General features: G+C 40.8%; 1 protein-coding gene across 4 annotated transcripts; it reads right to left on the reverse strand.

The window, feature by feature from the left end:
- Positions 1–4,294: 4,294 nt before the first annotated feature.
- On the reverse strand, positions 4,295–56,369 carry BTC (betacellulin). 4 transcript variants are annotated; one of them, XM_055434648.2, is made up of 6 exons: positions 55,997–56,369; positions 29,974–30,042; positions 19,935–20,052; positions 13,984–14,130; positions 11,825–11,935; positions 4,296–9,294 (listed from the first exon to the last, which is right to left on the reverse strand). In XM_055434648.2, the coding sequence occupies exons 1-5, from the start codon at positions 56,058–56,060 to the stop codon at positions 11,827–11,829; spliced, it is 507 nt and encodes a 168-aa protein (XP_055290623.2). In that variant the 5' UTR covers positions 56,061–56,369; the 3' UTR covers positions 4,296–9,294; positions 11,825–11,826. The 4 variants fall into 4 exon arrangements, with proteins under 4 accessions (XP_088692515.1, XP_055290623.2, XP_055290624.2 ...); XM_055434647.2 differs by having other exon boundaries at positions 4,299–9,294; positions 29,974–30,072; XM_088836389.1 differs by lacking the exons at positions 29,974–30,042; positions 55,997–56,369 and adding an exon at positions 23,632–23,865 and having other exon boundaries at positions 4,295–9,294.
- Between the last annotated feature and the right edge of the window lie 15,720 nt (positions 56,370–72,089).

Raw genomic sequence — 72,089 nt, forward strand, 5'->3', positions numbered from 1 at the left:
CTTTTCACTAGCAAGGAATAGAGTTCACATTTAAACTCAATCTGAAGATCTTATTAAATCTCTAGAATGATATTGGGAATAATAAAATGTAAAATTCATTAAGTTGTAGTGGAGATTTTGTAGCTGGTTTTTTTTATGAAAAATTGCATGGAGAACTGCTGCATTTAGTTTTTTCTTTCTTTTGTCAATAACCAGCTCTGGGATTAGGGTGAGGGGAGTGAGCCTGACACTTGCTCTAGATCAAAATTAAAGGAGGTGCCAATGAACAGAGGATTGAAGATAAATAATGTGCAATGTGATTTTTTTATATCAAAATTCACGCAAAAAAATCCATGATGAATAAACTATCTAAATTAGAATTAAAGACCAACCAACAGTGGTTATTTATTTTACAATCTTGCATTATTGTGCAACAGAAACACTCTGCCTGAAGTTCCAAGCCTGCTGCCATCAGGACAAGTTCATGAGCACTGAGGAGGGCCTGTGAACAGAGAGGGCAATGCAGAGCTTTATCAATTAGTCATGTATATTCACATGTATAGTCATGCTTTGTTATTACAGAGTTTTCATTATATTTTTTTCTTGATTCAAAATGTAAAAGGATGTTTTGATAAGTGTATATAGGTACTAACATTTTTCTTTTTGCCCAGGCCTCAATATGTCACTGTCAAAAATCTAGTGTATCACTGCTGAAAACTCATTGTATTCTTGGGTATCAATTTACACAGTGCCTCTGATTTATGTTATACTCCATATGGTATGAAAAGGGTACAACACACCCATTGACCATAGACATCCTAAAGAACATTTAGCCCATTGGGAAGCATACATTCCATTTGAAAGCAGACATTCCTTTCGGTTGGATGTACACTTGTCCTGTTCATCACCATCATCCATACAAACATTATGTCAGAGCATTTAAAGAAGCATATTCTCCCCTCCTTAATCAACCATGGATTCCCTGGTATTCTCATCTGCACTAAGCCAGGCACTCAAATTTCTGTCTTCTGCATCCCACTCATTCTTCCAGCCCTAGATAAATACCACCTCTTCTGAGAAGTCTTCCCTAATCCTTAAATCCCTAGTCCATACTGGAAAGGCATTATTTGTATGTATAAAACTTTCATCTTCGCTGGTAGAGAGTAAAATTCTGTGGGATGGGGCTAAGTCTAGTTCATTCTTTTATCTTGATCTCTTGGCACCATGCTATGCATAGAGCTGTGCTGAATATTCACTGGATGAATAAATATAACTTATTTGGTGTTTTTTTATAATTTTGTGAATATGTCTTTCCTCCTATTTGAAAGAAATACACTGTATGTTGTTCTCCTTTCTACTCTCCCTGCACTTAACAACACTTTTATGCATATTCTTGTTGTCAGATTCTGGTAATATTTAATCAGTTGGATTAGGATCTGAAGGTAGTTTATAAAAATGACAAGTTTGATTTTAAACATGTACTGATGTCACATGAGGTGATGATATTACTATGAAAAAAAGGTTTTGCTGCTGAAATAACATTTTCAATGTACTGGAAAGGTTTATAACATTGACATCTACTGAATGTTGTTTTAAAAATACTATTTGTTCATTTTGTTCATTTTCATGAGGGTAAATATCTGCCCATGCCTAAGTATTGACAAATTCTAGATGGGTGAGGTTTAAATTAATTAAGTTCCATTGATTCAATGCACTTGAGCAATGTGGAGTCAATTTAAGGTATCAGAAAAATATTTTTAAATTAAAACTATTTGTATTATACTTCAATATTTGCAAAAGCTTCTGGAATAGCCAAATACTTTACAGGCTATTTATTTCCTCATATCTTCTGTGGCTCAAAGAATTATTTTATCCTGTCAAATTAAGTACTCTCCAGTAAGAGTGTTATGTGCATGCCTTGAGTTAGTATGCATGCCCTGTTGTTCAATCTATCTGTGTTTTAGTCAATGTCCTTTCTTATTTCCAGATATTTTAACAGGTTTAAGAAAAGTCAGCTAAGCCTTTTCAACCTGGCTGAGACGCTGAATTTTATAAACAAATAAACATATTCAGCTGGTTGTTGCAGAACCCTCTTATTTTATTCCTGTTCAGTTTTCACTTTTTATAATGTCTCAAAGTTTTGTCAGCCACATAGTCTTAAGGGGAATTTACTGAGCTAATCGGCAGACTCTAGAACAAATTTCTGTTTCTTTCCTTTTGGAAGGTAGATAATTTCAGTTGTACTTTCATTGCAAAGTCTTAGATACCAAGATAGTGCCAGCAAAATGTTTAGTCTAGCGACTGGAATATTTTAAGCATTCTCTAGGTAAAGGTTCAAGTTTCCCTGGTGGCTCGGTGATAAAGAATCCTCCTGCAATGCAGGAGCCACAGGAGACATGGGTTCAGTAAATGGATTGGGAAGATCCCCTGGAGGAGGGCATGGCAACCCACTTCAATATTCTTGCCTGGAGAATTTCATGGACAGAGGAGCCTGTCAGGCTATAGTCCATAGAGTCTCAAGAATTGGACATGACTGAAGCAATGTAGCACACATACATGCAGGTAAAATTTCAAGTAATATCAGTTACTATTAGAAAGATTCTGGTATTTTCTGACCACTCTTATGGAAAGCAAGGAATATACCTAAGAGGCAAGTAACATAGATTTACTAGTAATGTGGTCTGGCAGGGGACTAAAGCTTCCTGAGCCTTAAGTTCATACTTGTATGCTGCTACTGCTGCTAAGTCACTTCAGTCGTGTCCGACTCTGTGTGACCCCATAGACGGAAGCCCACCAGGCTCCCCCATCCCTGGGATTCTCCAGGCAAGAACACTGGAGTGGGTTGCCATTTCCTTCTCCAATGTGTGAAAGTGAAAAGTGAAAGTGAAGTCGCTCAGTCGTGTCCGACCCTTAGCGACCCCACAGACTACAGCCAACCAGGCTCCTCCATCCATGGGGTTTTCTAGGCAATAGTACTGGAGTGGCTTGCCATTGCCTTCTCCTCATACTTGTGTAAATGTGCATAATTCTTTACTGTGCAAGAACATGGTGAATAATCAATAAAAGAGGTTATTCCCAGGCCCAGACTCAAACTATACTCAATTCAAGTAATGTTGAGCTTACAAGTGGTAAAAGCCCAACCCCACTTCCAAAAATAACAAGTTCAACTCAGCATAGTTTAAAAATTATTAGCCCTTTCATTACTTTCAATAGCATTGTAATAATTCTTCCTTAATTCTTCTCATTGGGTACTTTCAAGGAAGAAGCAGGGAAGGGAGAGAGGAAGAATACAGGGAGAGAAATTAGCAGTTGCATAGGGCCAGTCACTGAGTTGGAATCTTTACCTAAACATGGCTTGTTCAGACAAGAGTAGACTGACATTCCTGGGGATCATGAACTCTTGAAAATACAGAGAGTTTTTACTGTATCAGTGCAGCAATTTAAGTTCAGAAAAGAATTCCTTGTTTTCCATAAGGATGATCAGAGAACATCAGTATCATCACCACCATCATCCTTAGTATTATTGATCTTTCTAATAATAACTAATATTACTTAACCAGGTACTAGGTTAAGCATGTTACTGGCACAGTCTCATCTAATCCTCTCAGCCCACCCTATTTATTATTTATTTTCACTTTGCTGATGCAAACATTAGTAAGGTTAAGTAACTTGCCCAGGGGTTCATAGTAAGTTACCTGGGATTGAAGCCGAAATCTGTCTGAATTATGACCTTATGCTCAGAAACTTTATGTTATAATAGTTCAGAAGCAAGTTTCTCCCAACCCTATGCCATTTACAGAATGATCAGGACCACTGGTTTGATTAGAGTTCAGATACTTTAGTGTGCAGTTGAAGCCATGAGACAGAGGGGTGACTATATACAATTCAAGACCAGGTTATCTTCAGGAGTAAAACAAGACCAACCAACAAACAAAAAGCACTGTGCAAATTATTTTTTTAGAGTTGCTAGTTCTGGATCATTGAGTAAACACATGTTCCTAGGGTATTAAAAAAAAAGAATATGCTAGAAACAGCTTTATTAAAATTAGTTTACACATGGCAGTAATATAAAAATGGTTTTATACAGCAAGTCAGAAAAAAGTTCTCTCTCACTTCTTTCTAAAACCAGCATATGACAAAGTTGTCATCCAGCTTGGATCACAGAGCTTCAAAATATTTTATTATTCTGCACACACCATACAAGAATAATTACACTTTCTGCAGCAAACACTGAGTTCTGTATCTGTGAAGTTCTGTTTTTTTTACTTAAATAAGCTGAAAAAGGAGAAAAGGGAAAACACCTACTCAAGTACTTCTGTTGCACTTTTTTCCTGGTAACTGAAACTTGAATAAGAATAAGAAAAAGTGGAGGAAAATGTCCTTGGAAGCACGTTTAACTAACATTTCCTTTATAATACAAGTACTGGCTGTAATTGTTGCATAAACCTTCCTAGATACCTACATTTTGAAATTTCCAATAGCACAAATATAATTTATCTGTTGAAAAATAATTGCTGATTTTGTTTTTAGAATTATATCATTTATTTAGTTTTCTAATACAGAATTTCAGACTACTTCAGACACCAAAAGCTGACAGGTCCCAAGCCTGAATGGACTTGCAAAAGCGCAAACTAGATGTTATTATAAGATACACACTCTCAGGATCCAGTCACATTAGCGAAGAGATAGGAATAGACTATTCACACATTATGTGCCAGTGTCAGTGCTCAAATGCCAAAGCAGGTCACATGGGAACAGGTTTCTTTGCAGAAAAATACTTTGAGGCATAGAAGGGACTTTGAAGAACAGATGTCCGAATGTAGCACCCATATTCATCAACCATAACAGTAAAGATTGTATACACCAAGATTCTTGCACCGAAGAAACATAAACTTCTTTTTTTTTGCTCATGACAGTTATTATTAAAATATGTAAATTAATTGGGGGTGAAAAGAAAACTGTTTCTCTCACCATATACTGAGTTCTGGGAATGCTCATCTTGAGTTTCATGCTCCAAGACAGTTGTATAGGTTGAAAGTCTAATGACAGTGTCCTCTGGATAACATAACTTCTTGGATAAGTCCTGTTTTAAATTCAGTGCTGTGAAGGATTATATCCACTACAACATAAGCTAGTGACCCTGAGATCACTATTTGTCCACTGATGAAGTCCCAGGACCCAAGGTACTTGGCACTTAGTAGGTACTTAACAAATAGTTTTGAATGAATGAATGACAACAATGCCCCAATATATTTAGTTTTCATAATGTAGTGTATGCAGACTATATTAAAATGAAGGTTTCATTAAGGCAATAGCTTGGTCTTAAAACCATGGGCACTAAAATGTGTCCTATATTTCCTTCATAAAGTTTGGCACAAACCAGGGCCTTTTCCAAATAGCAGACTATTTGACCCAGAACATTTTACTCTACTCTCTGTGTAATACCATGGACAATAATATGGAGTGGAAATAATCCACTTCAGGAAGCAAATCAAAAGCTCTCTATCTCAGCTCATTGCTATAACAGTATTGGAAGCAGAAACATCTCAGCTCACATGCCCATATACTTTACCCCATCATGTACGGGACATTCTGAAACAAGGCATGAAGGCTTCATTCTTTCTCTTCTCATATTCTCTCATAGCAACATCCATTAGCCCCTCCACTGCTAAGGCTTTCCAAGAAATTCTGTAGAATTTGTTAAGGATCCAAGAACTATCTGGCCTTACCTGGGATATGGGGTAAAGACCTTTATTCTCAGAGCCAGTCATCAGTTCAGATGTAATTTCCCTCCGGAATCTTCCATGATTGCTTCTCAACTGGCGAAGTCGTCCTCCTCTCTGATCCTGTAATACCTGAGCCTCTCTTAGACCGCCAAACTGTATTGAAATTATCACTGAGCAGCTGTTTCCTCCCAGTAAATTGTTTGTCCAAGGGACCTTGTCCTATTCTTCCTTAGCATTTGTCACAGTACAAATGCCTAGACAGTGCCTAGAATTACAGGAGATGCCCAATTAGTGCTTGCTGGACTGTCTACTAAGTCTCCACGCTCCCCTGCAATCATTATCCTGAATGACTATACAGTGATAAATGGAATATCATTGCTAGAAATGCTCCTCTAATTTAAGGCATTATTTGATAGTACTGTTTCATAAAGGACGTCATGTCTGCTTTAAGAAACTGTCATCCACAATCTCATGATACATTGCAGTTAGTCAAGATCTTGGTTCCAAGTCATAGAAATCCAAATAGAACTAGCTTAAGCCAAAGGAGGAATTCTTTACAAAGATACTGACAGGTCGCATGAAGGCCACCCATAGGAACCGAAAGAAGCTAAACTCTGAGATTGCATGGGACAGGAATTCTGTCAGGAAATTCACCTCTCACTTCGGTTCCTCTTTCACCTCTTTGCTTTTCTGGTCCTCATGGAAAAAAACATGACTGTCAACAGCTTTGAACTGCACATCTGTATACTCCAAGAACCCCAAAAAGCATAACTTTATATCAAGTTCCCAATTTCCCAGGGAATGACTCCAATTGGCCCAATTTAATTAACTGCCCACCTTACCAACCAAATACAGCTGGTGCTCATGCTCAGTTGTGTCCAACTCTTTGCAACCCCACGGACTGTGGCCTACCAGGCTGCCCTGTCCATGAGATTCTCCAGGCAAGCATACTGGAGTGGGTTGCCATTCCCTTCTCCAGGGGATTTCCCAACCCAGGGATCAAACCCACGTCTCTTGTGTCTCCTGCGTTGACAGGCAGGTTCTTTACCACTAGCAGCATGGAGTGAGATTAAAAAATATGGCCAGGCTGCTGAGTAGCCAGTCTCAGAAGTGTCTACCACATTTTCAAATGCTTTAGTTTCCAAGGAAAACTTATGGTCAGAGTAAACAATTTCAAAGGTATCCATGACAGTTGCTATAAAACACAAGGTTTTGTAAGGCAATAATATTCAAATTTATTTCTATTAATAATATGTGGTAACAATAGAAAATTCCTAAGCAAATATATATTTGCTTTGTTTTAAAAAATAAATTTATTTTATTACACAATAATACTGACAATTTACATAAATGAGGTCATTCAGTATAGGCAAAAAAACAATTATAAAATACATTTTAAAAACATAGGAAAATCTTTGAAGTTCTTTCTTGGTAGTTCAGATCTACCAAATTTCAAGAGACAAATTTTAGCATCAAAACAAAATTTCTAAGCTTGAATTGCCTTGAGAGATTCCATTGGTCAACCAACCTTGGTTAAGGAAAGAAGAAACATTTATAGCATTTTTAAAAATTTTTAATGCTCTAACGAACATTTGTTCCAAGCACTCTTAGTATCAGTAAAGACTAAGGAAGAGAAAGCATGAAGAAACTCAGAGGAAGCTTTTGAAAAAAGTGTATACAACATGAATCAGGTGAAACTGACCCTACTTCAAGGATGGTCATTGTTTGACTTAGTTCTTATTAATATTTGAGCTATTTTTGTGTTATACTTAAGCACAGCCTCATTCTTACTTGAAATACGGTGTGTGATATAAAGTAATACACAACTTCTTTTTTGTGAATTCTCTGAATTCTCTGCTTCATTTCAGGCATGGAGTCTACACTGCAAATTAGAATTTACAAAGATTCTGGAAAAGCTGCTTTGCTGATGGGCACAACAGCCAAATTGTAGTAATTTGAGGACATCTGCCATCCATTTTTATAAATGATCCACCCAGCCAATGTAGGAAATTCCATATTCTATGGAATTTTGGCTAAATGTGCATTCTGCTTTTTCATATTTAAAAAGACTCTTTATTAAATGTAATATGGAGTTGAAGGAGCATTGGCAAGATGGTCCCAAGTAACAGGTGACTATGGTCATAATTTGATAGCACTAAAATTCATCTGAGAGCAATCACAGGTACTGTTTTCTTGTGTGCTAAGTCACTTCAGTTGTGTCCGACTCTTTGTGACCCTATGGACCATAGTCCACAAGGCTCCTCTGTCCATGGGACTCTCTAGGCAAGAGTGCTAGAATAGGTCGCACGCCCTCCTCCAGGGCATCTTCCCAACCCAGGGATTGAACTTGTGTCTCTTAAGTATCCTGCATTAGCAGGTGGGTTCTTTACCACTAGCGCCTCCTGGGAAGTCCCAGAAGAACAAAAATGAGGATATGCCTTATACATCCCTGCCTGGGCTCTGCTGTGGTGTCCCTGACCATTTACCTCAGGATAAATAGCCTCTTCCAGTGCTTTATCTATCCTTTAGCAAGCATAAACATTTACCTGGAGCTTAAAGATGGTCATGCAATGACTTTCCATCTCTGTCATTTTCCTAACTGTGGGACAAATCTGTTTGCTTTAGAAATGTAAAAATGTATGTATGTCACTGAGAATTTACAAAGGAGCAAAGAAACATAATGAAAGTCAAGCCTATAGGAAGCATGATGGTAACAGTAACATGTATCCAGGACTCTGAGTTTCTGCAGGAAAATGTACCAGTGCCTCAGTTATTGCAAACACAGTTTAGTGTAAAGTCTTGGGTTATATTGTGCATTAGGCTGCAACAACTCCAGTGAACAAAAATGATGGTTAAGAGAAAACTTTGAACTTGGCTAAATATTGGTTCCAATTTCAGCTCCATCAATTCCTAACTTTATAAATCTGGGTTAGATTATTTGACTTCTTGTGTTGTGTCCGCCTCTTTGCAACCCCGTGGACTGTAGCCTGCCAGGCTTTTCGGTCCACGGGATTCTCCAAGTAAGAACACTGGAGTGGGTTGCCATTCCCTTCTCCAGGATATCTTCAAGACCAGGGGATAAAATCCAGGTTTCCTGCATTGCAGGCAGATTCTTTACCATCTGAGCCACCAGGGAATGTCCTTTAGCTTCTTAAGGCCTGTTTCTATACATGAGAAATGAGAATCACAGGTTTTTGAAGAATTGAAGGAAATAATGTGTTTCAAACTCTTAGCACATAGTAAGTGTTAGATAAATGATAGTTTTATTAATGCAATTCCTAAGATCTCAACTCCTTCCTACTCTTCTTTTTTGTTTGACTAGTAATTTTCGTGACAAAACTTAACTGGAAGTTTATTAAAATGTCCCTGCTTAACTGGGTGCTTTTCCCAAATATTATATAATAATAAAATTACTTATTATTATTACAAAAACAATAGTAAACAACACAAATTAACATTACGGACAGAAAGTAAATACATTATTTAAAATTCACTTTGCTAGATGTTTCCTGAGACACATTCTGTCCATTTTCAAATGAGTAAGAAGATACTTTGTAACTTGCCATCAACCTGGAGTAATCTTCATAGACTATAAGAAAAAGAAAAGGGAAAAAAAAAAAGAGCAAGCCATTAAAAAGAAACTTATTATGTAATTACAAAAAAACCAAAACACAAAACCCAAGCAGGAAACTGTGGGTACTCTGTGGGTACCTCTGTCAAGTTTATTATTAACCTTTCTATCTGAACCTTTATACCTTTTCTTCTTCAAAACTTGTTCTCCTAAAGATTGAGGAATACATAAGAAAAGGGGTGAATTATAACCGAGAAAGACCCTATGGGGCCTTCCTGAGACCCGCCTTCACCCATATCCTCTGCTTTATGTACTCTCTCAAGTACCTAATTAATAGTATTTGATGCAAATTTCCTGACTTATATTGCTAATGGGAAAACCTTCCACCAAATGGAAGAAGTTACCTACCTGATGACCCTGAATATGTAGCCCCAAGTTTCTCCTGGAGCCTAAAAACTGATAATGTTAATCCCTATGTCACCACCATGCTGCCTTATCATCAGCCATTCAGAGATCTGTGCACAAGCTGATCATGTACCCAGCCAGCCCACCTCCCACCTGCCCTATAAAAAGGCTTTGCCAAAACCCTTGGGGAGCTCCAAGTTTTTCAGGACATGAGCCACCAATTCTCCTTGCAATCTCATAAAACATACACACACACACACACACACCCACCCACCCCAAAAACAAAAATCTCCAGAGTCAGCATTTTTGTTTTCAATTCATTCATGTCATTCCGATAATAAGCTGCTGCTGCTGCTAAGTTACTTCAGTCGTGTCCAACTCTGTGTGACCCCATAGATGTTAGCCCACCAGGGTCCCCTGCCCCTGGGACTCTCCAGGCAAAAACACTGGAGTGGGTTGCCATTTCCTTCTCCAATGCATCAAAGTGAAAAGTGAAAGTGAAGTCGCTCAGTCGTGTCCGACTCTTAGCGATTCCATGGACCGCAGCCCATCAGGCTCCTCCATCCATGGGATTTTCCAGGCAAGAGTACTGGAGTGGGGTGCCATTGCCTCCTCCAGATAATAAGCTAGAAGAACATTATAATTTCTCGATAATCATTTAGTGTATTCTATTGCTCTGTTGAGCGTTTCTGGAAAGGAGATTTTGCTGGGCAAGCTATGGAAAGCCACCACTTTCTCCTGCTGGATGAACAAGGCAGCATGTGGCCTTGGTTGCTGCTAGTTTCTTCTATGACCTAAGAGGACTTGGCCAAGGATGAAGCCAACTCGTGGAATGATAAGCAGAAAGGCAGAAATAATAGTTCTCTGCATGAGAACTCTGGTACAAGCAAACATGAATGTTCTCTTTCCTCTGGACTGCCAGTGCATGTGAGGCAGTACATTTCCTTTATTTTAAACCAGCTTGGTGGGGTTTGATGCCATTATAGACCAAATTGTCCTGCCTGACTCAGCCAGCTATGCTCCATCTGCCCCCTGGAGCCTTCCTCTGCTCAGTACTCCAGGGGGAGCCCAGACTGCAGCCTGACCTATGGACTGTTTCACATGGGCTCCCCTGCCCTCTGAGTTCCTGTTGGGTTTGGCTAGTGAAAGGTACCTGCTGAAGATCCCGCTCCTTCCTGTTCAGTTGCTGACCATAGCTATCCCCATCCATAGCTACAGCTTCTGCCTGGTGGGCCCTAGAGCACAGCCAGCTTCTCAATGGCAAGGTAAGTGTTTTTCTGCCCTTTCAGGCACAGGTTGGGGACAGCCTCCAGCAGTAGATAGACTCTGGGAGCCTCAATATTCCTATAGGTTCCCTCAACCTTGCCCTCCCAGCCCCTTCATCAAAATGTCTTTGTTGGATCATCTGAGAGAATTTGTGATTCCTGCTGGGATCGCAAATGATGAAACATTTAAAAGAGCCTCGAACAGTGCTTGCTGCTGCTGCTGCTGCTAAGTCACTTCAGTCGTGTCCGACTCTGTGTGACCCCATAGACGGCAGCCCACCAGGCTCCCCCGTCCCTGGGATTCTCCAGGCAAGAACACTGGAGTGGGTTGCCATTTCCTTCTCCAATGTGTGAAAGTGAAAAGTAAAAGTGCAGTTGCTCAGTCGTGTCCGACCCTTAGCGACCCCATGGACTGCAGCCTACCAGGCTCCTCCATCCATGGGATTTTGGAATGTGGTAAATACTCCGTAAATGTGGTTATTATTAAAACACTGCTTTTGCTATTTCCTTTCAGTGTGAGATGTCTAAACTAAAATTTTTCTTATTTGTGTCCTCAAGTGAAAAATATATCAAATATATTATAATATTTTATAAGACTATAACATAACCACCACAACCACACATAACTAGAAACCAGACTGATCTAAGTGCATCAGAAAAACTGTAAAAGTCTATATTCTATCTCTGTGGTACCATGCAAAAGAAAGATATGATAAAGTCTTTTATCTGGCTTCAGATTCAATGAAAAAAATGTCTATTTTTAGACGTTTTTAAACATAATCAAATTCCAATCAATGATTTACTGAATGCAAGTAAACCCCACTTCACCAGGCAAATGTCACCTGAATCTCTCCCCATTTACTGTTTATCATACTTACCATTAAGCAATACTAGTCTCTTGAATATCGTCATTTATAGGAGTTATATCTTTACCCAGAGTTTCCATTTCTTCTTCCTTCTTTCTTCTTTTCCGACGTTTTCGAAGAGGACTTGGAAAACAAAGTGTTAGAAATTAGCATGGTCCTTTAAGTTAATGCAGTCACAAAATTAAACATCAAGAAAGCCTATGATCTTATTTCCAGACAGGTAAAAATGTACAGGTTCATTAGAAAAAAATTTAGGTTCTCTCTTAACCCATCCCTTTCTCTAGGCTCAAATAGCTACAATAGCAAAAGTACAGAGAGAATGTAGTTATAGCTACATAGGAGGAATGTAGTACTTGATTGTGGATAGAGCTTGTTGAGCACAAGAAAACTTTTCAGGCCAAGTCATTTTACAAAATAGACTGATAAGCATTATTTAGTATGTAAATAAAAGATAGTACAAAATGGAAACCAACATAAAACTAAGAGAATGAGGGTAATCTCTGAATATGTTACTTAAGTTTCTAGATAAATTAATTAAGAAATGTATTAGATATTCTGTAGTGCAGTCCAGTTTTCTTAAAATATGATACAAGATGAATGTAATAAAATAGAGCGTTTCCCAGCTCTGCCCCAAACTTGGCTTTCTAAAATTCCTTTTCGCCATAAAGGAAGTAAAATGTTACAAATATCTTTCAATATTATAGCTAGAAGGAATCCTACAGATTATTTGTAAATGAGAGTTTAATCCTCTCATTTTACAGAAAATAAAATTAAAGTTTAAAGAGATTAAGAAGTTTGTCCAAGTTCTCAAAAGTGTTTGATGGCGCAGCTAGGATAGAAATCTCTCTAGACAGCTGGCAGCTGTGTTAACGCTTTTCTACCAAGAATGCTGTAAAGAAAGGAATCATCTAACACCCTCCTGTAAGGAGAACCACAGTCCAAAGTACAGTTTAGGAGGCTTCTCAAGACATGAAGGTAGCATTTTAAGAAAATGCTTTTTTAGCATGTTGTGTGGGAGTCCTGGCCTGATAAAAAAATTGATGAGTTTCCAAAACTAAAGCATTGTACTAAGCCATTCTGTCTCAGAGAAAAAGCAAGGATTTTCTTGATTAACAAAGTTGAGGTATATAATGAAAAATAAAGACAGGAGTAACAGTGCAGGCATCTTTTGTAAATAAAATTCATTATTTTAATGTGACTAATAAAAAATACTTTTGTTTCTATCTTTCAGTTTTGTGTCATGGTGTAGTTTAAGAAAAGTATTGTTTAAACTATTAACAAACTTACATAAAACGTGATGGACTCCAGGACTAAATAATTGACTTTTTTTTATTTCCTTGGACTACAAGGAGGTGAAACCTGTCAACTGAAAGGAAATCAACCCTGAATATTCATTGGAAGCACTGATGCTGAAGCTGAAGCTCCAATTGTTTGGCCACCCGATGTGAAGAGCTGATTCACTGGAAAAGACCCTGATGCTGGGAAAGATTGAAGGAAGGAGGAGAAGGGGAAGACAGCTCAAACTCAAGGAGATAGTGAAGGACTGGGAGGCCTGGCGTGCTGCAGTTCATGGGGTTGTAGAGAGTTGGACACGACTTGGCAACTGAACAACAAAACTTACTTTTTAAATTGATATATAATTGATGTATAACATTTTACTCATTTCAGGTATGATTTGATATTTGCTTATATTGAAAATGATCACCACAATAAGTTTAGTATGTAATATCCATCTCCACACTTACAAAATTTTTCATTCTTATGATAAGAACTTTCCAGATCTCCTCTGTAAGAAACTTTCAAATATTCAAGACTGTATTGTTAACTATAATCACTATGTGTACATTACATCCTGTGACCTGTTTATCTTGTAACTAGAAGTTTATACGTTTGGGTCGCCTTCATCCATTTTGCTCACTTCCTCTTTCTCAGAGGATTTACATAAATTTTATTTTAATTATAATAATTGTGATTAGAAAAATGACAAAAATCATTCATATGTTTATTATAATGCTTCAAAATAAATGATGGTGAACTGTAAAAAGTAATTTAAATCAAAAAAAAAGGGGGGGAAAGAGAAAAGGCAGGAAGGAGGGAAGGAAGGAAAGAAGATAGGAAAGGAAAGATAAAAGGTTTTAGACTTGCTTAAAATTAAATTTAAAAATACTTACTGACAGCATGTGCAGATACTGACCACCAAAATGATAAAAATTACCAGAACTGCTATCAAACAAATCACCAAAATCTGCCCTCTGTCTCCTTTTAGGTAAAACAAGTCAACTCTCTCACATCTGGCCCCAGCATAACCTTCATCACAGCTATAAAAATAGAACAAAAACAGGGCAACAAGGTCAAAAAGTAAAAGACTTTTAAGAATCTCTACTGTTTCTTTGTTGAAGAAATTAACACTTTTTTCATTACTTGGAATTAACAAAAGTTACAATTCCTTTTAAAAAAATGTGTTTAAGCTGTATAATCACAGTGTTCATGAGAAATTTCATTCTTTGCTGAAAACCTGTCATCCTTTGAACATCATTAACAATATGTCTAAGATAAATAAACGGGGAGGGTAACACTAAAATCTACCTTGAAACTTTAGATTCTGAGTTTGAGAGGGAGGGGGTGATAAAATCCCCTATACAGCACTCTCAAGTGCTTAAATATCCCCAGACAGGGAATTCAAAAATCCCCAGGATTTCCCATTTCATCAGAGGGCAATACAAAGAGTTTCAGTGTGCCTGAGTTCTCCTATTATAAATTATTTTTAAAGTATATGGTTTTATATGATCAAACATGGAACGTACACAAAGCTCTGTAAATGTTATTTTATAGGATTTCTCTCCACACACCTTCCCCCACTCCCTGGCCTCTCTTTTGATCTTCCAACATCAGTTCTGGGTCTAATGCTTGCAGGAGTCAAAGATTAGGTAAATCTCTCCCATGCACCACCTCCCCAACTGCATCCCCTTGAAACACAATAGACGTCCTCTCCAGTTCTTTTATCTGATCCTCTAAAGCCACAGTTTCAGATCTGTGCACCATTCCTTGTGTGCTTAGTAGCTCAATTGTGTCTGACTCTTTGGGGACGCCATGGACTGTAGCCCACCAGGCTCCTCTGTCCATAGGATTTTTCAAGCAAGAATACTGGTGTGGGTTGCCATTTCCTCCTCCAGGGGATCTTCCCCACCGAAGGATCAAACCTGTGCCTACTGCATTGCAGGGAGATTTTTTACCCTCTGAGTCATTGGGAAGCCCCACCTATCCCTCTGCTCTCTAAAGGCCCCTTTGCTGCATGGTCATGGCAAAATGAAGTAACCAGAAATCAGCAAGCTCTCCAAATGCCCCATTTCCCCTCTCATTCTCTCATCAATTTCATCAATACAGTCCTGAGTTGACCTCAACTTAGCAGATGCCCACTGTCTGAAGTTACAGTTACAGAGGCATTTGAGCAAGCAGCACTGAAGCACCTAAAATTCAGTAATCTGGGGACTGTCCATTGCATCCCTGACTTGTGCCAGATGCCTAAAGGATGCTGAAAAAGTTTGTCTGAAGATATTTGAAAACCAAAATGATATGTTGTAACATCACTACTTTTGGCTAGCAAATATCTTCTATTTTTCTCCTCAGACTCATTCCAAACACAAAGAGATACTGGTCGTATACATAATTATTTAAATCTCAGAAAGATGAAGCTCTGCTTCTTAAAAAGATGACTGTGTAATTTCATTTTTTGTTGTTATTGTTTGTTTAAGAAGATATCTATTGCCAGGCCTCTCTAGAGTCTGTGTCTGATAAAAAGCCAAGGCAGTTAGTTCCCACAAAGCCTTATTTCTCAAGTAAGGAGGTCCCTGACTGATGATACTGTAGCTGCTACAATGATTAAAAAAAAGAAAAGAAAAACTAGCTCGGTCACAGCCATTAGTTGAAAGATGAGGCTCTATGTAAGCAAAGGAGAAAAAAAAAAACACCTAAGGCCATCTATTGCAAAATGACCCCAGGATGTATGAGGGAAAATTGCTTCCTGCAAGATAGCTAGGCTGTTCATCGCAAGGTCAAAATAACAGGAAAAGAGCTTAGAAATATCTGAAATATCAAAAAATCTCTTGCACATAGAACTGGAAATGGGGGGAGAATCACTTTTAATTGCAAGTGTGGGAGGGAAGTTTTAATGGGTTTTTTTTTAAGGTTATAATTAAAATCTACAAATATAGCCTCTTCTAATTAGCTGGAATGTTTCTCTAACAAATTTACTAAATACGGCATTTTTAAACAATAACTTTGCCCATAAAGTACATGGCAATTACTTGCTACTCTTTTAGAATGTTTTCCTAATTATAAGCTCTGGGTTCAGTTACTCACCCATCCTTTGAATGAATTTCTCAGTAAGCAGTCCTTCCTATAAGTTACAACCCAGTGAAGCTATATAGAAGGTCAAACCCTTACATAGCTGGTTACAATGACTCATGTTATTTCACTGCTCATCTAATTAATAACGTATCAGCTAATGGTCATTTCACTGGGAATGGAAGAGGAGAGGGTGAAAGATGCTAGCAAATGTTTAATAAATACTGAGCAAATGAATGAGTTTTTATTTAATAAACATCTCATAAATTAAAAATAACATTTAAAGATGTTATGACCCTTGAGGACTCTGGGATCTCTGTTCTGAAATAATCACTAGGCACTTATGAGTATTAACTAATTGATCCTTATAACAACCTTTGAAGTAGTATTATTAACCCCTTTTGGAAGACGGAGAAACTGAGATATAGAGAAAGTAGGTGAGTGGGGGCTAGGATTCAAATGCAGGAAGTCTGGTTCCCAACTTGTCCAACCACATGTAACACTGCCCAAGGATCAAACCCTCATCTCCTGAGGCTCCTACCTGGCAGGCAGATTCTTTACCAGATGAGCCATCGGGCTTCCAAGGTGGCTCAGGGGTAAAGAAGTCGCCTGTCTCCTGCAAGAGACTTGGGTTTAAGGGTTCAGTCCCAGGGTTGGGAAGATCCCCTGGAGAAGGAAATGGCAATCCACTCCAGTATCATCTAGGAAATCCCATGGACAGAGGAGCCTGGCTGGCTACAGTCCATGGGGTGGCCAAGAATCGGACACGACTTAATGACGAAACAATAACAAGTGAGCTCTGCCACCTAAAATAAAAGTTATGTATCTGGAAACAAATCATCCCCATTCCCCGCCCCCCCCTAAAAAAAAATACTGAGAAGACTAAGAAGGGATTGAGTTATTTGAACTACAACTTTGGTTTTTTATATAAAGACAGGAGTCCACAAACTCCTATGATCCCAAGCAAAAGGAGAAATTTCTGGTTTCCCAAGATGGCATAATCGCCCGTGGCAAGACAGTTTTGCCTGAATCTGTGCTACACCAAATCACCTAAAAGGTGAAGCCTAGTTGAAGAGCTCCCATTCAATTCAATAATACATTTATGGAACATTTACTGTGTGCTGGGTACCACAATAAATATTTTTGCTTGATGTATTATTTTGCTTAATTTTCAACACTTGAAAGAAGGATATTATTATCTTCTTTTAGAGATAATTAAACACCCAGGAAAGGTGACCAACTCATTATTAATGCTGCTCACAGATGATTGAAACAAAATCTTGGGTGTATTTTACTCCAAAGACTCCAGTGTTCTTCCTCCCCACCACCCCACTGCCCTCCTTGGTTTTGTACCATTTCACCACTAAGAAGGTGTTCCTGGTTCAGATTAAAGCCTTATATTTGACATTCAGCACAGCACTAGATCAAACCCGGATCTCTTGCTCTGCAGGCAAATTCTTTACCTCTTTATTGTCTGAGCCACCAGGGAAGCCCCCAGTGGTAAAGAACCCGTCTGCCAATGCAGGAGACGTAAGAGACACCACTTCGATCCCTGGGTCAGGAAGATCCCCTGGAAGAGGAAATGGCAACCCCACTCAGTATTCTTGCTGGGAGAATCCCGTGGACAGAAGAGCCTGGCAGACTGCCATCTATAGGGTCTCAGAGAGTGGGACGCAACTGAAGCGACTTTGCATGCAGCAGGCACAGCACTAGATGAACTGTGACAGAGGGACTTGTTCATTTATTCATCAGACATTTCTTGAGCACCTAGTAAATTCTAGGCACCGTGGTTGGCACTGGAATATGAGAATGAATACGCCATCATCCCTGCCTTCTAGGAGCTCACAGTCCCAGGAGGGAGGTTCAGAGAAACCAACAGTGATACTCCAGGAGGATACTCCAGTATCACTGAAATGTGACTAGATCACTGGGGAAGGACAGCCAACTCAAGTCAATTCAGGGATCCAGGAGGAGCTGATGTTTGAGCTGTACCTTAAAGAATAGACTTTCCAGACTATGAGAATAGCTTGTCTAATAAACCCTGCAAAAGAAGGTAGGATTTCATAAGGACATTTGAGAATGTGGTGAGAGATATGGCTGGAAAGTCAAGCCATTCAACTATACTTCAGTGAAAACATATATACATATATATATAAAACCAAAAAGGTCAGTGAGAGGAGTGAGAGGAGTGACTCAGGATGATATGAGAGAGGAGACTAGAGATCAGATCTGCTGAGAAGCTATGATTATTCTGGAAACAAGTAAGAAGAGAACATTTATGGTTCAAAGTATGACCGTGACTTCCTTTACATATGGAGATGTCAGCTCTCCCTGAATTAGTTTGTAAAGTCAATATAATCTTAATAAAAGAAAAACAAAATAAAACAACCAAAAAAGAAAGTTAAGGCAGCATCAGAAGAGCTCTGGAGGAAATGGGTTTTTACCTCTGACTGAGGTAGACAGGCTGGGTAATTTTGTTGTTGTTTAGTTGCTAAGTCATGTCCAACTCTTTGTAACCCATAGGCTGCCAGGCTTCTCTGTCCATGGAATTTTCCAGGCAAGAATACTGGAGTGGGTTGCCATTTCCTCCTCTAGGGGATCTTCCCAACCCAGGGATTGAAACCTAGTCTCCTGCACTGCAGGTAGATTCTATACCACTGAGCCACCTGGGAAGACCAGGCAGGTAGATTACACCTGTGGTTTTCATTCTAGAAGGCAGCGATATTAAAGAACAATACATGTACAGAGATAGGGACCAGTAAGAGAAATGTGCTGGGTTAAGAGGCATTAATCTTTTAAAAATTCATTACATTCTCCCAAGCCAATTTAAAAAATCAGCTCTATCTTTCCCAACACATGTAAGCACATTTTCCTTATTTCCTTACATTAGGCTTTTTCCTTATTCCCCTCTAAGTATTACCTATGTATATTGCTTTTTTAATTAAATTAAATTATAATCAAACTTTGAAGAAGTCCACAACTCTTCAATTTTCCACTATATCAGGGCTTGGAACAACTGTCCTGAGATACTTGTGGGGGTTGGGGGAGAATACTGGGGCAACTATACAGAACAACATAAATATTCTATGAACTTTAGGTTAAAATTATATTTTTAAAAAATCACCTTGTTCCTTTATGAGGTAAGGTCTCAGCACTTTAGCAAGACATCTTTAGCAGAAAATAAATATTTAAGATATGCAAAAAATTTGTTTGTGCCTGAATAAAATTAAACTTGGACTCAATCTACCAAGAGTTGGAAAGAGAACTATCCTCCCAGTTCCCTGCTGTACTAAACAGGCTTTATGAATCTCTAAAAATAGGACTGATTTCCATGCACTTAATTGACACCTGCAAAAGCAGCTCTGAATTTGGCAGAAATTTCCATCATATTTACATTCACAATGAACCACCTAACAAATGCCAGAAGAATGTGTTCGAGTTTGAACCACACCAGAGTTTATTTGAGCTGAAAAGCATCCTTAACACTAGACAGAAACAGTTTTGCTTGCTCAAGACAGCAGAGGAACATGGGCCCCCCCGAAGGCGATCTGGACTCTCGCATGCTCAGATTTCAGCAAGAAAGTATGCGTCAGTTTCTCCGTAAGTCACTGCCCCTAAACAAGTGGGGGGGGGGGGTGGTTGGGGTGGGTAGGAGCAGGGAAAACTGTAACCTGACAGATGGCTGGGTTAGCTCAGACTTTCCACTCCTGTCACCCCCCCCACCCCAAGCCAGCACCAGTCTGTACCCCTTGGCTTGTAGGCTCCGTGCTCCACTTACACGCAGGAGGGCGTCTGCTCGGCTACCACGAAGCGACATCTCCCTTTAATGCAGTAATGCTTGTACTGTTTGGGGCACCGAGAGAAGTGGCCTCTTCGCTTTGGTTGTGTGGTGGTAGCTGAAGAAGGAGAAATGACTCAGTAAATCAACTCACTTTAAATGCACATTTGTAAATATAACAGAATTATATTCCAACCGGTGTTGCCAGGGTTTCTGTAGAATATACTCCAATTTCTCTTCGCTCCTTCTCTCCACACTGGAATATGTCTGACTTTGGGGACCAGAAACTGGCCTTAGAGATTGGCTATTGGGGAATGTGATGGGAACGTCTCCGATTTTAACTAAGATTTCTGTTTAAACAACCTCTCAGAAATATCAGCGCTGTTTAAAGAGTAAACATAATTGTGATAAAAGAGAAGATTGGGAAGATTGTCAGAGGTGTGGGGCTGATGGCATTGAAAAGAGACGAGGGTTTTTTTGTTTGCTTGTTTTTGCTTTCTTCTTTTCCTTTTTATAAACTTAAACACAGCACTTATTAAGTGCCAGATGCTGGTCAATATGTTTTATATAGAGAGTCACCCCTCGGTATCTGAGGAGACCGATTCCAGGACCCCAGCTGATACCAAAATCCACAGATGCTGAGGACCCTTATATAAAATGGTGTTTACAGTCAGCCTTTGGTATTGCCTGGTTGGATCTTTGGTTGTCTGAATTTGAGGATACTAACCGGAACCTGCAGATTGGGAGGGAGGGCTGTATTAGCTCATTTAATACTCATAACAGCCTTGTGAGGGAAGCACCATTCTAACTTCTATTTATGGATGAGCACAGCACAACACTGGGAAAGACTGAAGGCAGGAGGAGAAGGGGACAACAGAGGACAAGATGGTTGGATGGCATCACCGACTCAATGGACATGAGTTTGAGCAAACTCCGGGAGATGGTGAAGGACAGCGAGGCCAGGAGTGCTGCAGTCCACGGGGTCGCAAAGAGTCAGACACGACTGAGTGACTGAACAGCAACAACACAGCACAGCACACAGAGGCTAAGTTACTTTCCCACATCTCGCAGCTAGTATGTGGCAGAGCTGGGATGCAAACCCAGGCAGTCCGTGCATTTGACTGCTCCACTCTGTTAGGCAGGTAGCAATCATCTGCTCTCTGCCTGAGGCACCCAAGAGTCCTGCTTCTCTGAATCGAGACTATCCCACTCACTGGACCCCTGGAGCACTTTTCCTGCTCTGAACGAGGAAAAGACTGAAAGCTTTCATATCCAGGATTTCATTCCCTATACTGGCTTTTTTCTTACCTTTTAGAATCTTAATTGCCTAATTTTTCAATTAGGGGAATAGGGCGGATAATATGGAGCAATTTCTCCATCGTTTACCTGTAAAAAGTTTCAATAAACAAGAGCTGTCAAGAGAAACACTAAAAAAATGCTAACTAGCTGTTTCATGGGTTGATTCACAACAAATGCCTGCCCACACCCAGAGAAAACAGCTAACTAGCCAGTTGACCCAGGATCGGACTTTCCATTGTCATGGTATGACCAACAGCTTGCAGGACTCAGACACCTGTGAAATCAGAAAGCCCATGGTGGTCACCACAGAAGGGCATTTCACACTAGGTTTGGTATGACACCTGGCACCCCAATGACATTAAACAATCCTTTTAGAGATAGCAATGACCACTAAACTTTTAATTAACATTATGAAATGAGTAAATATATAGCTGCCCAGGGTCACCACAAAGGACACTCGCAAAGAACTCTGGATGATCGACACAGAGGACATTCCTGGGATGCCAGGTCACAGAGTTTCAGAGGGTGGGAGAACGTTGCAGAGGAACTGGCTGACCTGGTTTTGGTTGGTGACTTGATTACCAGTCATGCTGACTGCTTGTACATGCCAGACATTTGCTCCCACGCCTGCCAGTCAATAGGACTCTGATTGAAATTTCTCCCATAAATAACTGCAAAATGTCTCAAAGGCAAAGATTTGTGTATTTTGGCAAATAAATTGATTGAATGAAAATCAGCTTCCATTCATTGAGTATTTCCTCTTTCCAGAGGCCTGTAGTAAGCATTAGAAAACATCAAAGAAATAAGAGATACCCTATCTAACTAGCTACATTGGCATGATAGAACAAATTTAATTCAATAATAAGCAACAAACCAGTAAAAACAACCATAGTAACCATGTAAACAGTGTGGGGTACACTGGAAAGAGTGGAAGAAACACTGGCTTAAGAGGAAGGAAATCAGTGTTTCAATTTCAGCTCTGCCTTACATGAGCCATATGGGTCCAGGCAAGCTAATTAGGCTGTCTGAGCTTCAGTTCCATCATCTGGAAATTGAAGATGAAAACATTTACCTTAAAGGGCTGTTGAGAGGCTCAAGTAAAAAAATACATATGGAAATTCTTAACTTCCCAGGTGGCACTATTGGTAAAGAAGCTGCCTGCAATGCAGGAGACCCAGGTTTGATCCCTGGGCCGGGAAGATCCCCTGGAGAAGGAAATGACAACCCACTCCAGTATTCTTGCCTGGAGAATTCCATGAACAGAGGAGGCTTGTGGGCTACAGTTCATGGGGTCGCAAAGAGTCAGATATAAGAACAACTTTCACTTCGCTTTGAGTGCAAATTCCTAGCAAAGTGCACGGGACAATAAAGTCCTTGGTAAATAAGTTGACTCTAGAATCTTGAAAATCTTGACATTTCTAAGAGAAGTCTTGCAGCAGTACAAAGAGGGCTTATCTAATTTAAAAAAAAATTCTGGAAAATGCAGAATTTTTTTAAGAGATGCAAGCATGCATGCTCAGTCGTGTCGGACTTTTTGTGACCCATGGGCTACAGCCAGGCTCCTCTGCCCATGCGATCCTCCAGGCAAGACTATTGGAGTGGGTTGCCATTTCCTCCTCAAGGGCATCTTCCTGACCCAGGGATCGAGCCAGAGTCTCCTGGATCTCCTGCATTGGCAGGCAGATTCTTTACCACTGAGCCACCTGGGAAACACTTTTAGGAGATGGTGAGCAAGCAACAGAGTTGTGGAGAATTTCAAGAGTGAAAACTCAGTCATCAGGAACATGCCAGCTTTATGCAGGAGGAAGGAGGCAGATTTAATGGACATGAAAGAGACCTGAAGGAGAGCAGCCAAGGATGGCTGTGAATGGAAGTCAGAGACCTCAAATGTCAGCAGGCTGAAGTTTTACCCTTGAATGAGGTGGGAGAGAGTTGAAGAAGGTTCTTATGGGTTAAATTAAATGATATGTGTGAAAACTAAACTGTGAAGCATTTTACCAATGTATTAGACAATAAAGCACAGAATGGATTAAAGTAAGAAGATACCAAGGGGGAAAGGAGGAAACTAAAGCATATCTGAGCCATGCAGACATACAGACCTGGGGCAGGGAAATGGAGGGCAAGGAGATGAATAAAAGAATAGAGAATCATCAGTACCATTTCTATCACAAAATACAGAAAATTTAAAACATGATTAATACAATAAAATAAAAGAACAGGTAAGGAAAAGGACCTACTGTATAGCTCAGGGAACTCTACTCAATACTGCGTAATAACCTATATGGGAAATGAATCTGAAAAAGAATAGGTATATGTATAACTTCATCACTTTGCTGTACAACTAAAACTAATACAGCACTGTAAATCAACAACACTCCAATAAAGCAGTGAGACTTACTGACGGATCTGCTGGGCTCCAGAAAGGTCTTTTCTACTTTGTAAAGCACACCTGACTTTAAATATAAGCCATATGGCTCTGGATCCTGAACTTCACCGATTCCTCTGGCTGCCATGTCCTGCTAAACATAGCCAACCTTTTTAATAAACACCATACAGCGCAAGATACCAGCGAGTGCCTTAACCAGCAGCTGCTTGATGCAGTGATTTGATCAGCCTCGGATCATCCAAGCAACACAAATCCATGCCAGGGAAAGGGTTGCCAAGTCCTGTTTTGATTGCTCACAGAGTTCCCTCCTTTGCCAAATAAGCATGCCCTTAAATATTCCCAGCATTATTTGGATTTAAAAACCCTTCCATGTCACCAACCAGAAAACGTCCTGTGATGATTTCTCTATGGAACTTTAAAACCTGGAAGAAAAATTAATCACACATATTGCCCTCCCCACTCCACACTCTTCCCCAAAAAAGCTAAATGGGAGCCTCTCTCTCTTGCATGGAAATGAGAAGGCTTATCAGCATTTCCTCCTTTGAAATGCACCTAAAATTCCAGTTACTTTCATCTAATATTCATCAAGGTCACATTTTCTGAAAATTGAACAGCTGTGAAATCCAACATTTTCTGCCTATCATGAGACCTAATGACATAGGGAAGGGGACAGTAAAGTCTATCCTTCCATTCCAGGTATTTATCAAGAAAAAGGAAAAGTTAATCTTATGGCACAAGAATGATTAGCCCTACGTATTGTGTTTCTCTGTTGACAAGTGAATGGCATGGTCTTAAAAATGTAACAGCCATGAAGATTCCTCTGATACTGAGGTTTGTTTGCTGTTATTTAGTCGCTAAGCTGTGTCTGATACTTTTTCAACTCCATGGACTACAGCCTGCCAGGTTCCTCTGTCCATGGGATTTCCCAGGCAAGAATACTGGAGTGGGGTGCCATTTCCTATTCCAAATACTAGGGGTGGTGGAACGTAATTGCTCTTTTCCCCTCCTACTTGCTCTTTTCCAACTCACACTCCCCAAGCCAAATCATTTCTCTGGGAATGAGTTTGTTCCACAAAATTACATGGGAAAATTGCATGTACCAGATCACAGCGCAATCTTTTAAGTGGGTGGGCACCACAGGCAACATATCACAAACTCTTCATGAGACACTGTATTCTAAAGATTCTACAGTCAATTAAATAAGAAACCACCAGGGCTACTGGAGGTCAATAATGTCAAAATTTGATTCCAAGAGTTAGTAGAAGGGATCAGAAGTATGAATATCTTTCTTTGATAGTATGGGCAGGTAGATAGGAAGTGGTCACATTTTGGGGATCATAAGAATCATTAGATGAGATGTGATGGATTCTCTTGGGCCAAAGTAAAGTGGAGGAATACAGCAGACACCCAGATAACCTAGTTTAAATATAGAATTTTCCTTATTTTGATGGATGCTTTGATCAAACAGTGTGGTTTTTTAGTCTTTCTGTGTGTATGTGCTAAGTTGCTTCAGTCGTGTCTAACTCCTTGTGACGCTATGGTCTGTAGCCCCCCAGGATCCTCTGTCCATGGAATTCTTCAGGCAAGAATATTGCAATGGGTTGCCATGCCCTTCTGCAGGGGATCTTCCCAACCCAGGGATCAAACCCTCTTACGTCTCCTGCATTGGCATGCAGGTTCTTTTATTAGTCCCACCTGGGAAGCCCTAGTCTTTCTGTACCTGATTCTTCTTCTCCAGCCAAGCAGGTTTTGTCATGCGTTTGTGATTAAAACTCTTCACAATTAATACATTAGGCTTATTTTCATAAAATCATCCCTTACCTATTCTGATAATGCTCATGAAAATTCTATTTAATGATTTTGCAAATGATATCAATATCAGCAACTCTTCTGAAATCAATTACTGGGATAATGCTTTATTGGTAAATCTCATTACAATGTTTATAACCTCTTGTATCTCTAAACCTTTAGTTAAATACATAGTTAAATCTCTGTGTAAGAGATTTAAAAGGGGGGAACTAAATTCAGGCTTCCCTGGTGGCTCAGATGGTAAAGAATCTGCCTACAATGCAGGGGACCCAGATTCCATCGCTGGGTCAGGAAGATATCCTGGAGAAGAGAATGGCTACCTATTCCCATATTCTTGCCTGAAGAATTCCACGGACAGAGAACCCTAGCAAGCTACAGTCCATGGGGTCGCAAAGAGTTGAACACGACTGAGCGACTAACACTTGAAACTTCTCAGATTTTTAAATGTTGAGATAGAAGACCCACAAGTGTTAACAAAGAGAGAGAGGAAGGAAAAAAATCCTTATAAATTGACCTTTCCTCACAGATACCTGACCTAAAAAGAGGGGTCAACAATCAGTGCACCAAAGAGTTCAAATGGTCACAGCAGAATCTGGAGAAAAGTTTCCTCCTAGACTATGAAGCACAGCCTGAGATTTTAATATTTTAGACATCTTCCCAGTAGGGACTTCTTCATTTTACAACCTTCTTAAACCAAGAGGGGAGGAAGAAGGTTTTATATTTTTTAAGTTAATTTTTCTTCTTATCTTGCTAACTATCTCCATAGGACAGGGGAATGTAAATTCAGGATGCTCTTGAAAAAGTGCAACATCAGAAAATTTATTGTAATTGAGGATTCCCATTTGTCTACATTCAATGACATTTTTTGTCAAAATGTGAATTGGTCTATTTCTCCAGGAAAAGAAAAATAAATCTCACAGATGTATTTGTTACCCTCCTGGGCTTCTAGGATATGTTTATACAGAGGGCCAATCAGGCCTTATCAGCAAGTCTTTTACCCAGAAGGACTGTGTCAACCATTTGTGAGCTTACGAGAGTGGACATTCACGTATAGCTGCGCTTTTCATTCTAGCCCTTTTAAAGGAAAAAGAAAGAATTCAGTGTTGAGATTTGAGTGTGTTTCATATATTTAAAATTATTCTGGCTAGGAGATAAATAAGAACGGACAGGAAAAAACCTGCATTTCTTTTTGTTTTTCAAGAGTGCATGTGATGCCTCCTTTGCTCATTCTCCCTGACTGGTTTGACTTCAACTCCCTCAGCTCCTAAATTTTGCAATGCACTGAGGTGCAACACTTTCTCAGCTCTTCTCCTCGCTCCTCTTCCTCTCTGGGTGTTTCCTGGCTTCAAACAGCTTAATGATAACAATGCCCAAATCTGTTTCCATCCCAGATCTCTTCCTTCCATGCTAACTGCCTCAAAAATATGGCTAACTGGCATTTCAACTTAACACTTCCAAAATGGAACCTAGGATTTCCACCCCCTCAAATCTTGTCCTTCCTCATCTCAGTAAATGGCATCTACCTCTTTTTTCCTATTACCTTTGTGACCTCATCTTTGACCATTTTGTTCATTGCTGCATCACTGGCACTTGGAACAGGGCCTCCTGGATAGTAGGTAGCTCATACGTACTGACAAACTGAATAAATGTTTCGTTCAAGATGGAAAATGACAGACTAAAAATGGAATGCTTAAAGACTGGGGCTGTTGGCAAGTAAAATCCTGAAATCATTTAGAAACAAGAAGGACTCCTAAGAATCATTTAATTCAGGGGTCCCCAACCTCCAGGGTGTAGACCGGTACTTCCCGTCAGATCAGCGGCATTTGAATAGAAATAAAGTGCATGATGGGTTTCCCTGGTGGCTCAGACAATAAAGAATCTGCCTACAATGCTGGAGACCTGAGTTCCATCCCTGGGTGGGGAAGATCCCCTGGAAAAAGGAATGGCAACCAACTCCAGTATTCTTGCCTGGAGAATTTCAAGGACAGAGGATTCTGGCAGGCTACAGTCCATGGGGTCCCAAGAGTCAGACATGACACTGACATACTTTCACTTTTTCACTTTCAAAGTGCACAATGCAAGTAATGCAATTGAATCATCCCCAAACAACACCCCCATCCCCAGTCTGTGGAAAAACTGTCTTCCATGAAATCAATCCCTAGTGCCAAAAAGGTTGGAGACCAATGAAAGTCACTACTTTATTTAACAGGTTCCAAATTAAGTCTTTGAAAGCTTAAGCAATGTGCTCAAGGTCACACAGTTACTCAACAGAGACAATCTGCTCCTGTTTTACATTAATTTCTCAAGAAACTACTGTCATTTGCACTTCCAAGCAATTGTTTTTTCAGAACTTTTCTCATGTATTGATTGAGCATTCTGGTCTTCTAAAGTGATTCTAGAATATTACCATGGGAATTAACAATATACATTCTAGAGCCAGTCTTTCAAAGTTCATGTCAGGCTACGCTGCTTACCTGTGACCTTAAACAAACTAGGAAACAAACAATTCATAGACTGAAAGGGCAATCTACAGCCTCTATAGAAAATAGCAAGAAGTTTATTCAAAAATTTTAAGTGGAACAGCCATATGATCCAACGATACCTACCACTCCTGGGTATTTATCCAAAAATCAGGATCTCAAAAAAGAAGCTGCACTCCCATGTTAATTGCAGCATTATTCACAGTAGCCAAGATGTAGAAACAACCAAAATATTTATCAAGAGATGAATTGATAAAGGAAATACAGTATATACAGACAATGGAGTATTAATCGATCTTAAAAAGAAGAAAATTTTGCAATATGCAGCAATATGAATGAACCTGGAGGGCATTATGCTAAGAGAAATAAACCAGTCACCAAAGGACAAGTAATACATGATTCAACTTTTATGAGTATCTAAATAGCCAAATCCATCTAAACAGAGTAGAATGGTGGTTGCCAGGGGTTGTGGGGAGAGGCCTTGTTTGTTGTTCAAGGGCTATAAAGCTTCAGTTCTGTAAGATAAATAATTTCTAGAGATCTGCTATCCAACATCATATGCCATAGTTAATAATATATGCTAAGTCATTTCAGTTGTCTTCGACTATTTACAACCCTATGGACTGTAGCCTGCTAGGTTCCTCTGTCCATAGGATTTCGCAGGCAAGAATACTGGAGTGGGTTGCCATGCCTTCCTCCAGCGGATCTCCCCGACTCAGGGATCGAACCCAGGCCTCTTAGGCTCCCGCATCAGCAGGCGGGTTCTGGGACGCCCCGGTAATATTGTATTGTGCACTTAAAATGTTTGTTAAAAGTTCTCGTGACAATAACAAAATCTAAAAATACATTCGGGAGGATGATAAGTAATATTTTTTAACCCTGTCAGTCATCAGATTACAGACTAATCTCCCAAAGGAAATGTGAAAGTGTCATTTGAAACCATGCTGAAGGAAAGCACACACATAAAATAGGCTTTGTTCTTCTCACTACACAGCTGACAAGACCCACACCATCATGATCTCAGACAGCGACGGACTCCACAGGCCATGGGCACTCTGCAGCCCACCCATTAGTGGGAGGGAGGAAAGGGGAAAGTGGGCTAGAACCGATGACTCACATCAGGACGACTTGCTCAGCATGTTCCTGGCTCAGTTACAACATCCCCAGGACACTAGAAAAGGGGCACTTGCACCAGGTCACCATTCTGCAGCTCAGAGAAGTTCCCAGAGGCTCTTCTCCACTCTACCCTGCTTTCAGAATTGGCCTATGTTGCATTGTGTTTTGTTTTGAAATAAGAAACAGCCCCTGTAGCAGATCATACCATACAGTGTATAAATGACAGACGGACCTTCGACCAGAAGTCAGTCAACTGTGACCCAAAAACTAAATCTGCTTCACAGCTTGTTTCTCTAAAAAAAAGTTTTATTGGAAGACATCCAAAGCCATTCATTTGCATAGTGTCTATGGCTGCTTTCAATGGCAGACCAGAGTAATTACGAAAAAGACCACAAGTCCCACAAAACCTCAGTTTTTACTATCTGACTCTACTAAAGCTGACCCCTGCCTCCGACTAATAACTTTGAGAATACTAATTCAAGCATCTGTAAGGTAAAATATGTTTTAAAAATTGATGCCTTCTTCCCTTCTTTAAGTTATAAAATAAAAAATAAAATTTGAATTTGAATAGAATGTGCCAACTTTTTATGAATCTAGTCCAAGATATCACATGATGCTAGAGGCTGGAAGTCACATCTATGATGGAATGAGACAGACCTGAGTGTGAATCCCAGATTTGCAGTATACCAGCGGTGTGACCTTTGGCAATTACATATTCTTTCTAGCTTCACCTTGAAAAAGTAAGAAGTGTTACTAGCTCATAGAGTTCTTGCAAGAAGTGAATGCATTACTGTAGTAAAGCCCAGTGCCTGGTAACATTTGCAAGTGCTCAAAAAACTATCTGGTTTTATGATTACTGTATTATCAACAACTGTAAATTTAGGGAAGTCAGCTTTCTGAGATTGAATACAAAGCTGATGAAATACAGACATCACTAGTTATGCATTACCTGGGCAGTTTTCTGCATGATCTCCACAGAGAAGGCCATCATTTTCAGGACTTCTGGTTGAATTCCCATCTGCCAGAACACAGTGGAGGATCACTAGACCTTCAAGTTCAAAACAGAACCAAAACAAACATGAAACCTTGAAAACGTGCTCAAGACAAAAGATTCTATCAAAGTTTCAACCATTTATGAAAATAACAAGCCTGTGGCTCCCATTTCCAAGTTATTCTCCTGCAGCATGGAAGGGGCACCCAGGCCAGCACGTCTCATCTTTTAAGTTCAAGGCTCAAGACAGAATTTTCAAGCCAGTATCACTTTCTGGGCTTCCTTGGTGGCTCAGACATTAAAGAATCTGACAACAATGTGGGAGACCTGGGTTCTCACCCTGGGTTTGGGAAGATACCCTGGAGAAGGGAATGGCAACCCACTCCAGTATTCTTGCCTGGGAAATCCCATAGACAGAGGAGCCTGGAGGGCTACAGTCCATGGGGTTGCAAAGAGTCAGACACGACTGAACACAACACACACACATCACTTATATCTGATGAGACCTGGCCCTATAAGTGAGAAGACTTAGCCATAGCTGTGATGGAGCCTTATCCTATGAGCAGAAGAACAAAGGGAATTCTCAGCCACCTGATGAATATACACTGGTGAGCTTCAGGGAGGAGGGATAATGAACCCATGTGGCAATGTATTTTCTCTACTGGTCTTCACACACCCAGTGCTTCTCAAGTTTTACATACTGAGTGTGCTTCCTTCTGGGGTGATACAAACTAGATATTCAATTCATAGGAACTATTTTAAAATTTAAAGTTCCTCCAGCTTAGTAACTCTTTCTCTAAGAAGGACAGGCCTCATGGAAAAGCAGGGGGAGGAAAGGAACCCTGTGCTGAAGTTAGGAAAGTTTAGAATACAAAGGGTAGTCCTTGCAGGGATTTTGATTCAAACAAACCAACAGTAAAAATCACAGATAATCAGGGGAATCTGACAATGTTAAGAAATTGTTAGTGTCAAGTGTGATAGGAGAAGGAAATGGCAACCCACTCGAGTATTCTTGCCTAGAGAATCTTGTGTACAGAGGAGCCTGGTGGGCTGCTGTCCATAGGGTCGCACAGAGTCGGACATGACTGAAGCGACTTAGCATGCATGCATGCATTGGAGAAGGAAATGGCAACTCACTCCAGTGTTCTTGCCTGGAGAATCCAAGGGACGGAGGAGCCTAGTGGGCTGCCGTCTATGGGGTCGCACAGAGTCAGACACGACTGAAGCGACTTAGCAGCAGCAGCAAGTGTGATAATAATATTGTGGTTTAGATTGTAAAAACAGAATCTCTATCTCTTAGAGATGTGTATTTAAATACTTATTAAGGAAGTTAATGTATCTCTGATTTGCTTTAAAATAATCCAACAAGGGAAGACAGGAGTGCAGCAGTGAGGGAAAGGCATAGGTGAAACAAGGTTGTCCACATATTGATCATTGTTGAAACTGGGTGGTATGGATGTCAAGGTTCACTCTGCATTTACTTTTACATATGCTTTTAAATATCTGTAATAAGAAGCTGGAGAGGAGAGGGCAGAGGAGGAATGATAAAACTTCTTGGGTGCTGGACGATCCTGAGTTCATAATCTGTTTTTGCCACTTTACAGCCATGTATCTAATGCTAGGAGGGATTGGGGGCGGGAGGAGAAGGGGACGACCGAGAATGAGATGGCTGGATGGCATCACCGACTGGATGGACATGAGTTTGAGAGAACTGCGGAAGTTGGTGATGGACAGGGAGCCCTGGCGTGCTGTGATTCATGGGGTCGCAGAGTCGGTCACGACTGAGCGACTGAACTGGACTGAACTGAACTGAACCATGGGAAAGTTTCATAACCTTTTGGTTTCCTCATTGGCAAGATGGAGATAATTATTATCTCTTCTTCAGAGTGCTGTCGTGAGATTCCAACCAGCTAAGTATGCAAAGCACTTTCAGTTCAGTTCAGTCGCTCAGTCGTGTCCGACTCTTTGCGACCCCATGAATCACAGCACGCCAGGCCTCCCTGTCCATCACCAACTCCTGGAGTTCACTCAAACTCATGTCCATCGAGTCAGTGATGCCATCCAGCCATCTCATTCTCTGTCGTCCCCGTCTCCTCCCACCCCCAATCACTCCCAGCATCAGACTCTTTTCCAGTGAGTCAGCTCGTCGCATGAGGTGGCCAAAGTATTGCAGTTTCAGCTTTAGCATCAGTCCTTCCAATGAACACCCAGGATTGCTCTCCTCTAGAATGGACTGGTTAGATCTCCTTGCAGTCCAAGGGACTCTCAAGAGTCTTCTCCAGCACCACAGTTCAAAAGCATCAATTCTTCGGCGCTCAGCTTTCTTCACAGTCCAACTCTCACATCCATACATGACCATGGGAAAAACCATAGCCTTGACTAGACAGACCTTTGTTGGCAAAGTAATGTCTCTGCTTTTTAATATGCTATCGCGGTTGGTCATAACTTTCCTTCCAAGGAGTAAGCATCTTTTAATTTCCTGACTGCAATCAGCATCTGCAGTGATTTTGGAGCTCAAAAAAGAAAGTCTGACACAATGCAGTGCTAACACTTAATCAGTACTCAGTTAAATTACTCATTATTATGTAACTAGTAGGAACAGAGTAACTTGCAGGAACAGTGTAACTTGCCCACTGGTTATGTTCACAAGGTTCTAAACCGCACATGTCCTTCAAGTACAATTAAGCTCAACAAACATCCACAAGCACCCCCAAAACACACCTGTGGACAGGAAATGCTCTACCCTCAAACTCTTCCAAAGCTGCTAAGGCAGGTAATCAACCAACCAAGTAATCAAAACACAAAATGATAGTATTGTACCAGATAACAATAGAATCCAGAAAGTTCAAAGTCTGAAAAAGTTTCAAAAACAGTTTTTCAAAACAGAGAGTTTTTTCTATCTCTATTGAATTGGGGGGAAAAAATCTTTTTTTTAAAAGAGGTGGTACCTAGCACTGGAAACAGTGAAGAGAAATAGAAACTCATATCCATTGATAATAGGCAAATTATTACTACTCTTCCACAGGACAATTTATCAGGACTTTTAGCTTTTGGCTAAGAGCTTAAAAATTGTACAAGTGCTTAAATCCAGTAATCTCATTTCTAGCAATTTTTCCCAAGGAAATAAATTAAAATACATAAAAAGATTTCACTACAAAATTTCTACATGTGACATGGCTTATAAAAAAATTAGAAGTTGGCCTAAATATCTAACAATAGAGAACTGATTAAGATATAGGAAATACTTCCATGTAATAAAATGCTCTTCAGTCATAAAAAATTATTTTCAAACATTTAAAAATATCCCTCAGTAAGAGAAGCAGTTTATAAAATAGTAATTAGTGAGATCTGAGTGTTTTTTCCTGCATGTGTTTGTGATAAATATAAAAATATCCACATAGATAAATAGTTTTAAAAAGATGGGTAAGTAGGTAGACAGAGTTGCCCATATGGTTCAAAGAATTTTTCCTTAATTATTCTAATTTGCACTTTCTAATTTTTCTACTTGACTATTCTGTTTGTTGAAACAAGAAAACAGGAGCAGCTCAAATTAAAAAAAAAAAACACGATTTGGCACAATTTGGATACCAAAAATCTATATATTTTTCTGCCTTTTACCCTATTGCCTGGCTCCTCCTTTCAAACTTAGAACAAACCAGAAACAGTCATTTAAGACTTTTCAAGCACAGGAATTGTATATTTCCCAGCTCTGAAATCCTGTTATTTAGTACAGAGCACAAGGGATATGCAACAAATGTTGATAGATGAGCGATCTTAGATTAATCTATGAACATACAAAACAAACATTGAGTTCAAAGATCCCTATGTCAATGTCCAGTGGAAATTTTTATTCTTTTTTATTATAAAACAGGTTTAAATCATTTTTAAAATCCCACATATGGGCTTTCTTCATGGGCAGAATCAGAGGCATTAATTCTTCAGTTAATCTGTTCTGATGATGGAAATTGAAAAAAAAAAACTAAATCTCATGGAGATTTAACATCTGCAAACTAAGAATGGCAATATCTTCATCTTCAGTCAGTCAGTCAGTTCAGTCGCTCAGTCATGTCCAACTCTCCGCGACCCCATGAATCACAACACTCCCTGTCCATCACCAACTCCCGGAGTTCAGTCAAACTCATGTCCATCCAGTCGGTGATGCCATCCAGCCATCTCATTCTCCGTCGTCCCCTTCTCCTCCCGCCCCCAACCTTTCCCAGCATCAGAGTCTTTTCCAGTGAGTCAACTCGTCGCATGAGGTGGCCAAAGTATTGCAGTTTCAGCTTTAGCATCAGTCCTTCCAATGAACACCCAGGATTGACCTCCCTTAGAATGGACTGGTTGGATCTCCTTGCAGTCCAAGGGACTCTCAAGAGTCTTCTCCAGCACCACAGTTCAAAAGCATCAATTCTTCGGCGATCAGCTTTCTTCACAGTCCAACTCTCACATCCATACATGACCATGGGAAAAACCATAGCCTTGTCTAGACGGACCTTTGTTGGCAAAGTAATGTCTCTGCTTTTTAATATACTATCAAGGTTGGTCATAACTTTCCTTCCAAGGAGTAAGTGTCTTTTAATTTCATGGCTGCAATCTTCATCTTAGGAGTATTGTAAAACATAAATCAACATAAGAAAAGACACACACATGGCTTGGCAGATTGTGTACAACTTTTAGTCTTCTTGAGCTCCTTCCCTTATCACTTTATAATTTAGCACAACATTCTTTAATCCCACATGACAGAGGGAGTCCTGAGTCCACGGATATTCTTCTGGGGCCTCCGAACCCTCTGTCAGGCTGTGCCCAGGCTGTCTTCCGCTAAGGCTCACTCCACATGCTGGCATCAGCTGGCAAAGAAATTCCACTAGGGAGAGCCCCTGGGAGGATCCCTTGGGTTAGACATTCTCAGGCCAATCAGACACCAAGTTCAAGGCTCTGGGATGAGGTACACAGTTCCTCCTACTCTCACTCAATAATCTTCATCAGCTGGTGGTCAAGAACCAAATCGAGCTTGATTTTGAAGAACAATTTACTTGGTCTACATAGTTTTTTAAAACTGAATCATGATGGTTCATATCAAGCCCGGATTTTTCTGCTTCTATTTAAAAAGTGGAAGTCTGGCAACACGGATCTGAAACACCTTCATAGCAACAACTAGCTGGAACCTAGCAGCACGTATCCTCTTTAAATGCCACAGACTCCATCAGGCTTGCTGAGTTCATTTATTTTAACTTCCTAGACCCTGACAGGAATCTGAGTGTATGATCCATATGGAGAGATTCAGAAATCAGAGAAGTGCTCACAAAAGCATCTACTCAATATTGAAGGCTGCTTCAAAGAGAAAGGACGCTCCTGTTTCATCCATAATTCAACAGATATTTATTAAACATTTTGGGTTTGGCACTGATGCAAGACACTGAATGTTCAAAGATAAAAGATACTATCACTACCTTCAAGGAACTCATATTCTCATAAGGAAGATAGACACACAGATCTGTAAGATATAATGTGATAAGCAAAACAGAGGTAGCATGGGAATAACACAGGGTGGACAATCAACTTGCACACCAACAAAAACTTCACAGAGAAGGTGGGAATCACGGTGACTTTTTAATAGGTCATAAATGCTTTTTTAAAATATCAATAACTTCTAGAAAACAAAGACTGAGTTATCAAGATAACATGATTATATCATTTCAGCAGTTGACAACATTTGTGTGGTAATGATCATGTAAATACTGATGAAAGTGAAAGTCACTCAGTCATTTCCAACTCTTTGCAACCCCATGGACTATACAGTCCATGGAATTCTCCAGGTCAGAATACTAGAGTGGGTAGTCTTTCCCTTCTCCAGGGGACCCAGGGATTGAACCCATGTCTCCTGCATTGCAGGCGGATTCTTTACCAGCTGAACCACAAGGGAAGCCCAAGAATACTGGAGTAGGTAGCCTATCCCTTCTCCAGCGGATCTTCCTGAGCCAGCAATCGAACCGTGGTCTCCTGCATTGCAGGCAGATTCTTTACCAAATCAAGACCAGTAATTAGCCAACATAGACCATGTAGAGTAACTAGTTGTGATTAATCGTTATCTATGCAATGCTCGTCATTAAGTGTTTTGAGTATTAACCTTATAGTAACTATACTGGAATGAGAAGAGAAACTCAATAGGTCTAAACTTGACAAGTCAAGAAATACTATTACAAACAAATCGTTTAGCCATACAGAGGTAAATACAGAAGAAGCACCTTAAAGAGTCAAAAGTGATTGGTTCTAGCAAGGTGAAGAGCCAGGAAGACAGGAACAAAGATCTGCTTTTAGCACTGTTTGATTTTTTAAAATCTGTGTATATGTGTGTGTTCTGTCGCTCAGTCGTGTCCGACTCTTTGTGAACCTTTGGACTGTAGCCCGCCAGGCTCCTCTGTCCATGGGATTCTCCAGGCAAGAACACTGGAGTGGGTTGCCATTTCCTTCTCCAGGGGATCTTCCCAACCCAGGGATGGAATCTGCATCTCCTGAGTCATCTGCCTTGCAGATGTATTCTTTACCGCTGAGCCATCGGGGAAGCCCGGGTGTATATGTATTACTTTATTAAAAACAAAATTAATTTTTATGAAAAACACATAAAATTGTAACTAACCAGGGCATTCTAAATGAAAGAGACAACTTATAAAAAGGCATGGCATAAATAATACAACTTGTCCAGTTCTTTGGATGGTGGGTGAGGATTGTGATGGAAGAAAAGATTAGAGGGCCGGTAGGTCACACATGGCTAAGAGCCATGTTTATTACTTTAGATCTGTTTCCCTGATGGCTCAGACAGTAAATACAATCTGCCTGCAATGCGAGAGACCCAGATTCCATCCCTGGGTCAGGAAGATCCCCTGGAGAAGGAAATGGCAACCCATTCCAGTATTCTTGCCTGGAAAATCCCATGGACAGAGGAGCCTGGAGGGCTGCAGTCCAAGAAGTCACAAAGAGTTGGACACAGCTGAGCAAATAACACTTTCACTTTCATGTAGTTAAAATGGGGTCATTGAAAAGTTTTAAGTGAGAACCATTGTGATCATGTTTTTCCACTTTGAAAAGGTTCCTTTAATACCAGTACAGGTGATTCAGACACACCTAATTGAAGGTGGTGGCAACATAACTGTATGGAGAAGAAGAAATGAACGTGAGAGATATTCAGGAAGTGAAATATAAACAAAAAAAGACTTGGTGACTAATAAGCTAGAGTAGGAGGTGGGGTAAAAGGAGTCTAGGATGACTCCAGAGTTTGTGACTAGAGTTACTGGCTGGATTGTGGTACCAACCACAGGTATAAGGTATACAAGAAAACAAACAGGTTGAGGATTGCTATAGACTGTTTTGTTGAAACCGAATCTCTAATGTGTGGAGAAGGAAATGGCAACCCACTCCAGTGTTCTTGCCTGGAGAATCCCAGGGACGGAGGAGCCTGGTGGGCTGCCGTCTATGGGGTCACACAGAGTCGGACACGACTGAAGTGACTTAGCAGCAGCAGCAATCTCTAATGTGATGTGACTAGGTTGTGAGGGTGAAGCCCTCATGTTTGGGATCAGACCTTATGAAAGACACCTCACAGAGCTCCCTTGCTCCTTCTGCCATGTGAGGATACGGTAGAAAGATGGCTGTCTGTGAACCAAGAAGCAGGCTCTCTCCAGACACTGAATCTGCTAGAGATCTTCATCTGGGACTCAGTAGCCTCCAGAACTGTGAAGAATAAATGTTTGTTGTTTACAAGCCACAAAGCTGTTATTTTATTATAGCAGCCCAAACTGAATAAAATAGGCATGGAGAAAAATTCAGTTTTAGACACTCTGAATCTGACATGACTGTATCTCATTTACAAACAGTAGATGGATATTAGATCTGGAACTCTGGAGAGAAGTCAAAGCTACAGGTTCTGAATTTTGGAGTCATGAAAAATAAACTGGTATTTAATGCCATTGATATGGATCTGTTAGAAAGAACTGTGTGAAAAGAAAAAAAAGCTGACTAAGCATACAATCCTAAAAAAAAACCCAGTATCATAGAGGAGCAGAAAGAAAAGAACCCTCAAGGGATCAAGAAGAAACAGCCACAGAACTAAGGAGAGAAGTTTTCTAGAAGAATTTGATCAACTGCATATGGTGAGTCAGCAATAAAGAACCACCTGCAGTGCAGGAGACTTTGGTTGGATCCCTGAGTTGGGAAGATTTCCTAGAGGAGGAAATGGTGACCCACTCCAGTATTCTTGCCTTGAAAATCCCATGGACAGAGGAGCCTGGCAGGCTATAGTCTCTAGGGTTGCAAAGAGTAGGACATGACTGAGCAAAAGCAGGGATAAGGGCTGATGGAGAAATAAAAATAAAAACTGAAATATATGCACTAGATTTGAAAACCAAAAAGCACTAACAATATCTTGCTAGATAAATAGAAATGGCATGAAATGTGTGCAAATAACTGTAGATTACTCTTCAAAGATTAGAAAGGGAAGGGTACCATTAGTCAATACGTACAGAAAAGAGAATTATTTTGCTTTCATCTTTATTATGAAAGATAATTGACAGGAAGATGCCAAAGGTACAGGGCAGAGGCAAAGGATGAATTAATAACAGAGGCAGAGAGTTTGGAAAGTTTAGCCCAAAAGGCAGGGCCACTGCAATTGCAAGGTAGTCCTTTGCAGTCAAAGTTAGCAGTTCTGACAGGTATAACTTCATTTCAAGTGAATGAAAAGTCCTTGGTGAATAAAAGCTTAAAGATATCTTACAGTCAATGTATCTTACCTGACTGATCAAAGAAACACACGTTCTGGTTGACACGAGTGGGAAATGTCTAATGGGTTTCTCAGCTTTCACACTACTAGCATTTTGGGGCTGGATAATTCTTTGTTGCAGGGTGCATGCACTGTACTCTGACTAGCCGTATACCTGGCTTTTGCCCAGAAAATGCCAGTGTTACCCCCCTCCCTTCCCCCATCCAACCCTAAGATGTCACAATCAAAACTATCTCCCGACCTTGCCAAATGTTTCCTTAGGTGAGGAATTACCTTGGTTGAGAACCACCGAAATTCTCTTCAAACCATTTTAATTTTTTTTTATCCAAAACATAGCTTTCATTTTTTAAATATATTCCTTTAATCTAAGTCAACTGCATGGCTTCCAAGGCTCAAATTTTTACTTAAAAAATTTCTTAGGGAAAATGCCATTATCTTATGGAAAGATCACCAGACACAGTCATTAATTCACCACTTGACCTTGAGTTAATTAACACAGTATCCTGACCTTTTTCCTCATGAAATAGTATAATCAAAGGCTCTCTACCTACCCCATGATCTAGCTCACAAAAATCAAGTGAAATAATTTAGCAAAAGAATTTTTGAAAGAAGACACATGATTAAAATTATCTTTATCAGAGAACCTGTGGATTTCATTTTAGAGAAAATGAAAGAAAGCATGATCCTAGATGTGGGAAACATAAGATTTTCATTCAAGAACACAAATTATATTAAATTTCAGAATTAGTAAGAACCTCAGAGGTATTCACATCTCCTACCAACCAACTCTCATGGCTAAGTTGCCTCAGTCCTGTCTGACTCTTTCGCAACCCTATGGACTGTAGCCTGCCAGGCTTCCCTATCCATGAGAGAGGCAGGCAATACTCCAAGCAGGAATACTGGAGTGGGTTGCCATGGCCTTCTCTCTGGGATCTTTCCAAACCAGGGATTGAACCCGTGTCTCTTAAGTCTCCCGCATTGGCAGGTGGCTTCCCACTAGCTCCACCTGGGAAGCCCCCAACCATCTCTCAGCTTCTCTATAAAACATCCCCTGATAGAGTTCATCAAGCCCACCTTTAAAATGTTGGCACAGAGACTTCACTCTCTTCTAAGGCATCCCATTTCAATGAGACCATTCATCCATTCTTTAGATCACAGTCGTTCATTCAAAATAAATATTAAGCATCTATTTCTAAACCTCTATAAATGTTTCTTTATGATGAACTAGTTTTTTCCTTCCCATAATTTTACTCTGTTAATTGGAATCACATAGAATAAGTCTAATCTCTCTTTCTCATGACAGATCCTCATATGTTTGAAGCCAGAAATCAAGCTTTCCTGAAAGAATTTCTCTTCCTCGGACTAAACATCCTGGTGACTTCAATCATATTTTACGTGAAATCACAAGACCTCTCACAAACCTTATATCCTCCTTAAATACAAGGTTAAAAGAAAGCACTATTTTACATGGTTTGGCAAAGACAGAATGGGGTTCTCAACCACCACACTGAAGGCACCATATGCAGCCCCATAGCATATCAGCCCTTTTAAACTATTCCATTAATTTCAGCGGTTTTACAAAGGTCCATCTAGTCAAGGCTATGGTTTTTCCAGTGGTCATGTATGGATGTGAGAGTTGGACTGTGAAGAAAGCTGATCGCCGAAGAATTGATGCTTTTGAACTGTGGTGCTGGAGAAGGCTCTTGAGAGTCCCTTGGACTGCAAGGAGATCCAACCAGTCCATTCTAAAGGAGGTCGATCCTGGGTGTTCACTGGAAGGACTGATGAAGCTGAAACTGCAATACTTTGGCCACCTCATGCGACGAGTTGACTCACTGGAAAAGACTCTGATGCTGGGAAGAATTGAGGGCAGGAGGAGAAGGGGACGACAGAGAATGAGATGGCTGGATGTCATCACCGACTGGATGGACATGAGTTTGAGTGAACTCCGGGAGTTGGTGATGGACAGGGAGGCCTGGCGTGCTGTGATTCATGGGGTTGCAGAATTGGTCACGACTGAGCGACTGAACTGAACTGAACTGATGCTGCTTAAAATAAAAAGAAACTCCTAAGTTTATTATATGCTAGAAGGCAGTATACTGATGGATTTTTTGTTACTTTGGTTTTTTTGTTTGTTTGTTTCAATTTTCACCTAAACTTGAGTTTGCACTTGCCCCTTTTAAATGTTATTGCATTAAATTTTAGCTGTCGTCCAAATATTTCACAATCTCTTTGCTTTCTTATTCTTTCATTCAATCTATTATCCATGTCTCCCTGCTGCACATGACCTATAGCATTCTCAGATGCATTCAAGCAATAAAAACAAAATAACACACAAAAAAGTTAAATTAGCTGCATTTACTAAGTGACTGGATATTGAGTTTGTATTTCTGGGGTTGGTTTTTAAATGGCGAATCTATTCATAAAGACAAAAAGGAAAAGAAACCTAATTCTACTTTAGGGAGTCAAAGCTCCATTTACTTTTCTGCACTTTGCGATTCTCAAATTAAAAATTATGGAATGTATTAACAGTATTATCCCCGTCAGCCAGCATAGACAATGAAGTCATTGGGAACAATACAAGCATTCAAAGAGACACAGTTTGACAAGGAGCATGACCTGTTGTCTCAAAGTTATTGCTAATGATGAGGTAAGTTGTAGACCAGCTGGGTCAACTATTTAAAAAGATCAAATGTGACCAAGTCAAACAGTCATATACATTGTATTTGCCTCATCTCTGAGTTGAACTTTCCATTTCTGGGCCCAAGTGCATTTTATATTTTTAAAATAAATACAACAGTATCACAAAATGTCCATGTGTCCATATTCTGATAACTTAGGACATATACTTGTATCTACTAAATCCAGTGATTTCCTGTGATATCATATCAATCTTATTTTAGGATTCAAATCACACTCCATGTCCCATTAGGCAATCCAACTGTAAATCAACAGAGAATGTATCAATTTACAAATACAATCACAAATCAGAAGAATATTTCATAGTCAAATTCCCAAACGTTCGTTTATATTAGAGGGATTAACAAGAAAAGGATATGTTTGGAGTCAAATGGAGCTGTATTTGAATCCTGAATGTTTTAATATTTTAATTACCAGCGTTGTGATATGATTAAGTTACTCAACATTGAAACACAGGGTGTCCATCTACAAACTGAGGCCCATAATACATGACTTACAAGGTAACGATTTAGCTAGCTGCTTAAAGAAACTGGAAAAAGTAAATTACACGACTGAGTGACTGAACTGAACTGAACTGAACTGAACCTTGGCACTACCTGTCACAATATAGGACCCAACAGAATAGCAGCTATGAGTCCAAAAGCAAAAATAATTCTTATTGCTCTAGTAAAATACAGATTCTCATTCTCATTAACGGATACTGACATTTCTACATTTATGGTGTGATTTGCCTCGTATAAAAAGTATTCCTATGAAACAAATTATAAAAGATAAATAAATGTACTTATACCTTATTACACTTCTATAGTGCAAGATGAAATGTGTTCAGTGAGAAAAATCTATACGTTGGTCTTTCCACATGCTGTTTTTCTCCAGTGTTTTTAAAAAGATAATTAACATGAACTCACTTCAACCAATTAATAGAAATACATCATCTTCTGCATTTATGTTTCTTTGTATTTTCAGTATAGTCTGTCAGTGACTCAGCATGGTGGTTATGTCAGATGGGTGCTACTGATTCAGTTGGTTTGTTAAATATGTCAATGATACAAATAAAACAGATAAATTCAGATCTTAAATGATACTATTTAGCAATCAAATGTATTATATATCTAATCTTTAATTTCTAAAAAATAAGATTAATAAAGTTTTAAAATTTAAATCAATGTTAGAATTTAAGCATCTGGGAAATTTCCCCAATGCATCCCTATTATCAAAAAGAAAAACAGAATCCTAAGTATGCATACTACACACAAAAAGTATTTTCTACATCCAAAAAGAGGACATATCTAAAAATGGATTTGAAAAAAATATTCAGCGGTAGAAATCCTTTTTAACATTGAGCCTGTGGGTGGCTGAGTAAAAAACTGTGAAATAGATTAAGGTTGACATTGATGTTCTCCTCCATCTTTTGTTGACTCCTTTCCTATCCTTTTTCATTGTTTTCTTTTCCCCTCCTATAAACCAGTATCCTCCTATTGCTTTAACATTTCCCCTTATAGAACACGATTTCTTCCTAGATTTCCCTTTCTAAATGCATTTGCTTTCGAAGCATACCTGCAAAGAAAGAAATTGTTTAATTCAACAGAAATACTCTAGAATCAAGTGCCTCAACTGAGTCTTCGGGGAGCCTGAGATACAGATTAAGGGGTCATCACTTTGTTGGGGATGTACAAGCTCTGGGCCGTGAGAATGAGAACAAAGGAAAGGAAGCCAAGAAGGAGACAATGCAATGTCACGAGTGTACCCATCACTCTGGGTGCAGCTCGAGTAAGGCACAAAGACGGGTACAAGTGACACGTCCACTCACCCACGGTCTGTGTGAAAAGTCTGTAGGGGAACTGCATCCTGAAGCAGCACAGCAGAAGAAAGAATGCAGGAGGACTCTCTCTTCCCCAGTCACTTCCATCACCCACTTCCCACTGGATGAAATTTACCCCACTGGGTGCTGCCTGCCCCTCTCTCTGGCCCCTTGGTGGGTGAGAGGCTGGAATGCCTGCCCTGGGGCGTGGCCTTTTATCTAAGTCCCGAAAGAGGGGCAGCCTGGTATGAGTAGAGAGGGGATCAAGGGACAAGGGAGGTAGTCGAAGGGCCCTTAAGAAATGCCTGACTTTGTGTCCCAATATAGTGGAGTGTTTGGTGGCATCAGAACATCTCAGTGGGAGCCTTGTTCCAGGACAAGGAGACATTTTTCTAATATCTCTCAAATCATACCACCAGAAGGACTATGTATTCTTAAAAAATGAAAGACAGGTTCTGGATTTGCAGGGCTAGGAGAGGAAGCCTAGAAAAGGGTAGAGGAAAAAATGAGAGTCTTCACAAATAGTTTATGTCTATCTAAAATAAGGAAAGTAGAATATGAACTCCTTCCTTCAACACAAAATTTTATTCAAAATGGTAGAAACAATATCTCAGTGTTTAAGAAGGACTTAGAATGATGGGTAGTGTATATTTAACTCATAAAAGAACCCCACAGTAATATTTTTAAAGCTCAGAAAGGGAAGCAATGTAACAACCTGTCATACATAAACTAACTGATATATCTGAAAGCTGTCAACACAATAATGCCTTTGCCAGTAAATCAGCCTTTTTATTTAGGCCATTGACCATTATCAAATCTATGACAACAATGACTAAATTGAATAAGAACCCTATAGTAACTTAGAGCTAGTTTCTTAGAAATCATCAGTTGTCAAAACTTGACTTTCTGAATCCTATTCCTTTATGATAAGGCCAGACAAGACAGTCAGACATTGTAGCACTTTAAATGAAAAGCTCCGAGCTCACTGAATTTCCATAATAGTTCAACAAGAGGAAGCAAAGGAACCAAGGAAAAAGAAACATTTGTTATCAAGGAGGATTATTCGAGTGCAAAGTGAGGAGGAATAGCAAAGTTGGCCTCTCGATCCAGCGATAACACAGCCTCTGAGCCATGAGGAAACAGTCATCAAACTTTAATAATGGTAAAGAAAAGAAAACCCTATGTTTTGGAGTAGATAGGGTTTTAGAGTAGATGCTCACCCAACCTAAAAAAGTCCCAGAATTTAGGCCCTTAAAATAAGTTAACCCAACTTAACATTAACTCATTATTACCTTTATTTATCAAACCATTTGCAGAGACCAGAAATATCAGTCAATCAATATCAGACAATATATTTATTTATAAGTGCCAGGGCTTCCCTGGTGGCTCAGATGGTAAAGAATCTGCCTACAATGCAGGAGTCCTAGGTTCAATCCCTGGGTCAAGAAGATCCCTTGAAGAAGGGAATGGATACCTACTCTAGTAGTCTTGCCTGGAGAACTCCATGGACTGAAGAGACTGCTAGATGACAGTCCATGTTGTCACAAAAAGCTGAACACAACTGAGTTACTAATGGTAAATAACTATAAAGAAAATAAATTCTAATAGAATTCTAAAAAGAGCCAAGGTGTTGAGCTGAAGAACTGTGAAAAGTTTCATGAAAGAAGTTGGAAACCAAACTGAACCAAAGGTAATGACATAGAAAGGAGCTGAGTATGCTCTGGGGGACAATACATAAAGATGTCCAATCAGAGTGAAGAATTACACACAGAACTATTAAGAAACAAGGGCCTTCTAGATGTGTGTGGTGTGACTGTGAAATAATTCAATTGATTTTCTTGTGTGACCTATGAAAATAAGACTCATTAAGAAATAGTCACACCACATATTTCTAATTGAAAATTTGCAACCTCTGTTCACCACATCCTGAATAAAGCATCTGACTAATCTAGAAAACCACTCAAGAAGAATTTAATAGGGGTGGATGCTGTTGGGTAGAAATTGGTAAGAAAGAATTGAGTGTATTTTGTTTGTTATGCTTCTGTCAAGGCCAATGAAAAGTATATTCATTTCATCTGGCATCTAAGTCACATTTTTGTCCTTCTTGCCCTCTCTTACAGGGTAATTTTCATTTATCTAAAAGTGAGCAGAGAATCTTCTCGTGGAAGTTTCCTATCACAGGCTGGCAAATTTAGAAATGTGTCTCCTGAAATAATAACATTTGAAATTTTAGTCAACAGAATTTATCAATTATAGTTTTGTCAGGGTTTTTTCCCTTCAGAATAGGATCCCAGGTGATAACTATGATCCCAACAGATGGTAAAATATAGAGTGTAGAGTCTTTAAGGCAAAAACTGAGCCTACGACATGGGATTGATACTATGTCCAGGATACACTCTCATCACATCATATGAGGGGTACATGATACCGTATTGGCATTGTTGGTTGTGTTAACCTTGATACTTTTAGTCGTGGAAAGACATGGTTACTGAATACAGTTTGGGGCAGGGAGAGTGGGGGAACAAGTGATTTTCTTTTTTCAAATTCTTTACCGTTGGCCCCCAAGGTCTCCAAATGTCCTGCCTCTTCTCTGAGGGAAGTCAGCTGGCAGTTTCTTAGTTTGAAACTCTATCTACCAACCTCCAAAATATCCCCAAAGTGAAATAGCATCATAGTAACATCCATCATCCATAGAGACATAAGAACCCTTGGTGGTCATTTGGTCCAACTCCTACCTCGCCTGGGAATCACCTCTATACAACCTCCCTAAATGCCACCCAAACCACAGACATATCCAGGCTCGCGAAGCTCACCACATCCCAAGGCAGCTGATTCTATTTTTTTCAGAGCCCTATTGGGAGAAATTTTCCTAAATTAAGGTGAGAGTATCTACTATGCACTGGAGAAGGCAATGGCACCCCACTCCAGTACTCTTGCCTGGAAAATCCCATGGACGGAGGAACCTGGTGGGCTGCAGTCCATGGGGTCGCAAAGAGTCGGACACGACTGAGCAACTTCACTTTCACGTTTCACTTTCATGCATTGGAGAAGGAAATGGCAACCCACTCCAGTGTTCTTGCCTGGAGAATCCCAGGGACAGCGGAGCCTGGTGGGCTGCCATTTATGGGGTTGCACAGAGTCGGACACGACTGAAGCGACTTAGCAGCAGCAGCAGCATCTACTATGTACAAGAATCCTCAATTCTACATTCCCTCTGTACTGGGAATATAGCTGTGAAAAAATCAGATAAAAACCCCTGACATCATGAGTCCCATTTACATTCTAATGGAACTGTTCTAATGAGGCATATTTCTGCTTCATTTTTTTCCTTTGCATGCTTCCAGTGGTGAATATGATAGCAATTTCCTTTGATCAAAGTACAAACAACACTCCAGTAGGCTTAATGAACACAGTGATTCTATTTTTCCTTTTTAGACACACCTATGAAATAATTTAAAAGTTATCTACATATTCATAAAGTTAAGAATATTAATAAATTCTGAGCAATTTTTAGCCAATTATTCTGCTAAAATTTTTTCCTGCATTATCCTATTTTATCCTCAATACACTCCCAGGTCTCTAGATGATAAGTCCTACTATCATTATTGTCATTCTATAGATAAGAAAATGCAGCACAGAGAGACTAAGTAACTTTCTCAACCTTATAGGACAATTATTATGGAACAGCTTAATATTTATGCAGGGCTCTTGGCTCTTTAAAACCTGAAGAAGTTATTTTGTCAAAAGAAAACTTTTCTAAAACAACCAGGTTATTTTCCATTTGTCTAACATTTAGAAATGAATTTTGACATTGTGTCATCATTCATTCTTCAAAAATGACAGTTTATTCCTTTTATATAAGGTAATTATTTGCATAACCCACAATAAATGAGACAACCTCATTTTAATGAGATTAAAAGTATCCAAATTATCTTGTAAATATTTTATTTTTCTCTGCTAGTGAAGAATGACTTTTTATCTGATTCACCTTAAGATGCTGGGTTTGGGGGTCAATGCCAGGCAAGTGCTGGAAAGCTTTTCATTGCACAAAACTAGGATCAAAATTGGCAGTTGAAGAAGAATCCATTGAGACTTTTTATTTTTAGAAAGCAAATAAGCATTTTGCAGCACCATTTCTTACATTTATTCCTTCCTATCAAAACCAGCCAAAATAGAACTCTTTTTGAGAATTCGTATCTATTGCCTATTTCATAACTAGTGGGGGGAAGAATTTGAGAAATAAAGGGAAGGGAAAGTTTTCCCACTAGTTGGTAGGTACTGACTGTATTTTAGAAATACCAGAATCAAAATATCTACAATTTTTAAAATTAATAACTTCATCTATGCTTTCCAATTATCCATTATAATAGCCCGTGTTAATCTAGAACTAACTATATTGCAGGCACAGCTTAAGTGCTTTATGCAGAACTCAGTCCACATAACAGTCTCAGTTCTGTTGCCGTCAGCTTTTACAGATGAAGAAACTGATGCCAAGAGGGTTTAAGAGATTTGTCCAAGATGAAGGAGTTGTTAAACCACAGCGCCAGGGGAGTCATGCCTAGATGGTCCAGCTCAGAATCTATACTTTGGCCCACAGCATCACATTGACTCAGGATATGCTCTTTTTACTACTTCTCAGTAATAGGCCTATGGATGCAATCAGGGGGAATCTAAAGCGAGATCACCCCTCTCCATCTGCACTAAGGAGTGTTCCCCAAGTGTCACAGTGCGGCAAGCATTCCAGAAAAGTGCAGGAGTCACCCCACAGGTTCAGATTTGTTTAAGGACAGGATCAGACTAGGATGGTCAAAGTGATTCTAGGCACAGACCAAAGGAAAGCACCTGACCTGACCAATGCCAACTGTTCACTACCAGCTGGAATGGCCTGGGCCTGGGATATGAGTGGGCAGGTTTCCTGGCTGGGAGGAAGAGCCAAGAGTCCAAGAACCTGAGGCGTAGCCCGAGCCAAGGATGCCACAGATGTGCGGGTAGGCAGCAGGGAAAGCAAAGATGGTAGGAAAATAAACTTAAATGCTTTTTAAATAAGAAGAACTGAGTTCCTCTTAAATACAGTGATACATATTGCACTTTAGTGTTCTATCCTCTGCTGTCTTTCTCATTCAGCCACAAATACTTATCTACTGTGATCCAGGCATTGTCACTTCATCATCATTGTTCAGGCTCATAAAGCCAGAACAAGTTACTTAATGCCTCTATGCCTCATATCCTTCAACATAAATGGGCATCATCATTATGTCCAGCCTGTGTGTTCAGGGGATAGTGTTACATGGATGAAACCAGATATCACACACTTAGAATAGTGCCCTACATGCATACTACATAATTGCTCTGCTGTTATTTTTGGTGTAAGGATCAGTGAGGTGATGGTATTAATATGAAAACACTATCAATTGTGAAGTTCTCCAGAGTGTAGAGTTATTATGTTGCGATTTCATACCCAAGGTTAAGCATATATCTGAGTACATATCAATGTCTTGTGTCAGTCATTCCAGGAGATTGGACTAGCAAATGCCAGAAACCCAATAGGAAGGTGGTCATGAACAAATCAAGTCTTGCTAGGTCACTTCAGTCATTTCCGACTCTTTGTGACCCTGTGGACTGTAGCCCACCAGTCTCCTCTGTCCATGGGATTCTCCAGGCAAGAATACAGGAGCAGGTTGCCATTCCCTTCTCCAGGGAATCTTCCCAAGCCAGGGATTGAACCAGTGTCTCTTACATCTCATGCATTGACAGGTGGGTTCTTCACCACTATCACCACCTGGGAACCCCCAAGTCAAGTCTGGGTCTCCTCAAATGGCCTCATTTGGCTCTGATAATAATTCCCTGTCCTTTCTACTAGGCTGTCTGCATTAGAGGAAGAAATAAGCCTTCCTCTCCTATTCTGGACAGGTCTGAGCCATCAGCTCACAATGCTAACATCTAACCATCAAGGAATCCAGACAGTGGATAGTTATGAAACACTTTGACAGAACATTAGATGAGCCAGAGAATCCCTCATTACTAACAAGTCAGACTGCATTCAGCCTCCACAGCAAATCTATCTCAACTTCTATGGGAACCATAAAAGGTTTTCATATATTTAATACTAAGCAGAAACCCATTAATAACCAAGTTGTTACTCCAAGCTAATGAAACACACATGTGTTAGGAAAAGTTCTAATCATTTAAGAGAGCAAGTCACCTCACACCTCACAAAATCCAAAGGGCATTTTCTTTAATGAACCAATGGAGAATGCCCTGAGTCCAGTGCATTTCCCTCCCTGCTTTAAATACCTGCTCTAAAAGCCTATATTTTGACTGATGAGATCTGTCCTTGAACCAAACAAGTGAGACACAAGTAGCAGTTCTGAGCCTAAAACAGAAGTAAATTTACTATTTGCCAAATAAATTCCCTTTATGAAGGCATCTCTAGCACCACCAGAGGCAAGTCCCAAGTAAGAAGAGACAGAGAAACGTGTCCTTCTACATCATCTCTGGGTTGTGAGCATGTTTTGGCAACAAGAAACAGCTGTTTTCTTTACTGAACCTACTCTTCCCTTCATGCCTGGGCACTGTTACCAACAGCCACTTGAAGTCATGCATTCATTCATTCAATTAACTAACATGTTTTCAGCTCCTACTATGTGCCATGCACTTTCTATGCATCTCAAAGAGAAGGCTAAATTATTGAATAAATCCATGATTTTGCAGAGCTGTTGTTTAGTCACAAAGTCATGTCCAATTCCTTTGGGACCCCATGGCCTACAGCCCACCAGGTTCCTCTGTCCATGGGCTTTCCCAGGCAAGAATATAGGAGTGAGTTGCCATTTCCTTCTCCAGGGGATATTTTTGACTCAGGAATTGAACCTGCATCTCTTGCATTGTAGGCAGATTCTTTACCGCTGACCCACTGGGGAAGCTCTTTGCAAAGAGAAATGCTATATTAGTAACTTATCCTGTTATACAACCAATTGGGGCACTTTGAAATAAGAAGCCTGGACACAAACACTGTCATACTATACTGTGTGTGCTTAGTTGCTTCAACTGTGTCCAACTCTTTGCAACCCTAACGACTATAGCCCACCCAGCTCCTCTGTCCATGGGATTCTCCAGGCAAGAATATTGGAGTGTGTTGCCATACCCTCCTTGAGGGGATCTTCCGCTCCCAGGGATTGAACCTGCATTTCCTACGGCTCTTGTATTGCAGTGGACTCTTTACCACTGAGCCACTGGGGAAGCCCAAATACTATACTGCTGCTGCTGCTAAGTCACTTCAGTCGTGTCAGACTCTGTGCGACCTCATAGATGGCAGCCCACCAGGCTCTGCCGTCCCTGGGATTCTCCAAGCAAGAACACTGGAGTGGGTTGCCATTTCCTTCTCCAATGCATGAAAGTGAAGTTGCTCAGTCGTGTCCAACTCTTAGCGACCCCATGGACTGCAGCCTACCAGGCTCCTCCGTCCATGGGATTTTCCAGGCAAAAGTACTGGAGTGGGGTGCCATTGCCTTCTCCGCAAATACTATACTACATATCCTTTAAAAACAAACATAACGAATGAATAAAACTACTTCTTGGCTATTTGACTTGGTGTTGCTGATAATCAATGTAGGTTATTGCCTAACTGATACTAGTTAAGATGAAATACCCCATCTCTCTCCAACCATCTAAAAAATCTCCTTTAAAAAAAAATATAGCAAGTACAGATTCATGCGAGCTACCAAGATTCCTTTTTTAAGATACAAATATGCCTGAGCAAGTTAGCAATCATTAGTGACACAAAGTATGGCCATTTTAATCAGATTGCTTTCCTCTTAAATTTTATTTTGGGAGACTCTTGACCAACTAGAATATGGATTCTTTGTGGATCCAAGGGTTTGTCTACAAATTTGGAAGTGTATCAGGATTATGGCTTAAGCTTAAACTGCCTGCAGCTCAGATTCTGGCTTTGGACCGCCCTAGGAAGACACTAATTCTAACAACGTGCTATACCCCTTTGCTCAGTCAAGTCTGACTCTCTGGGATCCCATGAACTATAACCCAGCCAGGCTCCTCTGTCCATGGAATTTTCCAGGCAAGAATACTGGAAGGGGTTGCCATTTCCTATTCCAGGGGAACTTCCCGGCCCAGGGGTTGAACCTGTGTCTCTTGAGTCTCCTGCACTAGCAGGCAGATTCCTTACCACTGTGCCAAAGCTGATAATCATGGCTTAGATGGGTGACTCAGGCTTCAGTTTGGTACCTGTTTCACGGACTCACCCCTAACCTAGGCTCCTAGTGGTATTCATGCCTGTGTCCTGACATGAGCTGACTACTGTTAGTGTGTGTGTTAGTCGCTTAGTTACGTCCAACTCTGCGACCCCATGGACTGTAGCCTGCCAGGCTCCTCTGTCCATGGGGATTCTTCAGGCAAAATTACTGAAGTGGGTTGCCATTTCCTTTTCCAGGGGATCGTCCTGACCCAGGGATTGAACCCCCGTCTCCTGCACTGCAAGCAGGTTCTTTACCATCTGAGCCACAGGGAGGGTGCGAAAAAGCAAAAGGAGGCTTTCCCACTGGGCTCTCCACAGACTTGAAGAGCACACGGAACTGGGGCAAGCAGTCTCAGCAGAGATGGAGCAATGCCAGGGGTGTGGACAGACACAGGTACTCTCTTTTCTGGGCACCTTTGACTTTAGCACAGATACCTGCAGGCCGAGCTTTGGTGGAGCCACTTTCAGTGGGCACAACAAAGCCTGTCTACAATACTGGGGTCTTTCTTGCAGAGTTATTTGGGAGTTTCCACACAACAACTGAGAATGGAGCAATAGCAAAATTTGATTTGTAACACTTGATAATATGCAAGTGTGACCTATGAAACCTGGAATTTTTGAAAAGGAAAAAAAAAAAAACTCCCAAGCCTTTTCTAAGCCAAAAAGCATAACTGAAGAGGTAAATCCTAAAATCCTCACTGTGTGGGCCCTCAGCTACTTCCTTTCTATAATGAGAATTTTACTTGCTGCCACCTACCTGCTTTACAGCTTGAAAGTCAGATATTACATCATGAATACATTCATATCTTCGAGAAGAAAAAAACAACTTACATATATTAATGGTGTAGATGTTTATAAGGAGAAGAACACATTTTTGACGTTAAAACTCATTCACTGTTTTTTATAAAGCATTTTTTCCCGTTTTCACTGGTTAGGATTTTAGCTTTAGTTTGTTAGAGCAATGGATGAGAAGGAGAAATTTATAAGGAATCCAACTTCTTCAAAATTAAAAAAACACTTTAAACAAAGTTATTGCCCTTTTACCATATTTATCAAAGAAAGGAGCATGTATGATTCTTTTTGTAAAGATAAAGTTTATAGGAAACAAAGATCCATTACAAGTAAATGGAAATTAAATGTTATTGTTGAAAGATTTTCTCTTAAATTCCCAGGAGAAATGTTGGTTAAAGATCAGGAGAGTGTTGGAACACCCCTGGTGGTCCAGTGGCTAAGATTTCACACTCCCATTGCAGGAGGCCCAGGTTTGATCCCTAGTCAGGGAACTAGATCCCACTTGCTTCAACTAAGAAGAGGCCACATGCCACAACTAAAGATCCTACATGTCTAACAAAGATCAAAGATCCCAAGTGCTGCAGCTAAGACCCAGTGCAGCCAAATAAATAAATATTTTTTAAAAAGATCAGCGAAGTGTCAAGTTGATAAGGACCTTAGTCTCATCTAAAGCAACCCCTTTACTTTACAGAAAGAGAAAAACAATGCCCAGAAAACTGTAATTTACAGACATCTCAGAGTCACGGAATGGCAGAGCTGGAACCAGGTCTCATGTCTGTTCACTGCCAGCTCTCAAGGCACTTTTGCTATGAGACACACACACACACACACACACACACACCCTAGAATATCACACAAGCCATTGCTCACATTCTTTTCAAGAAGTAAATAAAATAACATGTGACTTAAATGAGGAATGAGACTTAGAAATTAAGTATGTGTGAGAGAAATAGGACCACTTAATGGAAACACTGAGGTCAACAAATTACATCCTTTGGCATTTTGCAAGGAGTGGAGCCTCTTAGGGAATCTAGAGACTGAATTCAATTCGCTAAGCCAAACATTCAACAAGGCAGTTGCACACTTAGCTTACCCTCAGTTACAACAGCACTGGATTAGAGTTCTGTTCGGTTTTGCTTTTTCATTTCTGCCTTTTGACAAGTTTTGAGAACAAAATTAAAAAACACCATGTGATAGTTAATAGGGAAGAATGCCCATCAACCTGGAATAGTCAGTTCTACTGTAGCCATTTCTGCAGGCACACCACCCTAATCTTGTCCCTAATCAGTTCTTGCCTGGATTATGTCTATGAGACAATCATGTACTCTGGCCCCCTCTCCTCTCACACTGAACCCCACTGCCAGGTTTGTCTCCTTAAATCATCGTTTGCATTATATCACTCGGTATTCAAGACCTATGATGGTGTATGTTTAACTGTTTATTGACTCGTCAAAATATTTTAATCTGGTTTCTTTTGGCTCTTCATAATCTGTCTGCCTCTCATCAATTCTACTTTCTGGTAGGCAGACTCCAGGAAATTAATCTCATTCCCATCACCAACACTTTGGTAAATACTTTTCCCTCTTCTCCTGCCCCTCTCTTCACTATTTCAAATCATGTGTGTGTGTGTGTGTGTGTGTGTGTGTGTTTGTATGCACGCACGCTCAGTCGTGTCCAACTCTTTGCAACCCCATGGACTGTAGCCCACCAGGCTCCTCTGTCCATGGGATTTTCCAGGCAAGAACACTGGGGCAGGTTGCCATTTCCTTCTCCTGGGGATCCTCCTGACCCAAGGATCAAACCTGTGTCTCTTGGGTCTCCTGCATTGGCAGGCAGATCCTTCACCAGCTGAGCCATCAGGAGGCCCTCCCTCTGTCTTAACTGTTTCAAACCCAGCCAAGCTCCAGTGTAACCCACTCACGTCCTCCATGCAGCATCTCCACTGTTCCATTCGTCCCTATTGAGTTCTCCTTTCTCCAGTTTCATGACATTTTCGCCTATTGTTTCATATCTGTTAGTCCTGTATTCCTAAATTTAACACATATCTTTTAGGTCAAGAATCATGTTTTAAGACTTTCTTGAGTCCTCTTCCCACCGCCATTCTCATATGTCTAGCATCTTGCTCACTGTAGCAGATTCTCAATAAACACTTTGACAGTAGGACAGAGCAGATAAACAGAGGAAGAGAATGCTAGTTTCACCCAGGTGATGCTGGTAACAGCATAGTACTGTCTCTAGCCCTACCTCTCAGGCTCCCTGCCTTTCTTCACTCCCCACATCACTTCATCTCTAAATTGTTTCTGACTTCTCCCTCTGCAAGGTCTGCAAATCAGTTCTTTCTCTCTAACCATGGTCTAAGTCTGATCTACTTCCAATCAAGGCCATGACACCTTTTAGGCACCAATCTTACTCCAAGAACACAGCCAAATGGAAGTTTTAATTTAGACCCCACCTCTTTTCCTCCTTAAGGGAAAGCCCAGTCCTTTCCAGACTGGAAGATAGTGTGCTCTTCACATAGACATTTCAGCTGTCACATCGGTGCCCCAAGTCCAGATGTCCCTCCCCCTCGTCCCAGCCAGGACTATAGAATATTGCTAGCTGCCCATCCCTCTGCCTTCACCCCCTACCTTCAAAGATCAGGATGCAGAGGGGACACCTTGAAGTAGTAGGATCTTCCCACCTGAGTGTCTTCCTGCTACTTTCCCATACTGGAGGGCGAGAGGAGCCTTGCTTCCAGCTGTATAAAGTCGCCAGCATCCAAAGTTGCAGCTCCCTCTCTGCCAGCCCTGACTCCCAAGGAGGTGAGGAGAGCCTCCAGGGAGTCCCAAGCACCCTGCCACTCCTTCCACTAACCACTCTTCCCTCCTAGCAGGTGACCACACCCAGTAGTCCCTAACCTACCCACTCAGGTTTCACCTTCGAGGTGAAGAAAAGTCCTCTCTGCAATTTCTCCTTAAAATAGGAAATCATATATTCCAAGTGGAGCACCTATGCGTTTCATCAGTGGTACTAGCCCTCAGTGAAATACCTCATCTCCCTTTCCTTTGCTTCCCTACCAGCAATAGAAGACCCAGAAGATCTCAAAAGTTGAGTCTTTTTCTTTTTTTCCCTTCTCCTGTTCCCTCTAACTTGGCCAGCAAGAAGGGAGTGTAATAATTCTTCTCGGGCCCTCTTCAGCTCCCTCTGCCTCCGAGATCCTCCCCCTCCTACCTCTAGTACCCGCCCAGGGCGCACACACAGGCAAATAGCTCTCCACCAGGCTCCGCACTCCCGAAGGCCTGCATCGCCAGTCAATGAGTTCCTTTTCCTCCTCCTCCTCGGGATGGCTTCTCGGTCTAGTCTCCCAGGCTCCCACTTTAGTGGGTTGCCCTGCCACCACTCCTCGCTGGCGGGCACCTGCGCCCCTACCCTCCGCTCGGCGCCCGCCAGCGGGATCCTTACCGCCCTCGGGCCGCCCCCTGGGGCCAGGGCCGCGGCAGCAGGTGCAGCCCCAGGTGCCCAGTTGCCGGATCCTCGAGCTACCCAAAATCGTGCAAGCTCTTCGACCCGCCCATGCCAGCCCCAGGGCGCCCTCCCAGTCCAAACGCCAGCGCGGAAGATTTGCCCTCCTTGCGACTCCACCCGAGACTCTCCTCCCGGGTCTCCAGTGCCCAGTGCGGCCACTTACCCAGGGCGAGGGCCGGGAGCAGGGGCAGGGGGCTGGCGCCGCTGCCCGGGGCGGCCCGGGCCATCGACCGCGCTGCGGGGCCGGGCAGCCCCCAGACGAGCCTCCCGCCTCCTCCTGCGCCCCCTTCCCGAGCCGCCAGCGCCCGGCCGGGTGCCTGGAAACGAATGCCGGGAGCCAGCAGGAAGCGAAACTACTCCCCAGGCTGGCACCCGGGCTACCGCGCGGGCAAACTCCCAGGTCAGGCGGCCGCGAGGTTCGGCGAGTGTCGCCGGGAGGAGGGAGCCTCCTATTTATCCTCGCTCCCGTGGCGCACACACCCCGCCGAGCGGGCGCAGGACTTCGCTGCGGTGACCTCCACGCCGTTCCCACCCAAGTCACCCCACACCCACACCCACACGCCGGGACACTTCGGGGCTGCCCTGGGGCCGGCTCACCCACTCCCCCTGCTGGGTCGCACCTGGCGGTTCGTTTCCCTCCCCCGGGGAAGCCGAGGAGGTTGGGAGGGAACCGAGAGAGGGCACCTGGAGGGGTCCGAGATGCGGGGCCTGCGGGCGGCCCTGGGGGAGGCCGGCTCTAAACTCTCGGAGCCCACCGGGCGAGAATCAGAGCCCCGGACCGCTCTGGAATTCCAGCTTCTCTTCTTTCAGCCGATTGTTGGCGTCTTGGACGGACCAGAGCCAACACTCGCTGCGGTTAACCTCAGGCATTTGCCAATTTACAAGCTTCTCTTTTCCGTATATAATTAGTTGAGTATCTGGGAGTTTGGCCTCACAGGGAGCTACTTTAAGAATGTCACATACTTTTTTTTACATCTCCATTTACTCGTCTATTCATTGCATTTTCATTTATTTAATTCATGAACTCTCCTGGATCCCTGGGTCTGGACGATCTCCTGGGGAAGGAAATGGCAACCCACTCAGGTATTCTTGCCTGGGAAATCCCATGGACAGAGGAACCTGGCAAGCTCCATGAACTGTAGTTCAAGGGAGTTGCAAAAGAGTCCAACACAACTTAGTGGCTGAACAACAACAAAATGGATCTGTTAGAATAAGGAGAAAGCCTCCAGCATGTCAAGCACTCTCTCTGTCTCAACACCCCTATTCTTGAAGGAGAGGTGGGATTTGACGTCTCAGCATCAAGCATCTTCTGGAACACAAAGGCACCCTCACAGCTTTCAAAGACAAAAGCAGCGTTCAATTTTACCTTACATGATTAATATGTTCCTCTCCAAAATAACTAAATGGTGCAGCAGTTTTCATACTGATCTATGCTCCTCCTGTAAGATCAATATGTGTAATCACACCCCTTCAATACAGAAGTTTATTTCTATAGCATCCCAAAGTCCAATAAACATTCATTTACATAAAATATGCAGTTCAGATATCTTCCCCTTCCTCCCCACTGTTTAAATTAAATAAATTATTATGTGCTTTTCTTTCATAAATGACATTTCATTTCAAAACCAATTCACGTTGTTTTAATGCAGCAGGCAACCAATATATCCAGAGGAATAAAAATCAGTTGTTCATTTCCAGAATCCCATTCTAGCCCCCACACGACAGCTCATAAAGCATCTTTGGGAGGGCAGGCATGAGGCTCAGAAAATTCAAGGTTGTGAGACAGGCGGTTACTGCACCCCAGATCAAAAGGGCAAAAGCACAGGAAGCTCGGGGTTCACATCATCTCCCTTCTTTCCGTCTCCATCCTTCCCTTTTCCTATCTAATATTCTCTCCTTCCCTCTGGATCAGGGCCCTAGATTAAGGCACCTTTCAGTCCGAGATGGCACCTTAGCCAACAATTGTCATGGTATCCTCAACCGAACCTTACTGTTTTATTTTCCTTCTCCATAGATACTAATAAAAAATAAAACAAACCTAAGCAAAGAATCGGACACGACTGAGCGACTGAACTGAACTGAACTGAAGCAAAAAAATACCAAATGTTTGTTGACTGTTGTAAAGTACCAAGACTTGGCATAGATGGTCACCATTCATGCCATTCAGATGGTATGAAATTAACTTTTTCAGGCCAGTGGAGTATGAAATGGTGTACTTCAGTATATTAACTAGACCAGATAAATTAATAACCTTTCCTAAGGGCTTTATTTACTGCCAGAAGTAAAACAACTACTCCGGAGAGTAGGCCTTCCAAATTTCCTGGCACCAAAGATTCAGTCTCTTGAAGATCAAGGAACTTTCTCTTTCTTTTCGTTCCTCTTGCCTGCCTTCCTTTTGGACTTCCTTCCTCCTTTCTCTCCCTTCTTCCCTTCCTCTTTCCCCTTCTTCTCCTTCCCATCCACTTCCTCCTTCTTTTTCTCTCTCTCAATTCACCCACCATGGGGAAAGGTAAATCTGGGTTCCAACCACTAACTTTGGAAGAGTAGGAGATAGGAATTGACCTTCACGAGGCCTCATTTGTGTAACTGAGGTGTGTCTCAATGCTTTAGATTATAAACTGAGCTGTTACTAAGAGAAGTGAGAGGCTAACAGGCAGGAAGGCCAGGGATCTCCAAACGGAGGAAATAGGCTGCAAGTGTCAAACATGTTTTCTCTCTCTCTTAAGCAGCAGGAGGAAACAAACTAGTGATACATTTTTTTTTCTTTCCCTTCTCCATACCAATTTAAAAGGAGGTTTCTCCTAAAATACTATATTGCTGTAATGACACCTGATTCCACCTGAAGTTAACTATTCTCAAACCTTGAGTTAACCAATGCATTCTTCTTATGGAAATATTTGTCTTAAGCTATGTTAATGTACTATGCATTTACTCCAGACTCTGTCTCAAGTCGGTTCCCCTAATGGCTCAGAACCTACTCGACAAACCATTATGTCATACTCAGACATTGTTCCCCTAATCTATGTAAACGAAACTATTTGTATGGTATTCTGCCTTTCTACAAGATTCAAGTCAATCATTTTATGGCCCAAGATGACTCCTCTGGTGCCAAGATTACCCCAAAATACATCTTTTGGATGAGGGGCCTGGTGCCATTTTGAGTTTAAAGACATTCCTTTCTTTCATTAACAGACTGCTATTGACAATATAACATCCAGCTAAAAACTAGCAGGGCGGGTATTCTTTCTCCCCCTTTCTGATGCCTGTGTCAGAAGCTTTCTCTAGCTCCTTTATACTTTAATAAAACTTTATTACACAAAAGCTGTGGGCAATTAAGCCTCGTCTCTGGCCCAGGATTGAATTCTTCTCCTCCTTAGGAGGCCAAGAATCTTGCAATCTTTTCGTGGTTCAGCAACAACCTTTCAGAAGAATGAGTCAAATCTACAACAGAGTTATAAGGTAGAAATTGTGTCCTCAGAATCCTCAAGCCAGGGATTTCTTGAAAGGTGTCTTTCCTCTGCCACCTTTAAGCTGGTCTAACCAGCCCTTCAGAATCTTAGTTGGGTGCCTTTGAATTCCTTTAAGCATCAATTTTTCTCTTTCCACACAGAGTGGCCTCCAGTGGGGACACTCCTCTCTCTCTCCTCTGGACAGGACAAAATAAACTTGTAGCTATTTTGGGCATTTGTGGTTATTGTGGTTATTATGGGACACAACACCTAAATAGACACAGCAGTGGTGGTAGACAGGAAAATTCTGGTACATATCCACTCAAGATCAGCATGTATCCTCCAAATTATAACTTTAAGGTATTCAAGGTATGGGAAGATTTCCTAGAGGTCATTAACATTGTTTAACTCAAAAGAGTAGGTAAATAAAAAGAAATATTAATGGTGAATATAATGTTTTTATAGTAATGATAAACTATGCATTGTAGATTATTAAAAATTAGTAGTATGATCTATGTGCTCGGTCGTGTTCAACTCTTTGTAAACCTATGGACTGTATTCCACCAGGGTCCTCTGTCCGTGGGTTCCCAGGCAAAAAATACTGGAGTGGGTTACCATTTCTTCTTCCAGGGGATCTTCCTGACCCAGGAAAAGAAGCTGCATCTCATGCATTAGCAGGTGGATTCTTTACCACTGAGCCACCTGTACTAGGGCTAAGTCACTTCAGTTGTAACTGACTGTGATCTTATGGCCCATAGCATGCCAGGTTCCTCTTTCCATGGGATTCTCCAGGAAAGAATACTGGAGTGGGTTGCCATTTCCTTCTCCAGGGGATCTTCCTGACCCAGGGATCAAATCTGTGTCTCTTAGACTCCTGCAATGGCAGGCAGGTTCTTTACCACTAACTCCACCAGGGAAGCCGAGGTTTTCAAATATTCTTGAAACTATTGAATAAGTCTCTAAGGAAAACCGGTGAAAAATCATGCCTAAAAGCTGTCTCAGGTCATCTTGTTTTACAATCTAGTTTTTTTTCTGGGGAAAGGAGATTATTACTTTTTTTCTATTATTTTCTATTTTCTGTTACTTCTCTTTTTTTCTATTTTCTCATACCTTCTTCTTCAGTCCTTCAGGCATTCAGTTTTTATACGTATGCCTCAATCTGACTTGCTCTTTTTTTTAAATGGCAACTTAATGGAAGTTTCAGCTCAATTCAGTCACTCAGTTGTATCTGACTCTTTGTGACTCCATAGACTGCAGCATGCCATCCAACCATCTCATATCTGTCTTCCACTTCTCCTCCTGCCTTTAATCTTTCCCAACATCAGGGTCTTTTCAAATGAGTCAGTTCTTCTCATCAGGTGGCCAGAGTATTGGAGTTTCAGCTTCAACATTTGTCCTTCCAATGAACACTCAGGACTGATCTCCTCCTTGCAATCCAAGGGACTCTCAAGAGTCTTCTCCAACACCACATAAATCTCAAATATAATCGTCGCTGTGATATCAGTTTCAGCTCTCTGTTACGACCTTTTCCTCTGACCATATTCATAAACACTTGGAAAATATACTTCTGCTTTAAAAAAAAAAACAAAACTAGGCTTTTGTACAGTCCCTAGTTGTAGACTAAGTAGGCAAGCACCTAAGTGACGTAATTTTAATGCTGTAATATGGCCAGGTCTTAAACAACCTTCCCCAATACACCTGGCACAGTGGCTTCATCCCTTCCTACATAGTCATATTTTCCCATTAGGGTCGACATTCCTCTATCTGGGACAAAAGAGTGGAATACTCTGTACAATTGGTTTTGGAGTTTGTTTAGTCTGTTCATATGGGAGTCTGTCACTGAATACCTGGATCACAGATTACTCATTTCTCTGAGCTTAAGTTTTCTAATTTATATAAAATGTGATGGTAATGATTGACACAGTTTTTATGAGGTCACAATGATATATATTTCTAAGGCAAAAACCTGGCATATTAGAAATTATTCAGTGTATTAGAGTTATATTATTTTGCAATCTATGTATTGGTTATATAGGGGAGAAGAATAGGAACTGGCTTCCTTCGCTAACCCCCTCTTACGTAGTCCTAGGGGAGGGAAGGAAAGATCACCAAGCCTAAAACTACTCACTAGGAAAGTAACAGTGAGCCTACAGTTCCATGAATTGGGGGACTATTTGTGCCTCTGGAACTCCCTTAGTCCCCTCTGACCTTCTTTCATTTGGCAGCTTCAAACTTACCCCAGGATTTGGTGCCATTGTAGCAATCATTGGAACAGAATATTAGAAAGAAGCAGAATTATTAGAAGAGAATGTGGAAACACATCTGTGGGAATCTCAAGTTCCTGAAGGCAGACATTAGGAGGCATAGTGGAAAGTATTAGGGGTAAAAAAGAAGGAAGTGGGATAAAGAAATAGAAGTAACATTGTTGTGGGAAGACTTGCAAATAACTGGCCAGATAGAGAACATTCTTCTGACCCATACAGTGGCAGAACTGTCCCCCTACACATACACAATTTTTTTCCACTCTTGTTCTTATCTTCTATTTCATCAAACATTGAATACTTTACCTTGCACCATGCATTGTATTAGGAGGTTCTGGTATTACCCAAATGAACACAACTAATATGAGGACATTTTTCTTGTAGCACCTTTCACCCTATTGTGGACACACTTATTGTGGACAAAGTGAATATTCTTGAATCCTCCCTGCTATAAGTCCCTCTCACAGGGAGGGGAAGAATTTTTTCAGCTAAGTTTACATGAGTTTATCAACCCACTGCCAGAATAATAATAACAAAAAACACTTATTGATGTTTATTGTGGGGCAGGTACCATTTTCAGCACTTTACATGCACCAAGTTTTAAAATGACAGGTGAGGTTGTCTAGTGGTAAAGAAACCAACTGCCAATGCAAGAGGCATAATAAACATGGATTTGATCCCTGCGTCAGGAATATGCCCTAGAGGAGGGCTTGGTGACCCACTCCAGTATTCTTGCCTAGATAATCCCATGGACAGAGGAGTCTGGTGGGCTACAATCCATAGCGTTCCAAAATCAAGGAAGGAGTGTGTTAAGATTGTATATTGTCACCCTGTTTATTTAACTTATATTCAGAGGACATCCTGCAAAATGCTGGACTAGGTGAGTCACAAACTGGAATCAAGATTGCCAGGAGAAATATCAAAAACCTCAGGTATGCAGATGATACCACTCTAATTTGGAGAAGAGAATGGTAACCCACCCCAATATTCTTGCCTGAAGAATTCCATGGACAGAGGAGCCTGGCAGGCTACAGTCCATGGGTCACAAAGAGTCAGACACAATTGAGCGACTAACACACAACTCTAATCGAAGAAAGCAGAGAGGAACTAAAGAACTTCTTTGATGAGGTTGAAAGAGGAAAGTGAAAAAGCTGGCTTAAAATTCAACATTCAAAAAACTAAAATCATTACATCCTGTCCCATCACTTCATGGCAAATAGAAGGGGGAAAAGTAGAAGCAGTAACAAATTTTCTTTTCTTGGGCTCCAAAGTGACTGTGGATGGTGACTGCAGCCATCAAATCCAAAGACACTTGCTCCTTGGAAGGAAAGTTACGACAAAATTAGACAGCATATTAAAAAGCAGAAACATCACTTTGTCGACAAATGTCCATATAGTCAAAGCTATGGTTTTTCCAGTAGTCATGTATGGATGTGAGAGTTGAACGATAAAGAAGGAAGGGTGCCAAAGAGTTGACACTTTTAAATTGTGGTACTGGAAAAGACTCCTGAGAGTCCCTTGGACAGCAAGGAGATCAAACCAAACAATTCTAAAGGAAATCAACCCTGAATATACCTTAGAAGGACTGATGCTGAAGCTCCAATACTTTGGCCAACTGATGGGAAGAGCCAACTCATTGAAAAAGAACGTGATGCTGGGAAAGATTGAGGGCAGAAGGAAAAGGGGGCTACAGAGAATGAGGGGGTTTGATGGCATCATCGACTCAATGCACATGAACCTGAGCAAACTCCAAGAGACAGTGAAGGACAGGGAAGCCTGGAGTGTTGGAGTCCATGGGGTTGCAAAGAGCTGGACATGACTGAGTGACTAAACAACAACTTTTCAAATGCTCATCAAATATACTGTGAATTATGTACTTTTGTTATTCTCATTTCACAGTGAGAACAATTAAAACACCAAAGTTAAATAAGTTTCCCAAAGTCACATAGCTAACATACGGCAGAGCTATGCTGCATAAGCTCAGGTTCTGAATCCTGAATACACTCTTCAAACCCAGTGACCTAGTAGTAGTAAACCATTGCCTCTGACTTTGAGCAGCTCAAATACTTGTGGAGAGTGAGGTCAATCCTCTAGCTACCTGCTGGAAGTCTCATTTGGGAAAAACAGTGTGTCAGATGAGTTCTTCTCTTGACTTCCTGAAAAATTACATCTTTTCAAAATATAGAGAAAAAGATGGGGGATTTGCTGAATTGAATGTAATTCTAACTCACAAGGTAAGATTGGCTGCAAAGTTAAGAGCAAAATAAAACATAGGAGAAAAATGACTATGCAACCCTAGAATTAGTTATAGCTCTTAAGGGAAGACTAGCATCAGCTACATGACATCAACTGAAAGAACGCAGGCTTCCAAATGCAACCCAGAGAAAAATAGTCATGGGAAGAGAGCTTGAGAAGCTAAAAAGGACGAATGTTTAAACAGAGTTAAAAGTTCTCAAAAAAGCGATTCCTATTATGTAATTATTAACAATTTCAGTTAAAATTAATCTAAAATCTGGAGGGGAAGCCACATATTCATGTGCAGACAAGAGTGACTGTCATAGAGCTATGAAAATAGCCTCTGAAGAGGCTGAGATGTGTGAAAGTGACTTGGGACCACAGAGCTCTCATTATGTTCAAAATTTCAAAGAGGGGCATGGCCAATTATTCAATATGGTGCAACATACATGAATCTCTCACACGTGTGCGTGCACACACACACACACACACACACACGGGTTTTTTTTTTTCCACTTTTAATTTTCTTCTGCCAAGCAGATTTTTTTAAAAAGAGCATCTGAAGAGATATCAATATTCATAATTTTCTTTTTTTTTAAGGCTGATTAGTATTTCATTGTACATACATACCACATTTTCTTTATCCATCCATTTGTGTATGGACATTTAGGTTGTTTCCACATCTTGGCTACTGTGAATAGTTAAGCAATGAACATGATAGGAGTGCCAATGTCTCTTCAAGATCCTGATTTCAGTTTGGGGGGATAAATACCTAAAGCAGGATTGCTAGTTCATATGGTAGTTCCATTTTTAACTTTTTGAAGAAACTTTTCATGGTCTTCCATAGTAACTGCCCTATTTTACATTCCCATCAGCAATGAGCAAGAAGTTCTAATCTCTCCTTATCCTCACAGAAACTGTTATCTTTTTTGTTATAACAGCCATTTAGCAGGTGAATCCTGCAGCATGCCTCACCAGGGGTGAATCTGGAAGACATTATACTAAGTGAAATAAGCCAGTCCCAGGAGGAAAACACTGCATGATTTCATAAATATAAGGTACCTAAAGTAGTCAGATTCATAGAGTCAAAGTGTGGAGCAGTGGTTCCAGAAGCTGGGCAGACAGAGAAAACAGGAGTTACTAATCAACTGGCATGAAGTGTCAGTTAAGCAAGATGAATAAATGTTACAGACCTGCTGTCCATTGAACCCATAGGCAACAATAACATCATGGACACTAACAATTGTGTTAGGATGAGGCTGGATTTCAAGTTGTGTTCTTGCTACAATAAAACAAAATATAAAAATAAGAAGCCCGAGATAAATGTAGACATTTTGAGAGAGTTTGCAAATCCTTTGATGAATTCAAGTGTTTTGATTCATATGAGTTATAGTCTAAGACACTGGGGAGGTAGAGGAGCTATAGGTGGCGAAATCAGTTTCAAAAGACTGAATTTAAGGAAATATATTTTTAGGGTTCCCCAAAGGGAAGAATGTGTATCTCCTCAATGATAAGTTGCTAAACTTAATCAGACTGGTGAGGGTTCTTGCTTCTATTTCACAAATAACAGTTCTTTCTGGGTTGTTTAGCTTTAAGCAGAGAGGACAGAGGCAAGAAGGGAGGGTGGGAAGGTGGCTAGCATGTTAGATTTTTTCAAATATTTGAAGAGTTGTCACATGGAAAATGAATTCTATTCATACGGCTTAGTCCCAGGGGTTGCAACAAGGACCTAAGGGTTAGAGGGAGATGAATTTGGATTCAATGTAAAGAATATCTGTCTAAAATTCTAAAGAGAGAATAGATTCCCTCAGGAAATAATAAGTTCCTTGGCACTGGAAATAGACATACTCTGAACTGTAGAGGCAATTCAAATAATTTCATCTCATTCCTAACCTGGAGATGCTCAGATGCTAAGGCTGCTGCTGCTAAGTCACTTCAGTCGTGTCCAACTCTGTGCGACCCCATAGACGGCAGCCCTCCAGGCTCCCCTGTCCCTGGGATTCTCCAGGCAAGAACACTGGAGTGGGTTGCCATTTCCTTCTCCAGTGCATGAAAGGGAAAAGGGAAAGTGAAGTCGCTCAGTCTAGATGACTTTAAATGGGCCTTTTCAACCATAAAATGCTAATACAACATTGCAAGTTTTCTTCCTTCAATACTCTTTTAAAGTGACCAGATGGACACTAAGAAACCACTTCTGCTCAAATCTGCCATGAAACTAGACACTTAAAAAATAATTTTGAAAACTAATTAACATACAAATGGCTATGAATTCTACATATGCTAGAGTATCTTCTGAATTTAAATTGAAACTTAATTTAAAATTTAATTTAAAACTAGTACTTTTAGTTTATGGCCCATAATATTTATGTGTTCACCAGCTGCCAAAGAAATAAGAAATAAATAGTAAAATGTACTTATTACAAATCACGGTAGATTGGTCTCACAGATGATACAGTTTAACAATTTCTGCTTTCTTAGCCTATCAACAAGTACAAGATGATGTCAGTTATGAAATAATTTAAATGTAAGTTTCAGAAGGTTACATTTTGACACAGTTCAGATCACCATCTTTAAGCTATCTAGATTATATTTTTTTAATGTACTCCCAGAGGCACAAAATGGAGATTTAATTTAGGGGTATAACATAAAATTGCATTTAAATAGAGTAAATATTCCCATGAACAAAGAACTCTAAAGGAAAGATTCTTTTGAACTACAGTTGATGCCCAAGAAGATGAAAGCTAAGACTTGCAATGTAGTCTAGACTGAAAAGCTGTTATGGAGACTTCCAGCTGTGATGACAAATGACGTTTATAAATCATAATAACTTCTAACTGCTGTATCCCTTTCTTTGGGCAAAGTGTCAAAATGGCAAATTCAAAAGAAAAATTCCCTAGAGTGAGTAAATAACCTTAACTTTCTCCCTTCAAATGTTCCTAATTTGAGATTTTAGATTTTTATGAAGTGTCTTTCATCATGTACCTCCTTCATCCTCAAAAAGCCTTGGAAGCATACATTCTAAGCTGTCTCTATGGCCTTTGTTTTATAAATAAGATATAAAGAAGTTTTATAAAGCAAGCTTCAGCATTAGAACTAGAATCAAGGTCTTGTACAACTGAATGCAACGGATAGTCTAGTACACTGGATCCTTCTGCCACCTTAATGCTGACAACTTCATTAATAAAACCCATTTCAAGTAATTCCAAACTTGCAAATGTCATTGCCTGTCATCCCACAGGTAAGATCAACATTATGGCCCTACTTCAGAAATTTACTTAGCAAAAGATAGTGAGGCAAAGAAGCTAAAACATTTATTACACAAACCCGCCCTCAACCCCCTCAATTTTTGTATTTTCACCATCTCTCTTGGTTTAAGGATCTATTTTCATGGCAGTTATTTTCAACTATATCCTTTATTATCGTCTGAAAGACTTTCCTCCATGAATCAAAATGATAGCTCTGAAAAAAAACAGTGTCTCTTGGAGCTTTATAAAGAAAACATTATCAAAAACACTTCTGCCTGGAGAAGAGACTCAAGCTCCCTGCACCATCTTAATGGCCACTTATGCAATGCCTGGCTCAGAAAGAAGGAAATAAAATAACTAAAGATGGAAAATATTATCTTCTCTGCCCCGCCACTTCACCGCCTGATTTTCTGCTTCATTTCCAATACTATTGCATTAACTCGGACCCTTATCATCTCGTGCCTGGAATAAGCTTCTGATTTCCCCAACTCCAATATTATTTCTCTGCTTCAGTTCCCTCATGTATAAAGTGGAGAATAATAATGATTCTTCTTTCAATTGGATTGTTGTGGGAAATAAATGATACATAGAAAGTGTTTGGACTATCTGGCATACAGATAAGCACTCAGTAAATGTTAAGTAAAAATTTATCCTCTATACGGCAAGACTGGTAATTCCACAATGAAAATCTGAATATATCCAGAATCTATTTCCAATTTCTTCTATTGCTACAACTCTGGTTCAAACCACCATCATTTCTTGCTTAGATTATTGTAAGAGCCTCCTCACTGGCTTTTCTGCTTCTACTCTGGATGGGTTGTGCTGAGCTCAGCAGCTGAATGGCTTTATTTTTAAAGTGATGTGTCAGATCGATTACTCCTCTGTTTCTCCCTCTTTATCTCTCTCTCCCTAATGGCTGTTCACCTCTCTACAATATAAACCAAAGTCCTTTTAAAAGGTCTGTAGAGCCCTGCTCAGCCCCAAGTCCCCTTTCCATTCCTTTCTTGACCTCATCCAGTCCTCCTACTTGATTTAACTCCAGCCCTCAGGCCTCTTCCAGATTCTGCATAATGACCTTGCCTGCTCCCACCTTCTGGTCTTCAGACCAGAGCTTCCTTCTGCCTGAGGCATCTTCCTTCTCCCCACACAATGCATTATTCACTCCTTGGCTCCTTCAGATCTCTGATCACCCTCTGTCAAACTGTATCTCTTCCTCCTCCTCCCAAGGCCACCCTTGCTGCTAAGCTGCTGCTAAGTCGCTTCAGTCGTGTCTGACTCTGTGCGACCCCATAGATGGCAGACCACCAGGCTCCCCCGTCCCTGGGATTCTCCAGGCAAGAATACTGGAGTGGGTTGCCATTTCCTTCTCCCAAGGCCACCCTTAATCTGCACTATATTTTTACATGGTGCATTTGGCCTATCAACATACTATGTTAAGTAACTTAATGACAATATATATTGTTTCCCATCAGTGGAAAGTAAATTCCAGTTTTGAGGTTTTTTTTTTTTTTTTTAAGATTCCAGCCATTCTGTTCAAATTAATTAATTGTTGGTTGCACTGGGTCTTTGTTGCTTTGAGGTCTTTCTCTACTTGCAGTAAGTGGGGGCTACTCTTTGCTGCAGTGCAAGGGCTTCTCATTGCGGTGACTTCTCCTGTGGAGCACGGGCTCCAGGACATGTAGGCTCAGTAGTTGCTGCACGCAGACTCAGAAGTTGTGGAGCACTGGCTTAGTTAGTCTGCAGCATGTGGAATCTTTCTGTACCAGGGGTCGAACCCATGTCCCCTGCATTGGCAAGCAGATTCCTATCCACTGCTTCATCAGGAAAGTCCAGGACAAAGATCTGCATCTCTTAGTACATTGATATGACCCTAATTCCTGGAAGTATGCCTGGCATGAAATACCTTATTCGGTAAAAGTGAAAGTCGCTCAATCGTGTCCAACTCTTTGTGACCCCATGGACTGTACAGTCCATGGAATTCTCCAGGCCAGAAAACTGGAGTGGTTAGCCATTCCCTTCTCTAGGGAATCTCCCCAGCCCAGGGATCGAACCCAGGTCTCCCGCACTGCGGGCAGATTCTTCACCAGCTGAGCCACCAGGGAAGCACAGACTGAACACATGGATAAATGAGTGCCACCCTGCTGGATACCCTTCAATACTTCCCCGTGGTTGGGGGTCAGTCCAGACTCCTCGGTCAGCATATTGATAGCTGGCCATCTGACTGTCTGGCCTCTTCCTATTCTTTCAACCCTGCTCTCTGACGGACTCCTCCCCAAGCTACAGTCCCAGTGAGTATTTGAAGAAATGCAGCTTCCTAGCCAAAAGCTTGTCAACTTAAAAAAAAAAAGCACAACGTGAGAGTTGCAAGTTAAGTTTTATTTGAGGCAATATGAGGACTGCAGCCCAGGAGACGGCACTTCAGATAGCTCCGAGAGACTGCTCCAAAGAGGTAGTGGGGAAGGGAAGTATAGATGTGATTTTGATAAAGAGGGAGCACATGCAATCAAGCACAAATTTTTTTTGTAGAAAATTTCTGCTGTTCCCATGAAGCTTCTGCTAGTCACAAGAAATAATCATCATCATGAAGGATGTTAGTGTTTTTCAAGATGTTAGCAGATATAGGAATTGGGCTCTAAAATCAGCTCCTGAGAATATCTAACTATCTAAAGACCTGTCCTGCCAGTTTCCCAGAGCACAGAGCACCTCTGTGCTGCTCTCCACATTGAACTCCTTCAGAGGGTGTTGGAGGTCAGCAGCTTCAGCAGCACATTAATCCTTGTAGAGGTAGATGGCAAGCATCCGTGGCAAGTGCCAATTTGTGGTTGACGAGCTGAACATCTTTTGCTGATCTGAATGTCTGTGCTTTCTTGTCTACCTGGCAAATACTTCTCACTTTTCAGGATGTCAACCTTGACTGTGAGGCTCTTTTTTTTTTTTTTTTTAACCTTCCTCTCCCTGGTAGAATATATCTGCCTCTCTTTTGTGCCCCTAGTATAACCTGAAGAGAGTTCTAGCGCAGCAGGAAAGTCACCATAATGGCTTTCTTTGTTTCCATACCTGTCTTCTTTGACCACATCGTGGGCATCTTACACAGTACCAACTAGGTCATCTGGGTCATGAAACTCAATGTATATTGTTGCATGTTCACAGGAATGAGTGAAAGATGTCAAGGGGATTCAGCTAGTTCCGATTCTAATACCAGTGGCTACGTTAGACAGTAAATCTCCTCCAGGTCAAAGATTCTGCCCATGTCATTCAAAGGAACTCAAGACACATGCTAATGCCATCAAGGAGGATAACAGAGGTGAAACAGGGACTACTGACTGTGGAGAAAGGACAGAGGTCTGACCACAAGCACACAGAGATCTGGGCTTCTGTCTTCACATGTTGGTGGAGGCATGGCTGTCAAGGGAGGGTCCTACCTGGGCTACCTGGATCTCTGGATCTTTCCTAAATGGCATTAACTCTAAGGGAGACTCTACTGAGGTGTGGAGACCAAGGGAAGGACAACCCCATACAGGATGATGACTCCAAGGAGATTCTAGTAATGGAAGGTAATTAAAATGTTGAGGCAGGAACAAGCAGAGAAACTAGATAGAAGAAGATGAAGGAGAAAGAGAGAAGGAAGGAGCGAAGAAGAAAGAGAAAAAGAAATTGCTACTTTTTTTCTCCAACAAAATTGCCCTTGCAATGCCCTGTTTGTCATTAGCCCAAATTTCAGCCCACATCCCTTCTATGGGGATAGTCCCCGAGGACCAGTCTCATAAAGCTTTTATTTATCACTGTCCTTGAAGCAAGACTTTCAAGTATCCTCTCCTTTTCCCACTGATCATAAACCTGCTTCTCGGTCATTTTTCCTTGTTTTGTTATCAGTTCTTTGGGGCAGGGTCACATAGCATGCTGACTAAGGTTAATTACTTCATTAATTCAACCACTTTCCTGATGCACGTATTACTTTTATCACCTTCTGTTCAAAAATGAGTTGAATTCATTACTAGGATTTTGTGCATGAAGGTCAGTTGAACTTCAAACTGTAGGCCAAGACATGAGGAATAAAAAGAGCCTGCCATACTAGTGCTGAAAGTTGCCTCCAAATGTACAGCTGTGCCCTCAGTCCTCTGGAAATATCACTACACAGCCTGGGCTCAGCTCCGTTTCCCTCACAAACTTTCCAGCAGGATACACATTTATGGCTTCCCTGGTGGCTGCTGAAGAATCAGCTGGCAAAAAAATCCTCCTACAATGTGGGAAACCCGTGTTTAATCCCTGGGTTGGGAAGATCCCCTGGAGAAGGGAACAGGCTACCCACTCCAGTATTCTGCCCTGGAGAATTCCATGAACTGTATAGTCCATTGGCGGCAAAGAATCGCACACGACTGAGTGACTTTCACTTCTCTTCACACATCTGTGGCATAAAGAAGCCAGAGAATCCCTGTCATATCTTCCCAAAATACCTCCTTCACGCTTACACCCATTCAGTTCATTCATTTAATAATCACTCTGTATTAGGTACATCGAAAGCCTTAAGGCATATCAGATCCCATAAGACTAGTCTATGCTTTTGGTATGTGCAGTGCAATTAAAGAACAGAAAACCAAATCAAAAGTTATTGCAAAGTATGATAAATCAAGTAACAGTGACAATAACAAGAGTAATAATAGTTGCTGAAATTTATTGAATTTTTACTGTGTGCTGGCTGCCCATTACTTTTCATGTACTAATTCATGTAGTTAATTCATTCACTTATTAAGTCAAACAATCCCATAAAGGCAGATACTACTGTTAGTCTCTAGTTTGTAGGTGAGAAAATGCAAGATGGAGAGGTTGAGTAATTTGTCCAACTGGTTGATAAAGGGCCATGCCCTGATTTTACCCCAGACACATGCCCTGAAGCATTTATAATTTTAAGCATCCTTCCCCACACACACAAAAAAAGGCTTTTAAAAGTGCACTGAAGGACTTGCCAGGTGGCTCAGTGAATAAAAATCTACCTTCCAGTGCAGGGGAGACAGTTTCGACTCCTCTTCCGGGAATGTTCCCCATGCTGTGGAGCAAATAAGCCCATG

This window comes from Moschus berezovskii, chromosome 5 (genome assembly GCF_049115385.1).
Source record: "Moschus berezovskii isolate FMDL1 chromosome 5, NW_MosBer_1.0, whole genome shotgun sequence".
NCBI lineage: Eukaryota > Metazoa > Chordata > Mammalia > Artiodactyla > Moschidae > Moschus > Moschus berezovskii.

Bases quoted from the DNA above. Each gene is read 5' to 3' on its own strand.
- BTC (XM_055434647.2), bottom strand. From the start codon at position 56,060: ATGGCCCGGGCCGCCCCGGGCAGCGGCGCCAGCCCCCTGCCCCTGCTC. The intron at 30,073-55,996 runs GTAAGTGGCCGC...TTGAACTTGAAG, and splicing joins GCTCCCGGCCCTCGCCCTGG to GTCTAGTGATCCTCCACTGT. The intron at 14,131-19,934 runs GTAAGTGGAGCA...CTATTTTTATAG, and splicing joins GAGCAGACGCCCTCCTGCGT to CTGTGATGAAGGTTATGCTG.